At 45.5% G+C, this 72,089-nt stretch overlaps 1 protein-coding gene across 3 annotated transcripts; it reads right to left on the reverse strand.

Moving 5' to 3' along the window:
• Nucleotides 1-1,244: 1,244 nt before the first annotated feature.
• LOC134341099 (ligand-dependent nuclear receptor-interacting factor 1-like) lies at nucleotides 1,245-52,522 on the reverse strand. Of its 3 annotated transcripts, XM_063038850.1 has the most exons (6): nucleotides 51,890-52,522; nucleotides 27,104-27,171; nucleotides 23,331-24,927; nucleotides 15,369-15,665; nucleotides 9,469-9,960; nucleotides 1,245-1,973 (listed from the first exon to the last, which is right to left on the reverse strand). In XM_063038850.1, exons 3-6 carry the CDS (start codon nucleotides 24,774-24,776, stop codon nucleotides 1,542-1,544), a joined length of 2,667 nt encoding a protein of 888 aa, XP_062894920.1. In that variant the 5' UTR covers nucleotides 24,777-24,927; nucleotides 27,104-27,171; nucleotides 51,890-52,522; the 3' UTR covers nucleotides 1,245-1,541. The 3 variants fall into 3 exon arrangements, with proteins under 3 accessions (XP_062894920.1, XP_062894921.1, XP_062894919.1); XM_063038851.1 differs by lacking the exon at nucleotides 27,104-27,171 and having other exon boundaries at nucleotides 23,331-24,580; XM_063038849.1 differs by lacking the exon at nucleotides 27,104-27,171.
• Nucleotides 52,523-72,089: the final 19,567 nt, after the last annotated feature.

The raw sequence follows: 72,089 nt of genomic DNA on the forward strand, positions 1-72,089 counted from the left end.
AGTTACAGATCACACTTCTTCCCCATTCTGACGTTTGATCTAAACACCAACTGGACCTCTTGACTATCTCTTTGATTTTATGCGTGAGTTGCTGCCACATGATTGGCTGATTAGATGATTGTATTAAAGAGCAGGTGCACAGCTGAACCTAATAAAGTGGCCGCTGTGGCAATCGTGAACAAACCGTGATTATAGGAGAGTAATGCAAAAAAAAAATCTACACTCCATGCTCCGCCCAAAATACGCTGTCTCAATGTGGACTTTTTTCAAAAGCGATTCATTGAATCCAGCATCCAGATGCAGTCGATTCGCGACAGCAAGGAATTACGGCCTGTCGTGACCACCGATTTCCTTCCACAGTTTATTACTTCAGAAGCTGGTTACAACAGCTTGCAATGGTCTCCAAAGAAATTCCATCTTACCTGGCATGGGAGAGACAGGACAACATTAGTCTTGGTGGGGTGTGGGGGTATGTTTTTCCTAAACACTAGTACTTTGGTAACGAAAATACATCAGCGTCTCCACTTCCTGAAGAGGTCGAGGCGTGCGAGGCTCCCCACCCATTCTGTCCAATTTTTACAGGAGCACCATTGAGAGTGTCCTGACCAGCTGCATCGCTGTCTAGTACGGGAATTCCAAGGCATCTGACCACAGGTCCCCACAAAGGATTGTGCAGACTGCTGAGAGGATCATCGGGTCTCTTCCACTCATCCAAGATATTAATCAAGACCGCTGCGTACGCAGGGCCCCAAGCATTGTCAATGGCCGCTCCCATCCGTCCAACAATCTTTTTTACCCACTACCATCAGGCAGGAGGTATTGCAGCATCAGTACAAGAACTGTTAGGATGGGAAACCGCTTCTTCCCCCAGAACACCCTGCCGTCACCCAGATCCCATTCGGTAGGATGCACCAATAGTATTACACTATTACTTTTTAACTTGAGTTGCAATTGCACCACATCTATTTTTTTTGTAGTAATATTACTTTATGCGTGTTGTGTGTGAGTTATATGCACTGTGTTGTGCATCTGGGTCCGGGGGAACATTGTTTCATTTGGCGGTAAACATGCGTAGAGATGAATAAAAATAATCTTTAACTTGAACTTGTAAAAACATCTGTGGGTTGGCTTCTGAACCGAAGATGTACAACAGTGCACCTCTTTAACAGTGATGGAACGGAATGATCGCAAAACATTGAAAATAAACTAATTAATTGGATTTAATGTTTAAAAATGTACGCAAATCCTAATCTGTCAGATTTTCCGTGAAAATATACAGCCTTCAAATACAATGTACATAAACACAACTACGAAGAAAACGTGGATTAAAATCCCCTTTTACACTGCATACGATGTAATAAAATTGTTAGTTTTATTGTTAGCTCCTCTACAATCTGACCCCGATTTCGAAATATTTTAAAACTGCTCAACTGTATAGTATAAATAATCTCTGAAAGACAAACATTTCAAATTCATGTAGTTTGAACATTCAAGAGATCAGACGATACTGCTTCTAAGCTTCGAAATAACGACCCCTGATTTTAACTGGCCGAAAGCTTCTTCTTTCTAATGGTCTCCAGTGCGGCTTCCTTCTCCTTCAGAATCTCTTTTAGCCGCCGGATTTTCTCGTCTCGGCTGGTCTTATTTACTCTGGAAGGTGTCGGGATGGTCGGGGAGTGGTTCTTCGTTACGGTCGAGAGGCCGGGCACTTCATCCGCCGCTGCGCAACGCGTCGGCTCATTGGAAGGTTCGGTTACATGTGGCCCTGATCTGGTGCTCGGTGAGCCGGTCAAAATGTTTTCACTGCTGCGAGGACTATTGCAGGCCGCTCCCTCGGTATCTCTCCCCGGGAGGCAACTGTACGCGAGCTCCGATTTTCGGTTTAGATCCGCTTTCTCGTCACGCAGCTTCTCAATTAAACGCTGGTTTTTCTCGCATTTTCTTTTGTTCTTCGCGGACGATTTAGCCTTGATCTACAATGAACGAATCAGATATTAGCATAGTTTCCAATACTGCATCTGTAATATCGAAAAAAATGTGTCCTAACCTTATAGAAACATCTTGGTTACACTGCGCCTTCACCTTCTTTAAGATGAACCCAGTCAATGCATTTTACTCCGTGTGGCCGGTTCCCAAGTGAATTTTTGGCCCCCTACCATCAGGCAGGAGGTACCTTAGCATCAGGACAAGAATTGTTAGGATAGGAAATAGCTTTTACCTCCAGGCCGAAAGACTACCCAGATCTCACCACGTATGAAGCGCCAATTGCGCTATACTGTTTACTTTCGTAAATGCACCTTATTATTTGTAAATTCATTGGTGGTAATATTACTTTATCGCTTGTGTGAATCATAGGTACTATTGTTGTGCACCTTGGTCCGGAAGAACGTTGTTTCGTTTGGTTGTAAACGTTAAATAACTACTTCAGTTCACAAGTATAGAATCCTCGGTAATCTAATTTCGGATGACTTACAATACAGGTGAACAACAATGGACATCAAGCCCCCTAACTATCGCCAGAAAAAGTATTGGCTGCGAGGAAGATCAACAGCCCCAGAAAAGGAAAATTCTTTCGCGCAGATACGCAAATTCTTTTTCTCCTTACTCGGTAGGTGCCCAATATTTGCAACACTCCCTTCTCCTTTATTCACAAAAACCTAATGCTGCAAAGTCTGTATCGTCCGCTATCCATTCTCCATCCAAGAGCTACTCCGACGCCCAAGAAGGCTAGTGCACCCTTCGGCGAAGAATTCACTTTGTTGTATCGACGGGCGTAGCGTAATGTTAAGTGCGAGCGAATCAGCTTAAAGGACCATCCGCACAACCGCATGGTTAACAGGAACGCCAACTACAAGAAGATGCGAACTAATCCAACGCTCGCTGAGGTCTTCGTGAAAAATTCAACGGTTGGGATTTAACAGGAGCTGTGAGAGAGGAAAAAAGCAACTGGGAAAGTATCCCATACAAGGTATGGTTGTTTGCAATGAGGAAAGATGCAATACGAGAGTGAGATTGTCAACTTATTTCGAGGCACGAAGCAGCGTGAACAGCACTTAGTAGCCTACATGCTCTTTTCTACACCAGAAAAAAAAAATAAAGTGGGTTATAACGGAATTCGCGTTAACAGCCGCAATAACCATAGGACATTGAAGCAGAATTAGGCCGTTCAGCTCATCGAGTTTGCTCCACCATTCAATCATGGTTGATTTTTATCGCTCTCAACCCCACTCCCCTGCGTTCTTCCCGTAACCTTTGACGGCTTTACTAATCAAGAACCTATCAAGCTCCTCTTTAGATATGCCCAGTGTTTTGGCCTCCACAGTCGTCGGTGGCAATCCTCTGGTGAAAGAAATTTCTCATCATCTCTGTTCTAATTTCCTCCTCAGCCTTCTATTTTTTTTTTGGCTGTGCCCTCTGGTCTAGGTCTCCCCATCCTCTCCACGTCCACTCTGCCAAGTCCTTTCAATACTCAGTAAGTTTTAGCGGGATCCCCCACCCCCAATTCTTTTAAACTCCAACACAGACCCAGAGCCATCAAATGCTCTTCATACGTTAACCCTGTCATTACCGGAATCATTCTCGAGAATGTCCTCTGGACACTCTCTAGACGCCAGAGCGGCGATCATTACACAAGCAGACTGCTGAACATCTTACCCAACAGTACTGAGCACGGAGGCTCAAGATTAGTTACAAGGAAAATTAAGGAAGTTGGCTGTTAGCAACATAAAAAAGGATCGGTGTAAGGGTTATTTCAGAGGCGCGTGAGACGAGCACTGTACTGCTGTCACGAAATTACAGGCTTTACCACGTATAATATTACATTCGGTGATCGAATTAACTATTTCACAGCATCTCCGGCGGCAGGGCCATTTTACTCAGGACCCTCTTTGCAAAAAGGATCACAAGGACTATATCTTTGGTACAGAAAAAGGAACTACAGTACACGAATTATATAGAGAGCATCGAAACCTAACAAGTCATCGTTGCCTTAAAGTAGGAAGGTTAAAATAGCTCGAAACGTCAGTTTATTTCTGTCCACAGATGCTACCTGGCATGCTGAGTTCCTCCAGCATCTTTGGATTTCCTGCATCGCCAGAACCTTGTGTTCAGGTTTAAACTGTTTCATCCTCGCCATTTCATCAGTGCAGTAGAGATCGGGAGGGAGGCGAAAGCCCGATTTTGCAACGTTAGGACTCTAGCCAAAGTTTGGGGTGACTGGCTTGCACTTTATCGTTACAGGAGGCTTGCAATTCTAACCTAACCTAACCATGCTAATACAGTGTGAAGGCCAGTCTTTCTGCAGATGCGGGCAGCCAACGAACAAAGTTGTGTTAGGAAGCCTGCACACTATAAGACATAACAGAAGAATTACGCCATTTGGCCCATGGAGTCTGCTCCGTCATTCCATCAAGGCTGACTTATTATCCCTCTCGATCCCGTTCTGTTGCCTTCATTCCGTACCTCGATGCTCTGACTAATCAAGAGCTTATCACCCTCCCATTCTAAATATACTCAATGACTTGGCCTAAAGCTGGAGTGCAGCGTCCGATGTGGGCTCGAACCACAACCATGAGATTAAGAGTCTCATGCTCTACTGCCTGAACTAGCTGGGCTCACACAGGGAACTGTACGCCCAATTACAATCTGCAGCAGTTCCGATGTATGATGTTTATTCAGTGGCAAAATATTTTCCGCTTTTGCCTTCTAAATTCATAATCTATCCCGTTGACTTACAAGCCAGCGAAGTTTCCTCTAACTCGTACAGGAGACTAGAGAGAATAATAATTCGACACGGACTAGAGGCATAGAGCACGACAGCACAGAAACAGGCCCCTCGGCCATCTAGTCCATCCGTGCCGCATTGGGTTGTATGGGGTGTCAGGGATGGGTAGCTCCTCTGGCGAAGGAACATGTCGCGTCCTTTTCAAGGCAGTTAGCCCACCTTTGGTTCCTACCTGGCACTCAGCTCTCACCTGTAGCTCCCTGTAGCTGTTTGCATGCAACAGCGGCCACACCCCGGGCAACGACTTCGACAAGCCGGCTAAACCAGGTGAGGGTAGCCGACGGGTCTCAAACCCTTGGTGAGATAGGAGTTGTCTATCCCAGCACGTGAAGACAGACAGATTGAGCGGACGTGACCAATGGAAGGTCCAACGATCAAGAAGGCAGTCTCTGCAAGCGTCGTGGAACGTGTCGAGCAGGACAAGACACAGAAGACGTCCTGGTCACCCATTGCGCCTAGTCCCATCTCCAGCCGTCTCGACTCTTGTCTTGCTACTGGATTCAGATGGGAATTGGGAAGAGAAAGTGAGGCTGATGCTGCGCAACTCTCCCTCACTTAAATCCAAATCACGCGATAGTCTCGACACTATCATAATGGCGTCAAGGTCCTCATCGACGTGGACGAACACACCATCCGTGCCGTAAGTGGTAATCTCGTCCCAGCAACCTGCTCCGGGCCCGTACCCCTCCCATCCATGTACCGATCCAAATTTCTCTTAAGTGTTGCAATCGAACTCGCATCCATCACTTTCGGTGGCAGTTCATTCCACAGGTGGTGAATCTGTGCAATTCATTGCCACGCAAGGCTTTAAGTACATTTAAAGCGGAAGTCGATACCTGATAGGTGAAGCCAGGTGGGTGGGAAAGGTGAAGGCTGGAGAAGGAATCTGATAGAGGAGGAGAAGGGAAAGATGGTGCACCAGGGGAATGTGATAAGCAGGTGAGAAGAGGTAAGAGATCCAGACTGTGGAACAGAATAACAGGGAAATACCGGAGGGCGAAGTCGATGTTCATGCTATCAGGTTGGAGGCTACCCAGACGGAATATGAGAAGTCGCTCCTCCACCCCGAGAGTTGCCCCATAGTGGCTGTAGGGACGACCGTGAACCGACAAGTCGGAACAGGAACGAGGATAGGAAGTAAAACGGTTAGCCACTGGGAAATATTCCTTTGCATAGATGCTATGCTGCCTGACCTGCTAAGTTCCTGCAACATGCTATCTGTGTTACTCAAGTTTAAGTAGTCTCTCCTTAACACATATCTTCCTTCAATTATACATCACAGGCTGGCCGTCCAGTACTGACTTTGGTTTATCAATCATCGTTCTAATCTTTCCCCGTAACTTTGGTTTTATAAAGCACTGGTGAGCACTCATTTGGAATATTGTGAGCAGTTCTGGGCCCCTTATCTAAGAAAGGATGTACTGACATTGGAGAGTATGCAGAGGAGGTTCAGGAGAATTATTCCGGAAATGAAAGTGTTAACGTATGAGCATAGCTCTGGCCTGTACTCGCTGGAATTTAGAATGTCATTGTAACCTATTGAATATTCAAAGGCCTAGACAGAGTGGATGTGGAGAGGATGTTTCCTATAGTGGAGGAATCTAGCACTAAAGGGCACAGCTTCAGAACAGAACGTTTAAAATGGACATGAGGAGAAATGTCTTTAAGCGGAGGTTGGTGAAGCTGTGGACTAGGTTGCCACAGGCAGCTCTGGAGGCCAGGTCACTGGGTGTATTCTGCTCCTATGTCTTGTGGAAATTACATTTTCCAACTAATTCACTGGTTATTCGGATCTGCCATTTTATGCATTATGGGTGCTCCGTGAAACACATTATTTATTTTTAAAAGTTATAGCTGAATCAGTCAGGTTTAGTAGCATCAGTAAATGCTGTGAAACATGTTTTGTGGCAGATATATTTCAACCTGCAAATTAAACTTTAGGAAATCCTGCACAAGGACTCCCAAGTGCCTTTGTGCCTCAGATTTTTGAATTTTCTCACCATTTAGAAAATAGTGTGTACTTGTATTTCTTCAATCATAGTGCATGACTATACACTTCCTGACACTGTATTCCATCTGCCACTTCTTTGCCCACTTTTCTAATCTGTCCAAGTCCTTCTGCAGTCTCTCTGCTTCCTCAACACTACCTGCCCCTCCACCTGTGTATCATCTGCAAATAACATGTGGTTATTTGAGTTACTGGTGCATTCCTGTTAGCTTGACCAGTCCTGCCTTTATCGTCTGAAGTCTCTCATTAACAAGGTGTTTTCACCCACAGAACTGCAGCTCACTGGATTTTTGTTGTTGTTTCTTGCACCATTCTCTGTAAAGACTTTTGTGCATGAAAATCCCAGATCAACACCTTCAGAGATACTCAAACCATTCTGTCTGGCACCAACAACTATTCCATGGTCAAAGTCACTGAGATCACATTTGGACTGAACAACAACTGAACCTCTTGACCATGTCTGCAAGTTTTTATGCATCAAATTGCTGTCACATGATTGGCTGGCTAGATATTTGCATTGATGAGATGTACAGGTGTACCCAATAAAGTGCCATTGACACAATATGACAGTGGATGGGGAGGGGGAATATGAAGCCAGGGCAGGCCACCAATCAGTACTACGATACCTTGGCACACCCTTGCCACCGGAATAAAGTCTAAACAATTTGTACATCCGCACCTCAGGTTCTATGCTTAATTGACGCCACAAAGAATGATTATCTGTTTGGCTTCTGGAGTAATTTGACATGAAGCATTCTTTTCCAATGTCCTACCAAAGAACTCACCAAGACAGGCGGGCAATGTGAACAAGTCAATATCTTCCATATGGAAAGGAGACATCAGGTGCATCAAACTTGGGCTGCTAGGGTAACAGGACTGTCTCAGCAATGTTTAAGAAGGTTCTGAGATTTAAAGGATGGTGAACTGAATAAATAAAAGCTTAATGCTATTCTTCTGGATAAAAGAGTATAAGCTGGCGCATCAAAGACCTACCAAATCCGAAACAAGATTGCTGATTGGAGAGAGGACCACAAATTGGTGGTCAAAAGTGTTCTAAACAATTGGGAGTATATAACAGCAGAATCAGTTAGAGTGATCCATAAAATCTCTGCTTGACGGAGAAGTATTATTTAGAACCTGACTAAATGGACAATTGATAGAAACATTTAAAAAAAACTGAACAGAAAAAGACAAATATGTAAAACAGTGGGATACTGAGAGATTTCACTACAAGTGTAAGCACTGGCTGCACATGGAGTTAGAAAGACTGACACGCCTGGCCTTGCTAAAAGTGACTGAAAGACAGTCGTAGAATGTGCCACCGGAAGAGTAAAAGGAAGGTGTCAAAGTTTTAAAGAATTTTCCTTTGAATAAACTTTGAATGGACGATAGTTCATGCTAAACGTACCAAATTGAAAGTCCACGGTGTCCGCAAAAAGATGTCATAATGGTGAATGAAATAGACCGTAAAACAAAGAAACTACTGGACAGGACTTGGGTTCATTCACAACACAGAGAGTACAATGGGAACCCAGAAACACACACAAGAATAAAATGCATTTTTAGGTTCAAAGAACATGTAGCACGCAGTTAAACAGAGCACACCCAATATAACTAAAGGACTAAATATTGTACAACAAAGTGCAGCTATCAAGACGATTATAGTTTTTCTACAATTTTAAATTGCAAATATTAAATGTGACTGCTGAACTAATTGTTCAATTTCTAAGAAATTGTAAGTACAGAGGATTCCAGTTAATTGGGCCATTTCTTAATCAGGGCAGCAGCTTATTTGGGACAACCCTTACAGAAAAAAACCGATCCAGAGAATAGCTGGGATTCCCTTTGCTTATTTGGGACACTATGCCACTTAACTGGCGCAAGAGACTATTGCTGAACAGTTTCTAACAAGCATCAGTCACATGCACTTGTGTGGCTGTTAGACACTACACTGTGCTTAGAGCAATCAGTTTTTAAATAGCATCAATTGCATGAACTTATGTTCAAAAAACAGTGATTCTTGTCACTGAAAGCTGGCGGGAAATAAGCAGTAACATAATTCAGAACTGTTTTGCTCACCGTGATTTCAAGCATTCAGGCCTGGAGATGCCAGAAATGGCTAGGAGTGCAAATGGATCGATTTCACTACTTCAAGTCAGGGCTATGAAGAATTTGAAGGTATCAACAATCATCTTGAATGTTACAATGAAAATGAAGATGTGGAGGATGCAATCGTCGACAGCATAGTATGAAGGCAGTCCATTATCTGCACTAGGTGTCCGTGCAGATTTTGTTCATTTACATTAAAAATAAACAAGACGCAAGTGAATTCCTCTGTCGATAAGTATTAGGAACTATTTCAGTTTTATAGTACTGTAGTAATATTGGTAGTGTTCTCATTTGTCCTGCATTTCATTTAAATACTTGTTACTCGGTTTGTCTTTTTTTTAAACCTTTTTAACTATTTCCATGAAACTTCGACTAACTGGAGCTGCCGCTTAATTGGGCCAAAATGTACTGGTCCCAATGTGTCCCAATTAACCGGAATCCACTGTATTTGCCATTTTAAGCACTGAAGAGACAGATCACATTGAACAAATATTTATATCTTCAAGGACCAGCACCGTAAAACACAAACTAATAAATTTGAGAAAGAACTTTAGAAAGGAGCTGAAACCATTTTCTTCCGTATTGCTTCCAGCGCAGCCTCCTTCTCTCTCAGTATCTCTTTCAGTCGCTTGATTTTCTCATCGCGTGTGGTTTCGTCAACACTCAAGGGAAGAGGAGTGTAAGGGTGTGCCGTGCCGATCTCAGAGGCAGAGCAGTGTCCTCCTGACGGAGGTGAGCTGCTGGGTGCAGGATCAACGGGGGCAGCCATATGGCGGCCATCAATTGTAGTGGGAGAGGATTCCACTTCTGCGGGCTTCTCCGGTACCGAGTGGGGTTCAGCTGTGCTGGCAAGTTCCTCTTGTTCACAGTAAGAGTCAGTGTGGGAGGGTTCATCCTTAATGGAAGTAGGCCTTTCAGTACAGTTCACAGCAAGAGAGCTGTAGGCATGCTCACATTCCCAGTTTGAGCTTAATCTTTTCATACACTGTTTCTTAACTTCCGTTGAATTATCAACACTTTCCATTTTTCTTTTTACTGGTGACTGAGGCTCACGTTTAATCTAAAATAGAAAAATAAAACTTCAGAAGATTAGCATACACATATTAAAGATTTCCATAAATTCCACGACTTCTTGAGTAATGGCCATATAAAATAAGCTGTAGTTAAAACTACTGGAACACACTTTAAATCCCCTAGATTCTGAAAGGCTCTACATTCAGTGGTCACTTTATTAGTTACCTCCTGTCCCTAATAAAATGGTCACTGAGTGCATGCTCATAGTCTTCTGCCGAAAGGTTCAACAGCTTGTGTATTCAGAGATGCTCTTCTGCACACCACTGTTGCAATGTATGGTTATTTGAGTTCCTGCCAGCTTGAACCAGTGTGGCCATTCTCCTCTGACCTCATTAACACGGGCTTTTCACACATACAGCTGCCACTCACAAGATGTTTTCTGTTTTCCACACAATTCCATGTAAACTCTATAGACTGTTGTGAAGATCCCGGGGATCAGCAGATTCTGAGAAACTCAAGCCACCCTGTCTGGCACCAACAATCATTCCATGGTCAACATCACTTAGATCGCACTTCTTACCCATTCCGATGTTTGACCTGAACGACTGGAGCATGTCCGCGAGCTTTTATGCACTGAGTTGCTGCCACGTGATTGGCTGATTAGATATTTGCATTAATGTACAGATTTACACATGAAATAGCCACTGAGTGTATTTCTGAATTTACTTCTAACACGCGTAGGAAGGATTATGATTCGTTTTGCATTAACATTAGCTGAGTGTAAGTATAGAAACCTCAAGTGAAAAGTAGTGGGTTCAAATGCAGATATGTCGGTATATTATCTAGGCTGACCTTTCAGTGACAGCATTGCTTGGGATGGAATCTTCCATGTGACATTAAAATGATGCCCTGTTTGTTCCAAACAGGACACTATTTTGAAACAAGAGATTCTTCAGAGCAATGCACATGAAATGTAGAGGGACTCAGCAGGTCAGGCAGCATCTGTGGCAGGGAATAAAAAGTCAATGTTTTGGAACCTAACCCTAACCCTAACCATAACCCTAACCCTAACCCTAACCCTAACCCACAGTACATCTCAGTAGATGTACTGAGCACATCTACATGGACAGTTGCCACAAGAAGGCAGCACCCATCATCAAAAGTTCCCACTATCCAGGCCACACTCTCTTCTCACTGCTGCCATCCGGATGTTGCACGGTGGGTGTTGAAGGCGGACCCAAATGCAAGGCACAGATACTGAAATTCTTGGAAAAGGACTAGGTTTGTCAAGAAAGCAAGGGAAGAAACAACGCTGGACATTGACACAGGCCCTGGACGAGACTGGGATTCAGGGCCTGGGCTTGGACTTAGATGAGAGACACGGGACCCAGACGGGGACTAGGAACACGGAACTCCGGAACCAGAGTCCAGACAAGGACCCAGAACCTGGGTCTTGATTAGGACTCGGAACCGGAACCCGGGTCCAGACGAGGACTCGGGACTAGGATCTTGGCAAGGACAGGACGAGGTACTCCAGCACACTTCTACTAGAAGTAGAAGAGCCTCAGGATCTGCAGCACCAGGTTCAAGAACAACTATCAGCCTCCTGAACTGACGTGGATAACGTCATTCAACTCAGCACTGAACTGATTCCACAACCCAAGGACTCACTTTCAAGGACTCTTACTCTAAATATAATTATTTAATTATTATTACATTTTGTATTTTGCACATTGATTGTTCTTCAATCTTTGTGTGCAGATTTTCATTGACTCTATTGTATTTCTTTGTATCTATTGTGAATGCCCGCAAGAAAATGAATCTCAGGGTGGCATATGGTGACGTACATGTACTTTGAACTTTGCTTAGTGACACTGCTTTACCGTAGAAACCTCACTTATTGAACTCAACGTGATTTTGGACAATCTGAGATTGTAAAGGATAAAAGTGCGAATAATCTTTATGCTCAATTGTACACTGTTGCCTGGGTGATGCTGCCGAGTACCACTACATTTTAGTGTTACCTTTAGCAGACACTAAATTACCCAGTTTGAGAACAGGGAGGACACTATAACTGAATCCATTATTCCCCAGAAGACCATGAGACATAGCTGCAGAATTAGCCCATTCAACCCACCAAGTCTGCTCCGCCATTCCGCCATGGCTGATTTATTTTCCCTCTTAACCCCATTCTCCTGCCTTCTCCCGGTAACCTTTTCTCAATTCCGACATCATCTTTAAGCAGTCTGTACATCCTCCCTATGGAATGCATGGGATTTCTCTGGGTACTCTGATCTCCTCCCACTATCCAAAGGTGTACCAGTTATGAGATTAATTTGTCACTGTAAGTTGTCCTGTGACTGGGCTGGGGTTGAATCGGGGGTTGCTGGGCAGCGTGGCACACCTCAAAGGGTCAGAAGGGCCTACTCTGTACTGTATCTCTAAATAAATAAAGAGAAACAAATCTCTGTTCTAAAGGGACATCCTTTTATTCTGAGGCTGTGCTCTCAGGTCCTAGACTGCCCCAATATATTTCCATGTTCACTCAATCTAGGCTTTTCAATATTCGATAAGTTTCAACGAAATGCCCCCTCATTCTTCTGAACTCTGGCAAGTACAGTCCCAGAGCCATCAAACAATTTTAATGATGATGGAGAAGCACCTGACGTCGGACTTATGTTTCAGATAGATATTCAGTCATATATATTGTAAATTCCAGATGGGCGATGGGGGGGGGGGGGGGTGAATAGTATTTAGCCCTGCTCTGATGTTGTTATTGTTGAACATATACAATGACCTAACACTCATTATATGTTTCATCCATGTGAAACAGATATCTTACAAAAGATTATTTCACAGCTGACTAAATACCAGCTCATTCTTAAAGAAATCTTAGACTAAGTTCAATAATTTGCAAGAAAAATCTGGACAGGCAAGAAGGTGGAAAAGTATATTATCCAATCCCCAGCTTCTCAGGCATTATACTTGGTATCTACAATAATGATCTTAATGATGGATGCTGCCTTCTCGAGGCATCACCTTTTAAAAGTATCCTCGATGTTGGGGAGGCTAGTGTCCATGATAGAGCTGGTTGAGTCTACAACCCTCTACAACTTTTCCGATCTTGTGCATTGGTGCATCCACACCAGACTGTGATGCAACCAGTCAGAATGCTATCACCGGTACTTTGCTGGAGTCTTTGGTGACAAGTCAAATCTCCTCAAACTCCTAATGAAATATAGCTACCGCCATGCCTTCTTCATGATGGCATCAATATGCTGGGTGAAGAATGAGTCTTCAGAGATTTTGACACCCAAGAACTTGAAACTTTTCATTATTAAGCACCCCCCACATGCAGGATACGTCCTCCTCTCATTGCTACCAACAGGGAAAAGGTACAGGAGCCTGAAGACACACACACACACGTTAGGAACAGCTTCTTCAGGCCCACCATCAGATCTCTGAATGGTCCATCAACCCATAAGCACTACCTCAGTACCTTGCTCTTTTTATTCAGATATAAATATTTCATTGCAACTTAGAATATAGATCAGTACAGCGCAGAAGCACAGTGTCTGTGTGAGCCACCATGCCAATCCAATCCCATCTGCCTGGACATAATCCATGTATCTCTAATGCCAGCCTGTTCATCCGTCTGTGTAAACACAACTTCAACGTCACTAACATATCTGTTTTTAATCACCTTAAGTAGCATGTTCCATGCACTAACCATTCTGTGCAAAAATAAAGTTTGCCCTACAAATCTTCTTTGATTTTTCCCCTTTCACCTTAAAGTTATGTCCTCTTGTATTTGTCATTTACCCCCGAGGAGAGTAACTGTGACTATCTCCAGTCTCTGTAATCCTAGCAGCACACGTCTTTACTTCCCCCCACACTCTGCTTTCCACAGGGATTGCTCTCTCCACCATTCCCTCGTCCATTTATCCCTCCTCACTAATCTCTATCCTGGCACTTATAACTGCAAGCAATAGAAATGTTACACCTGTCCTCAAATAGTCCTTTCAGGTGAGACAACACGTCGCCTGTGAATCTGTTGGGGTCACCTATTGTATCCTGTGTTCCTGATGTGGCCTCCTGTACATTAGTGAGACCTGCCTAATATAAATTTGGGAGTGCTTTGTCGAACATTTCCATTCTATCCACCAAAAGTGGAGTATCTGGTGGGTAACTATTTTAATTCTTCTCCCCATTCCCGTTCCAACATGGCGGTCCCTTGCCTCCTCTTCTGCCCAGATGAGGCCACTCTCAGGGTGGAGGAGCAACATCTCACAATCCATCTGGGTAGCCTCCAACATCATGCCATGAATATCAATTTCTCCTTCCAATTAAAACAAATTCCCTCCCCCTTCCCTCCTTTTCTATTTTCCTCCTGGCCTCTTACCTCTTCTCCTCGCCCGCCTATCACCTTCCCCTGGTGCCCCTCCCCTTTCTTGCCATGCCAAAATTCCTTCTTCTCCTGCCCTTTACCTTTCCCACCCACCTGGCTTCACCTATCACCTTCTAGTTTGTCCTACTTCCTCCCCCCCTCTTTATTCTGGCATCTTCCCCATTTCCTTTCCAGTCCTCATGAAGGGACTCAACCCAAAACACCAACTGTTTATTTCGTTCCAAAGAGCTCCTCCAGCATCTTGTGCTTGTTGCTCTGGATTTCCAGCATCTGTAGAAGTGTGTGTGTGTGTGTCTATATCTGTTTAAGTCTCTCGTAAATTTATGAACTATTATCTCAGCCTCCAGAGGAAGCAATCCAACTTCATCCAACCTTCCTTTCTAATGAATGCTCCAATCCAGGAAACTCTTCAGCACACTATTCTCTTTTAGGACATGGAAGCTTTAAGAGTACTTATATGACTTACAGTAATTTTTAAGCACTGCACTGTCCTGCTGTTGCAAAACAACAGATTTCACAACATACAGTACGTTAGTGAATACAAACCTGATTCCAATTCACTTTCCTCTTTGCTATATTTATTTTCATCAGACAGACAGCGTGGGACTGGTCTTTCCAGCCCAAAGACCTGGTAACACACCTGTTTAACTCCAGCCTAATCACAGGACAATTTACAATGACCTGACCAGCAAGACTTTAGACGGTGGATGGAAAGCAGAGCACCCAAAGGAAACCCACGCATTCACAGGGTAGACGTACAAACTACTCACAGAAGACATTGAAACTGAACTCCAAACTCCGACGCCCTGTGCTTTCATGGTATCGCACTAACTACTCTGCTTCTATGATGCTCACAATATTGTGCTAATCTTAAATGGTGATCTATATCATAGCATACAGTAATTTTTGTGTCTTGCACTGTACTGCTGCCACTGAAACAAGTAAGAATAAACCTGATTCTGAACTCAGGCGCCAGTGAACATAGCAAGTGTTACAATTATTCGACAGCCTTTAAATAATTAACTGTTGCCAGAGTAGTTATGTACCTCAATCTCCCTTGTATGGTGTGCACAATATTCTGGCTCTATAGGCTCCTCCTTCTTAATCGGAAGCATCAAATTCACTTGAGGTTTACTGCTGGTGGTATCGTCGGCTTTCTTGCTCTGCTTGCTGGATGACGGTAGGGATTCAGGTATTGCAGGGGAATTGGTCCTCACCCATCGTTCGATCTCCTTAGGGGAGATCCTGGTGAGGCAGACTCGGAGATCCGAGCAAATTCCTGCCTTCTTCTGTAACTGCTTATCCATTTCCTCTTCAACCATCGTACTAGCTGGTTCCGTGCACTGTTGGGAGAAAGGGACGAGATGTTTAGCTATTCGGCAAGTACAGAAATTTTGTTTAAAATGCTCACAAGCAGAATCACAGTGTGATACAAGCAACACATAATTAAAAATATCACATTTTCACTTGCTAATATGACGAGGTTCTGTGATTTTGACTACCATTGTCCCAGTCTAAATTACACAAAATATATTGATTACAAATGTCAAGAAATGACAACAGATAAAAGTTTTTTATCATTATACACTTGGTGGCCACTTTATTACATACCTCCTGTGCCTAATAAAGAGGCCACTGAGTGTATGTCCATGGTCTTCTTCTGCTGTGGCCCGTCGACTTCAAGGTTCAACATGATGTACATTCAGATATAGCCTTCTGCACACCTCTGTTTTAGCGCATGGTTACTTGAGTTACAGTCACCTCCCCTGTCAGCTTGATTAAGCCTCGCCATTCTCCTCCGACCTCTCTCATTAACAAGGAACCTTTTGTCCACAGAACTGTCACTCACTGCTTTTTTTTGTTTTTTTGCACCATTCTCTGTAAACTCTGTAAACTGTACTGGGTGAGAATCCCAGATAAGATTCTCAAACCATCACATTTGGCACCAACAATCATTCAATGGTCAAAGTCACTTAGCTCAGCTTTCTTCCCGGTTCTGATGTTTGGGCTGAACAACAACAGAACCTCTTGATCATGTCTGCATGCTTTTATATACAGTGGCATGCAAAAGTTTGGGCACCCTGGCCAAAATTTCTGTCACTGTGAATAGCTAAGCGAGTAAAAGATGACCTGATTTCCAAAGGGCATCAAGTTAAAGATGACACATTTCTTTAATATTTTAAGCGAGATTACTTTTTTTCATTTCCATCTTTTACAGTTTCAAAATAACAAAAAAAGGAAAAGGGCCTGAAGCAAAAGTTTGGGCACCCTGCTTGGCGGTACTTGGTAACACCCCCTTTGGCAAGTATCACAGCTTGTAAACACTTTCTGCAGCCAGCTAAGAGTCTTTCAATTCTTGTTTGGGGGATTTTCACCCATTCTTCCCTGCAAAAGCCTTCTAGTTCTTTGAGATTCTTGGGCCATTTTGCTTGCACTGCTCTTTTGAGGTCTATCCACAGATTCTCGATGACGTTTAGGTTGGGGGACTGTGAGGGCCATGGCAAAACCTTCAGCCTGCGCCTCTTGAGGTAGTCCATTATGGATTTTGAGGTGTGTTTAGGATCATTATCCTGTTGTAGAAGCCATCCTCTTCATCTTCAGCTTTTTTACAGACGGTGTGATGCTTGCTTCTAGAATTTGCTGGTATTTAAGTGAATTCATTCTTCCCTCTACCAGTGAAATGTTCCCCTTGCCACTGGCTGCAACACAAGCCCGTAGCATGATCGATCCACCCCCATGCTTAACAGTTGGAGAGGTGTACTTTTCATGAAATTCTGCACCCTGTTTTCTCCAAACATACTTTTGCTCATTGTGGCCAGAAAGTTCTATTTTAACTTCATCAGTCCACAGGACTTGTTTCCAAAATGTATCAGGCTTGTTTAGATGTTCCTTTGCAAACCTCTGACACTAAATTTTGTGGTGAGGACGCAGGAAAGGTTTTCTTCTGATGACTCTTCCATGAAGGTCATATTTGTGCAGGTGTCGCTGCACAGTAGAACAGTGCACCATCACTCCAGAGTCTGCTAAATCTTCCTGAAGGTCTTTGGCAGTCAAACAGGGGTTTTGATTTGCCTTTCTAGCAATCCTACGAACAGTTCTCTCAGAAAGTTTTCTTGGTCTTCCAGACCTCAACTTGACCTCCACCATTCCTGTTAACTGCCATTTCTCAGTTACGTTATGAACTGAGAAATGGCTATCTGAAAATGCTTTGCTATCTTTTTATAGCCTTCTCCTGCTTTGTGGACATCACTTATTTTAATTTTCAGAGTGCTAGGCAGCTGCTTAGAGGAGCCCATGGCTGCTGATTGTTGGGACAAGGTTTGAGGAGTCAGGGTATTTATAAAGCTTTGAATTTTATGTCACCTGGCCTTTCCTAACAATGACTGTAAACAAGCCACAGCCCTAACAAGCTAATTAAGGTCTGAGACCTCAAATCTCTTGGGGTGCCCAAACTTTTGCATGGTGCTCCTTTCCTTTTTTTCACTCTAAAATTCAACAAAACAAAAACGATACACTAATCTTGCTCAAAATGTTGAAAAGAATGTTTCATCTTTAACTTTATGCCTTTTGGAGATCAGTTCATCTTTTACTCACTTAACTATTCACAGTAACAGAAATTTTGACTAGGGTGCCCAAACTTCTGCATGCCAGATGATTGGCTGATTAGAAATTTGCATTAACAAGCAAATGTGGAGGTGTACCTAATAAAGTAGCCACTGAGCGTATATCTTCCAATCATGGCCTGGTCTTTAAAATTATTACTTGGAGTATTATGTAAAAATAAACACATCCTAGCAGTGAAAACTCTTGAATTACTTGATTAGCTAGGTTGGCAAGTTGCTGGATGATTAAAAATACCTTCCAACCCTTGCCTGATATTTATGCCTCAAGTACAGATGGTGGGGGGGAGGGGTGGGCTCATCTCTAGATTTCTGCACAAGGAATCCTTGATACCAGGAAGAAATGCTAAGCACAGGTTGTGGCCAAGCACAGAGTTCAAATGAACCGCACAGGCCCTTCAGCCCACAACCTTCTCCAAGATCAATCTAACCCTTTGCTCGTAATTGCCATCCATTTTTCTATCATTCACGTGCCTAGCTAAGAATTTCTTAAATCTCCCTTATGTATCTACCTCTACCACCACCCCCGGCAGGACATCCCACACACCTACCACTCTGTGTAAAAAAAAAGCCTACCTCTGACATAAAGGAAACTTGCAGGGCAAGTTTGTTTTCATACCCCAAAGTGGTGTGTAAGAGGTTGCTCTTACAAACATGAATACACTAGGAATGGATCATATGCAGGCAGAAGAGTTTTAGTTTAATTTATGTTTGGACAGACATTGTGGAGAAAGGGCCTATTTCTATTGCTGTTCAATGTTCTACGCAAGCCAATCACTATTCAAGGTTAAATTTTGAACACAGAATGCTATAACACAGTATGGGCCCTTTGGCCTCCGATTCTGTGCCGACCTTCTAACCTACCCTAGATTAATCTTATCCTTCCATCGCACAAAGCCCTTCGTTTTTCTATCATCCATGTGCCTGCGATTCTTTGAAAAGTTTCTAATGTATCTGCATGAGTGGCAATATGGAGATATGTCTGTACCAAAGGAGGAACTGACAGTATAAGGTGCTCATTCCCTCCACTAGCCTGCAGGCCCATTTTGAGCAAGGTGTATTGCCTGCTTAGCACCCACCCCCCTGAACAGGGTCATTTGAAGCCATGGGAGCACGTGGTGGATGGTCGGATAAGCAATTGGTGCAACCACTGAGGCCAGGCAGACAAACTCTGAAGAGTTTTGATCATGGCTGGGGTCACCCGTCTTGAACGGCAAACCAAGAACAAAGGAAAAACACGAATGCCCATGTCATAGGCATGGTACGTGATGAAAAAAAACCTACGTATCTGCCTCTCCCACCACCCCTTGCTGCACATTCCACTATGACATGCAAAGGTTTAAACAAAATGTGAGGCACTTTAAAAGAAACATGCAAATCACACAGTAAAACTCATGTTTTTTTTACCTTTTCCCTTCTCCTCACCCGATTATCACCCTGATGCCCCTCCTCCTTTCTCCCATTCTCCCTTCCTACCAGATTTTTCCTTCTCCAGCCCTTTGCCCATTTCACCCTTCACCTTCCAGCTTCTCACTTCATTATCCCCCTCACCCACCCATCTTCCTCCTCACCTGATCATACCTATTAACAGCACACTTAGCCCGCTACCCCCATCCCTTTCTTATTCTGGCTTCAACTCCCTTCCTTTCCAGTCCTGCTAAAGGGTCTCAGTTCAAGATGTTGACTGTTTATTCATTTCCATACCTGACCTGCTGAGTTCCTCCAGCATTTTTTGTGCGTTACACTTTTTCTTAAATCCCGACATGTCAAGTGTACAAACAAGCTTAGCTGACAGATGGTGCACAGAAAAGGGTCCAGCCTTATGACACTATTTCAGAAAAGCATTCCCAGATTATCCATCAGATTAAAGACGTGTTTATTTATCACAAGTACATCAAAACTGTGAAATGCGTCATTTGTGTCAAATCAAATTCGCAATGATTGTGCTGGGGGCAGCCTGCAAATGTCACCACACATCCAGCACCAACATAGCATGCCCATAAGTGGAGACATATGTATTTAATTTCTCTGTGATGCTAGTATAAAGAAGAGAGAAGAAGCAGGATTCTTGGTAGGGTCCACATTCACAGATCCCTCAAAATTGCGATGCAAATTGGCAGGCTGATTAAGAAAGCATATGGTGTGTTGGCCTTCATTAGTCAGGGGCTTTAGTTCAAGACCAAAAGGTAATGTTGCAGCATCTCTAAAACTATGATTAGACCATTCTTGAAGAACTGTGTTCAGTTCTGGTCACCTAATTATAGGAAGGACATCGAAGCTTTAGAGAGGGAGCAGATGTACCTGATAAAGTGACGACTGAGTATACATAGGTGATAATAGGAACTCGTACGTGGCAAGTGGAACAGAAAGGATGGCAGGACAGAAAGGACAGTGGACAAAATGCATTACAGAACCGGGAGGAGCAGCTGTAAAGAAAGATGAAAGAGTGCAGCAGGTAGCCATGGAGGGAATGAAGGTGGATAGGATGCGGAGGACAAGGGGGAGGGATGAGTCAACCGGATAGTCATGGAGAGAGTGAAGTTGGAAAGGTTGGTGAGGTCAAGGGGAGTGATGAGTGGACCGGATAGTCATGGAGAGGAGGAAGATGGAATGGAAAGGGGAGGGATGAGTGGACCAGATAGTCATGGAGAGGAGGAAGATGGAATAGAAAGGGGAGGGATGAGTGGACCAGATAGTCATGGAGAGGAGGAAGATGGAATGGAAAGGGGAGGGATGAGTGGACCAGGTAGTCATGGAGAGGAGGAAGATGGAACGGAATGGGGGGGGATGAGAGGACCAGGTAGTCATGGAGAGGAGGAAGATGGAACAGAATGGGGAGGGATGAGTGGACCAGGTAGTCATGGAGAGGAGGAAGATGGAATGGAAAGGGGAAGGATGAGTGGACCAGGTAGTCATGGAGAGGAGGAAGATGGAATGGAAAGGGGAGGGATGAATGGACCAGGTAGTCATGGAGAGGAGGAAGATGGAACGGAATGGGGAGGGATGAGTGGACCAGGTAGTCATGGAGGGAATTAAGGTGAAAGGTGGTGTGGAGTACAAGGTGTGGCTGGTGGTGGGATCTCATTGGAGCTGGCTGCAGGTTGCTGAGGAATGCAGGTTTAATAATATGGGCTAGAGGAGGCCAGTCTCCATTCAGTCTGAAAGGAGTGCAGCAAAGAGTTGCTAGACTGGTGACAGTAATGGATACTTTGCATTTTGAGGATAGTGCATGGATGAGAACTCCATTCTCCAGAGTCAAGAACGAGGAGACCTCATCAAATCCCTCAGTATTCTCACAGGGCTTGACAATCTGGATGAAATGAGGATGCTTCTCCTGACAGTAGAGTCTGGAGCCAGGTCACAGCAGCACTTCATGAAAATATTTGGACTCACTGATGAACACCTGAGCAGTCCTACGAATGTTTTGACATATGTGATTGAAAAAGAATCTGAATAAGTCAAGATGACATGTGGTCTGGAGGGCAACTCCCAGACCTTGGTGGTCAGGTGCATTTCCTACCCTTGTAGAGGTGGTGGGTTTCGAAGGTCGACAAGGTCTTGTTGATTGCTGCATTGATCGTACTGCTGCGGCCACTGGTCAGTGGTGTGGTGAGTGAGCGGGTGCCTACTGGGCTGCAACACCCTGTGTGCAGTTCATCCTCTTGAGGGTGCACTCATCCAGGCAAGAGGAGACTGTTGTATTGTGTTCCTGACTTGAGCCTTGTAAATGGTGAGCAAGCATTGTGGAACTGTGAGGTGAATTCATAGCCTCTGACTGATTCTTTTATATATCTACTCCAGGTCAGTTTCTGCTCAAAACAAACCAGAGATGCTGACATCAAAGGTAAGATAATCAACATCAGAAATTCCGCAGATGCTGGAAATGTAGAGCAACACACACAAAAAACTGGAGGAACTCAACCGAGTCAAGCAGTATCTATGAAGAGGGATAAACAGTTGACAATTCTCAACCCAAGTCATCAACCGTTTATTCCTCTCCAATACCATTCCCCACCATCTCCCCTCTTACTCCTTCTCTTTTCCTTACCGGCCCATCATCTCCCTCTGATGCCCCTCCTTCTCCCATTTCTCCAATAGTCTACTCTCCTTTCTTATCAGATCCCTTCTCTAGCCCTTGACCATTCCTACCTATCCCCTTCCAGCTTCTTACTTCATTACCCTCCCCTCACCTGGTTTCATCTACCATCCGCCACCTTGTGCTCTCCACCCCCAACACCCCTGCTTCTTATTCTGGCACCTTCTCCCTTTCTTTTCAATCTCGATGAAGGGTCTCAGACCGAAATGTTGGCAGCTTATTGCCCTATAGATACTGCCTGACCAGCTATATCTCTCCAGCATTTTGTGTGTAATGTTCTATGAAGATAATGTTAGGAGTGAGAGGTGAGAGCTGGATTTACTCATTGGATAGCATTCACGTTTCTAAACGAATAACACATCGAACCTTGAAGTAGACAGGCTCCAGCAGCAGAAGACCAAGGTGAATTCCACTCCTATGGACACATGATTAGTTTCTATGCATTTCACAGTACTACTGCTGCAAAACAACAAAGTTCGCAACATATGACATTGATATTAAATCTGATTCTGATTTAGTGAGGGTCACTCCAGTCTTCTCAGCATTTATATTAAGTAGGTAAACAAGGTACCATACATCATGTAAAAAGTTATGAACACAATTAGAATATGAAAAGGTTACAATTGGAAGGGAAGCTCTTAACAGCATGAGACACTTGTTAGAACCATAATATGACACTTCATATTCTGTCTACGTGAGGCCATTCTCAGGGTGGAGGAGCATCACCTCGTATTCCATCTAGGTCACCTCCAACCTGATAGCATGAACATCAATATTTCCTTCCAGGAATTTTTCCCTTCCTTCTTCTATCTTTCTATTCCTCACTCCGGTTTCTTACACCTCTGCTCTTCACCTGCCCATCAACTCTCTCTGATGCCCCTCCTTGGTCCCTTTCTCCCATGGTTCACTCTCCTCTCCTATCAGATTCTTTCTTCTCAATCCTTTTACCTTTTCCACCGATCACCTCCCAGCTTCTTACTTTATCTCTCACTCCCCACCCACCCGACCTCACCTATCACTTTCTAATGTCCTCCTTCCCACATCCCCTTCCTTTCCAGTACTAATGAAGGGTCTTAGCCCAAAATATCAACTGTTTACTATGTCCACAGAAGCAGCCGGACCTGCTGACTTCCTCCAGCATTTTGTATGTGTTGTTGTAACTATCAATTGCTTCAGCATTTCATATAGCCAAACCTCTTTTGTACTTTAGCTTGCATTGGAAAATAAGACTGTTAGACAAAGTAAATACCAGTTGATTAAATTGGTAGCAAAAAGATTATGGAAAGACTCACCATACACTTGACAGGCACACACTGAGTCTTGTGCATGTTGCTGGGATTTTGGACACTGCAAACTTTCATGGATGAGCCTTCAGGCTGGTTCTCTTCCAGCTGGACCGGATTGAAGTCAGGGTCCTTTGGTTCTTCCTTGATTTTAACCTGTGAATTGGTCTGCGGCAAGTTAGGAGACAAGGTGCTCTCCTTTTCTCCAAGACTTTCTGAAGCCTCCTTTTCTCCAAGACTTTCTGAAGCTGAAAGAGTCTCAGGCTCTGGACTGGAAGAGTCGTTGCCCTTCTGAATGACAAGGTAGACTTTGCTGTTGTACATAACCAGCGCATTTTCCTTCGCCGGAGAAAACAAGTCTTCCTGAGTGTCTTTGTGTGAAACTCTCACCGGTGTTATCAAGTCTAACAACTTTTCTTCCACATATTTGTGATCAGCCAGGTTCTTCAGGATCTTTGAGGCTAAATTATTGGAGGATTTAACGGGAATAAGGCAGCGTGGTAGGAACTGTTGCTTGCTCTGCATAGCCAATTTCAGAGACGCCACCTGCCCAGCGTTAAAGGTTGCTGCACTACTACTGGGCAATGCTATGCTGGGCCCAGGACCCGCCCTGTTAATGACAACCGTGGGGACCTCAACTATGTTCTTGGGATGATTGCTTGGGGGGTGCTTCTGTACCGTCTTCACAGTACGGACAGGGCAAACATAAATGACAACAGGAGATGCATTTGAGGACTGTTGCCCACCAACAAGGTTGGAGGCTGCAGTAGGCAAAATCTTCTGCTGGATAGCAAGAGGCAGTAGAGATGCTGGTATAGACTTGACTTCTGCATGTGCGGGGATCAGAAGGTGATGGCCAGAAGGCAGTATCGGAGATTTTAAAAACATGTATGTCTTGTGGTCCGCTGTTAAAGGAGATGCTTGAGGCTTCCGCACCAAAGGACAAGGTTGCTTATCACTCTGTATATCCTTAGGTAATGTTAGTGATGCTTGGGTTGGAGCTGCAGCCTGCACACCAACTGTTGCAAGTTTACAACTCATTTTATCTTGAGCCAAAGTGACAGAAGGCTGGGCATTTTTCACTGCTGGACTTGGCAAAGCATCTTTGTAAAGCAGTTGCTCCAACGACAAAGCAGGAGGAGGCTGGGTTCTCTGCATGGCCAGACTTTTCACTGTAGCTGTTTTTATACTGTGTGACTCTTTGTCTGGACATGGGGTAGCAGTTGGCAGGGTCTGCATAGGCTTCCCAGAGAAAGTAACTGTTGTCAGAGGACATTGCAAAGGTGCAACATTTGCTGCTGTAGGTATCTTTGCTGGTGAACATTTGACTGGAGGGACGTTACTGATGCCTACAGGCGCGTCAACTGACGTGATCAATAATCCCCCCCCACTGGTAGGCGGCAGTATTGAAAGACACGTCTGGACGTTGCAATTTGTTGTTGCCACAGAGATCATGTTCAGTTTAGTAGAGGCGCTGCCGGTGGGAATTGGGAGAGGAACTGTAGGGATATAACGTATAGTATTGTTGGAGACTGGAATTAGCTTCAGGATGTTCTTGCCATCCAGAGCTGTGCTCTGCACAATCTTATAGATGCATCCTGAAGTGCTAGGAGAGACATTAAAAAAAGTCTTAGGCAATATGAACATATCCATTTGTGTTATAAAAAAGACAACACGATCTTAACTAAGCTACGCAACACATCCCCAATTTATAATATCATAAAAATAGAAAATCCACACAAGTTGATGATTCTCAAGTTGAAGCCCTCCTCACCATTGAGCAAATCTATATGGAACGCTGTCACAGGAAAACAGCACCCATCATTAGGAAACCCCACCACCCATATCATGCATTCTTCTCGCTGCTGCCATCGGAAAGGTGGTACAGGAGCCTCAGGAGCCACACCACCAGGTTCTATAATCAGGCTCTTAAACCAGGGGGATAACTTCACTCGCTCCATCACTGAACTGTTCCCACACCTACGGACCCACTTTCAAGGATTCATCATCACATATTCTCAATATTTGCTTATTTATTATTACTATTATTACTTCTGTTTTCTTTCTTTTCATATTTACACATTTGTTGTCCTCTGCACATTGATAATTTGTCCATTCTGTTGCGTGCTGGCTTTCACTGATTCTAATGTGTTGCTTGTATTTACTGTAAGAAAATGAATCCCAGGGTTGTATATGGTAACATATGTGCACTTTGAGCTTTATTATTTTGTGATTGAATGTACTATTGTAACTATAAGCACTGTATGTGACTGTATGTACTCTGTACTGCAGGAACCCTGTTTTGTTTAGCTGTATACATGTGTTTGATTCAATGAAAATTAAACTTGAACTTATTAATATAATCAACACATTATTGCATCATTTCCCAGACATGGTTTAAAGCAGGTAAAACACTGAACAGAGGGGGAAAAAAAGAATTAGGAAGAACCAAATTTAAGCTCTCCCAGTCTGAAAGGAAGAAAACATTGCTTAGATAAGGTGGTCCACAGTTGATATTTCATGTCTGCAGAAGGACTGATATTAAGAATGGGCAAAGATGTGGCAGATGGAATACAATGTAGCGGAGTGTATGTTCATGCACTTTGGTAGAAGGAATAAAGGCATAGACTATTTTCTAAATAGAGAGCAAATTCAGAAATCGGAGGTGCAAAGGGACTTGGGAGTCCTAATGAAGGATTTCTTGAAGGTAAGCTTGCAGGTTGAGACAGTGGTAAGGAAAGCAAATGCAATGTTATCATTCATTTTGAGGACTAGAATACAAAAGCAGGAACATATATGCTGAGGCTTTAAAAGGCACCAGTCAGACTGTACTTGCAGTATTGTGAGCAGTTTTGGGCAACATATGTAAGAAAAGACGTGCTGGCATTGTAGAGGGTCCAGAGGAGTTCACAAGAATTATACCAGAAATGAAAGTGTTGGCGTATGTGGAGCCTTTAATGGCTCCTGGCCTGTATTCACTGGAGCTTAGGGGGTGGAGGAGGGTGTATTCTCACTGAAACCTATTGAATATTGAGAGGCTGAGACAGAGTGAAGATGGAGAGGATGTCTCCTGTAGCCCAGGCAGACTAGGACCATAAGGGTCAAACTCAGAATACAACGATACTTTATTCTGCTGTTACGTCTTATTGAGAAACCCACATAACTAGATTTCATTTCCATCTTTGAATTCACAACCACAAGGGAAGTACATGAATTTTGAATTAGAATTAGGGCAAATTGCACTGGTGAACCACAGTAGCATGTCAATATTACAGCCTGGGGCATTCCGGAGTGTAATTCTATCACTATTCTGTAAGGAGTAGGTCTCCACTCTCCTCCCCGGCAGTATGTGTGGGTTTTCCCCCGGTGTTCGAGTTTCCTTCCACAGACCAAAGGCATACCAGGTGGGTCAAACTGCTCACTGTATATGTCCTGTGATTAGGTTCGGGTTAATAGGTTTGTTGAGGGTTGCTGGGGCGGTGTAGTTCAAAGGGCTGGAAGGGCCTACTCCGCGCTCTATCACTGAATAAGTAAACTGAGGAATAAACCGCAAAATGCCTTTTCATTCTTACATTCGTGGTATTACAGGCAGCTTACAAAAACTTCTAAATCCTGCAAGAAAACAAATCTCAGGGTTGTATATGGTGACACACAGTATACGTACTTTGAATTTTAAGGACTTAAAAAAAGCTCTGAAAATCTTAGAACAAAACAAAATACCTTGTAAGTAAGAGCAACAGCCCAGAATAAGTTAACTGCACACACATTACCGAGACTGTTACCTGTTTAGATAACTCAACGTGCTTTAGCATCACCTTTTCTCGAGCCTAACCCAAGTCGATCCCGATAACTAAAAACGATAAGATCAAGAGATTCACACACAAAATGCTGGAGGAACTCAGCAGGTCAAGCAGCATCTATGGAGAGGAATAGACAGTCGACATTTCGGGCCAAGGCCCTTCATCAGGACTAGAAAGGAAGGGGGAAGATGCCAGAATAACATGGTGGGGGAAGGAGAAGAAGGGAGTGGGTGGGAAAGATAAAAGGGCTGAAGAAGGAGTTTGATAGGAGAGGAGAATGCATGACGGAATAAAGGAGGGTGACTGGGGAAGTGATAGGCAGGCGAGGAGAAGAGGGAAGAGGCCAGAGTGGGGAATGGAAGAAGAGGGAAGGGGATGTTAATGCCATCTAGACGCAGTATGAGGTACTGCTCTTTCTCACTGACAGAGGCCTCATCATGGCAGAAGAGGAGGCCATGGACCAACATGTCAGAACAGGAACAGAGAGAGGAATTAAAATAGTTGGGTCACTGGAAAATTACGCTTTTGGCAGATGGAGCAGAAGGGCTCAAAAAAATGATGCTGCTCTCTATTTTATCAGTAGCTTTACCCCCCTACCACTGGCCTTTGTCTGGAACTAGTGTGTTGACACCATCCAGGAAAACGTCAAATGCAACCCATTTAGGCCCTGAAGCAAATTCTGCTATTCAATAAGAATTCAATATGGCCCAAACACATTCATGCAATTCCAAAGACACAACAGCAGCTATATTTCATTAAGAGTTTGAGGAGAGCTGGTATGTCACCAAAGACACTCGAAACTTTCTGCCGATGGACCGTGGACAGCTTTCCATCTGACTGCATTATCATCTAGTGTGGAGGGGCCACTGCACAAGATCAGAAAAAGGTGCAGAGGTTGTAAACTTAGCCAGCTCCATCATGGGCACTAGTCTCCCCAGCATCGAGGGCACTTTCAAAAGGCGATGCCTCAAAATGGTGACATCCATCAGTAAGGATTCCCATCACCCAGGACATCCCTCTTCTCATTACTACCATCAGGGAGCCTGGAGACACACGCTCAACTTATATATACATACCCACATACTTATTGTAATTCATGGTTTTTACTATTTGTATTGCAATGTACTGCTGTCAAAAAACAAGAAGTTTGATTACACTTAATGGTGATATTAAACCTGATTCTGATTCTGTGATATAGAAACATAGAAACAGAGAAATATAGAAAATAGGTGCAGGAGTAGGCCATTTGGCCCTTCGAGCCTGCACCGCCATTCAGTATGATCATAGCTGATCATCCAACTCAGAACCCTGTACCTGCCTTCTCTCTATACCCCCTGATCCCTTTAGCCACAAGGGCCATATCTAACTCCCTCTTAAATATAGCCAATGAACTAGCCACTCTATTAAAGAGTCAACACAATCCTCAAAATAATAACAATCAGAATCAACATGGGCTTATTTCAAGGAAATGGAAATTCACCAATCGGTTCAGAGTTTTAAGACTAAAATGGATAGGGCAGATGTTATATACTTTGAACTTCAAAAGGCATTGGATAAGATTTTAGTGAGAAAAGCATAGCACAGGGGAAAGTGAACTGACACAGACTGAAGATCAGTTAAGTTAGAAACTTAAGTACATTGAGAAGCTGTGGGTAATACTATGCTATAGGGTTTGAAACTCTTGATCAATGATTTTGATCAAGTGTATTTACTTTTGATGTTAACAAGCAGAGGATGATGCAGAAACTTTTAAGGTGGCATGGAAAGTTAAGTGAATGGATAAAGATGGAATACAATAGAGTAAACACCGGGAAATCTGCAGATGCTGGAATTTCAAGCAACACACATAAAAATTGCCGGTGAACGCAGCAGGCAGGGCAGCATCCACAGGAAAGGACACAGTCGACACCTCAGGATCTCCCCCTCCCCCTTTCAAATCATATAGAGGGGGTGCAGTAGTGTAGCCACCAGAGAACACTCGTGACCCAGGTTCAATTCCTGCCCCGTTTCCCTGTGACTGTGTGGGCTTCCTCCCATATTCCAAAGACATACAGGTTAGTAGTTATATGGGTGGAAGTGGATGGTGTGGATTTGTTGGGCCAGAAGGGTCTGCTAGCATGCTGCACCTCGAAATAATCCTCAGATCACAGTTCATGCTGATCTATACGAATTGTGGATAGCACAGAGGGTTGCTGTTGGCTACAATGGGACATTGACTGGATGCAGAGCTAGGCTGAGAAGTGACAGATGGAGTTCAACCTGGAAGAGCGTGAAGGGATTCACTTTGGAAGGTCAAATTTCAAGGTAGAATACAGGGTTAATAGCAGGATTCTTAGCAATGGGGTGGAACAAAGAGATCTATGTTCCCTCTAATTAATTTTTATAGTGCGCAGACCAACCATTGCTATGAGCAGAATTATTAATTTTTTTCTAAAAAAACACAGCCTCAATACTGCATAGCACTTTTTTTTGTAATTATGCTTACCATGAATATTTAGAATGAAAATTGGAAACTCACGTTCTTTTGATTTTATCTATTAATTGAAGTATATAATGAAATCCAGTACCAAGAAAATCCTTCATGTTTCATAAACTCTTTTTTATCAGTCCTTATTATAAATCCACTATCATATCACAAAAACACAAATCACAACTCACAACACAAGTAAATAATGTCAGGTTGTCACAACAAGAGAGGCAAAATGGCAAAAGTAAAATATTTTTGACTAAATAGCATTGGTGTTCAGAATACCGGTGGTTTATTAACAATGAGCAACTGACTTCCATTCTGTGTTTATTGTTACAATTTGTAAATGTATTGTAACTTGAAACATTGACAATGTAAATACATTGAAGCTCTAAAATGTTTCAAAGTAGAGGCTGTGGTACATTTATTATTTAGAAAATGTATGGATTATATTCATTAACACAATTACAGGGTATTTGACTATTATGCTAGTCAATTATGCTAATCAAAATTATATTGACATTATATAAAATAAAATTCCAGCTATTGCCAACAAAGCCTATATGCACAAGAGCATTTTGGTTACTGTGCAGACATGCACCAGCACAGCTTAGAGGGAGCCATGAGAGAGATCTTGGGATCCATATTGATAGATTCCTCATAGTTGTTGAGCGGGTTGACAAGGTTATTAAGAAGGCACATAGTGCGCTGGCCTTTAATAGTTGGAGGACTGAGTTTTAATAAGACATAGGAGCAGAATTAGGCCATTTGGCCCATCAGGTCTGCTCTGCCATTCCATCATAGCTGATTTATTATCCCTCTCACCCCATTTTCTCACCTTCTGCACATAACCTTTGACACCCCCACTAACCAAGAACCTATCAACCTCCACTTTAAGTATACCCAATAATTTGGTGTCCACAGCCGTCTGTAGCAATGAATTCCACAGATTCACCACCTTCTAACTAAAGAAATTCCACATCTCTCGGCACTTGTATCCAAACATGGCTTAACTGATCACAATGGAATTGAGTTACACAAAACCATTGGTATTGTCATTTCAGAGGATCTGTCCTGGGTTCAGCACTCAAGTGCCATCATGAAGAAGGCATGACAGAGACTTTACTCCTTGGAAATTTGCATAGAGGTGGCTTGTCATCTGAAGCTTTGCCAAACTTTTATAGAGGCACAAGGGAGAGTATCCTGACTGGTTGCATCAAATTCTTATGAATTCCAGTGGGTAGACACCCACACCCATCAAACGTTCCTCATATGACAAGCCTTTCGATCCCAGAATCAGTTTCGTGAACTTCTTCTTAAGTCTCTCCAATGTCAGCACATCCTTTCTTAGATAAAGGACCCATCACAATACTACAAGTGAGGCCTCACCAGTGCTTTATAAAGCCTCAACATTACATCCTTGCTATTATATCCTGATCCTTTCGAAACGAATGCTCACCACCGACTCAACCTACAAATTAACCTTTCAGGAATCCTGCACGAGGACTCTCGAGCCTCTTTGTTGCTGAGATTTTTGAATTTTCCCTCCTTATTTATTTGCTATTTTTTTTAAACACTTGGTCCTTTTTAGCATATTGGTTGTTCGTCAGTATATGTGTGTAGTTTTTCATTGATACCATTGTATTTCTTGTTCTAATGTGAATACCCACAAGAACATGAATCTCAGGGTATTACAAGTACCTTGTACCTTAAAGTTGTCATATCTCCAGGGTGGAGTGGGGAGGGGGTTGGAAAAGTGGTGTAAAGCTCCCAATGCCTATTTAATGCTCTGAATGGCAAGCATCTCAAAGAGCCTTTGACAACCAAGTCTATTGCCTGGCCTTTACGTGTGGTTTAGCTAAGCGAAGCAAAACAGTTTCTACTGACAGGAGAACAGGCAAGGTCCTCCAGGGAGCTGGGGCTCATCAGCCATGGTTGGCAGCTCGCTGAGAACAAGGAAAAAGCTGAGCTCAAGCACCTGCTGCCTTACAGCTATATCCACTCATGGGGAAGGTTTCGGGAGTAAACTCCCAAGGAAAAATCCGGAGCTGGAGTCCCAAAGGCAGTCCTACATTGAGCTCAATGCTGACTGGCAATTTCTGTGGCACTGCTGGTGTTAAAACTGTACCAGTCTCTGCTGTTCCTTTGGGTTTATCAGCTACATGGAATGGGGGAGCCTGCTGCATGGGCAGCAACTTGCTCTCCATATCGTATTGCCCCAACCAAGAGCAAATGCATTTTGATAATAAATTTACTTTGAATTTTGTGCTTTTCAACAATGGAAAGGGCTGCAGATTTGATGAAAAGCACATAGCAGCTTTATCTCTGAAGAAGGGTTTCAGCCCAAAATGTCAACTATTTATCCCCCTCCCTGACCTGCTGAGATCCCCCAGCATTTTATGTGCGTTGCTTTGGATTTCCTCCTTGTATTTGTCTCTATTAGAATCACTTTGGTGACCAGTTCGCAGTGCAAAAAAGGTTGGGGACCCCTGGCTTAGCTCACACTTGTGCTCAGTAGCGGGTGCGCTTTTTTTTTGCCGGGGTGGAGGGGGGTATCATTTCCTTGCTGCCCCTTACATGCGGGAGGGGGGAGCTGGGGGGGGGGACTTTGGGGTTCTCACGTTTAACTGTCGTTCATTCTTTGGGACACTCTATTTTTGTAGATGTTTTGCGAGGAAAAAGCATTTCAGAATGCACATGGTATACATTTCTCTGACTTTAAATTGAGCCTTTGACAGGCCATTAAAAGGATGCACTTTATAAACACTAGCTACCAGGGGTTAATCTGGGTGGTGAAAGCAGGATGGCAGGATCCAGAACAAAGCTGACTTAAACAATTTATGCTAAAACATCAACTCTGTGGTTGCTGAACCATGAGAGTCTGGCTAGTATCAAAGTCCAAAGTAAATTTCTTACCAGAGTACATGCATGTCACTATATACAAGATTCATTTTCTTGTGGGCATACACAGTAAGTACCAGAAACACAATAGAAGCAGAGAAAGACCACACTCAACAAGATAGACAAACAACTGATGTGGAAAAGGCGAAAACTATGCACATACAAAGAAAAAAAATAACAATAATAAATTAATATTGAGAACTTGAGAGAAAGAGTCCTTGAAAGTGAGGTCATAGATTGTAGAATCTGTTCAGTGATGGGGTGAGTGAAGGTGAGTGAAGTTATCCCCTCTGGTTCCAGAGCCAGATGATTGAGAGGTAATAACTGTTCCTGAATGTAGTGGTGTGAGACCTAAGGCTCCGGTACGTTCTTTCCTGACAGAAGGAGTGAGAAGAGAGTATAGCCCGGCTAATATCAGTTCATTTTGTACAAGGTCATGCAAAGACAATGCACCCAGTACCTCTCTAGTGCAGCTAGCAATTGGCTGATGATGAGTAGACAGCAATTACCACTTCAATGAGAAATACTCCAATTCTGGCAAAGCATTGACAATGAACTGCAAAATTCATTAATGCCCAGGGACCCTCCTACATACAGCATCTGAAACTCCCACAGTACCTACTCTCAGCCAGTCTGCCCTGAGAAAACATCACCAACTCACCTTCATTGAGTCTGCCTCACACCATCAATAACCTCTGGTTCGCTTCCTCCTTCCCTTTCTTCCACGATCCACCGTACCCTCCAATCAGATTGCTCCTTCTTCAGCCCTTTACCTCAGCCACCAATCAGCTCCCAGCTTCTCACTTCATCACTCTCCCCCAGCCACCCACCTTCCCCCTCACCTGGTCTCACCTATTACCTGCCAGCCTGTACTCCTCCACCTCTCCCACCTACTTATTCTGGCTTCTTCCCCCTATCTTTCCAGTCCTGACGAAAAATCTTGGCCCGAAATGTCAACTGTTTATTCCTCCCCATAGATGTTGTCTGACTTGCTGAGTTCCTCCAGCATTTTCTGTGTGTAGGTCACAATACAGGGCATTCAACCCCAACGTCACTTCCTTCCGTCACCCCTCCAGATGCTACTCGGCCCACTGAGTTGCAGCAGCAGGCTGTCTGTGATGCAACTGGCACCCACCAACCTATCTCTTACCATCTCACACATCTTGTGCCCTCGTCAGCCCAACCCCATTACCAAACCTCATCAACCGCCCCCCCTTCCGCCTACACAGAGCTGCATCACTGTCAGAATCAGATTTAACATCACTGGCAGATGTCACGAAATCTTTTGTTCTGTGGCTGCAGTAGATTGCAATGCACAATTTTAAAAATCTGTAAATTATAATTAGGATATAATTTAAAAATTAAATTAGTACAAAAAGAGAAGACAAAGTATGAGGTAATGTGCATGGGCTCATTGTCCATTCAGAAATCTGATGTCAGAGGGGAAGAAGCTGTTCCTGAATCATGAGTGTGTGTCTTCAGACCCCTGTAGCCTCCTCCCTGATGATAACAATGAGAAGAAGGCATGTACTAGGTGATGGGGGCCCTTAACGATGGACGCTGCCTTTCTGAGGTATCGCTTATTGAAGATGTCCTGGATACTGGGGAGGCTAGTGTCGATAATAGAGCTGGCTGAGTTTACAACTTTCTGCAGCTTTTCCTGATCCTGTGCAGTGACTACACCCCCTCCCCATACCAGACAATGATGCAAACAGTTGAAATCCTCTCCAAAGCACACCTGTCAAAATTTGCGAATGTCTTGGTGACATAGTCTCCTCAAGCTCCTAATGAAATATAGCCACTGTCGTGCCTTCTTGATGGAGCACAGAAGTGGGCGTGTCCCCAAGAAGGCCAGGGCCAGGGAAACACAGGAGCACTTACAGGACTGCTTTGAGTCACTGGACTGGACTGCATTCAGGGAGTCATCTTCAAGTCTGGATGAGTATGCTTCAGTTGTTACCGACTTCATTAAAACCTGTGTGGATGAGTGTGTGTCTATGAAAACTTGTTGTACATTCCCAAACCTAAGGCCATGGATGAACTAGGAGGTTCGTCAACTGTTGAGGGCTAGATCTGTGGCATTTAAGTCTGGCAACCCAGGTATGACTTGCAGAGGGCTATTTCAAGAACCAAGGAATAATTCCAAGAGTGGTTAGAGGTGACATTGGATGCACTTCAACTCTGGTAGGATTTGCAGGCCATTACTTCCTGCAAAGTGAAACCCAACATGATGAATGACGCAATGCTTCACTACCAGACAAGCTCAAAGCCTTTTATTATGCTCGCTTTGAAAGGGAGAATAAAACTACAGCTATGAGTATTCTTGCAGCATCCGGTGACCCTGTAATCTCTGTCTCGGATACCAATATCAGGCTGTCCTTCAAGAAGGTGAACCCTCGTGAGGTAGCAGGGTCCGATGGAGTATCTGGTAAGGCTCTGAAAACCTGTGCTAACCAACTGGTGGGAGTGCTCAAGGACATTTTCAGTCTGTCACTGCTACATTTGGAAGTTCCCACCTGCTTCAAAAGGGCAACAATTATACCAATTCCTAAGAAGAGCTGCACGAGTTGCCTTACTATTGTCCTGTAGCACTCACATCTACTGTGATGAAATGCTTTGAGAGGTTGGTCATGGCTAGAATCAACTCCTGCCTCAGAAAGGACCTGGACCTACTGCAATTTGCCTGTCACCACAATAGGTCAACAGCAGACGCAATCTCAATGGCTCTCTACATGGCCTTGGAACACCTGGGCAATGCAAATACCTATGTCAGGATGCTGTTCATTGACTATAGCTCTGCATTTAACACCATCATTCCAGCAGTCCTGATTGAAAAGCTGGGCCTCTGTACCTCCCTCTGCAACTGGATCCTTGACTTCCCAACCGGAAGACCACAACTAGTGCAGATTGCAATGAACATCTCCACTTCGCTGACGATCAACATGGGCACACCACGGGATGCGCGCTTAGTCCACTGCTCTACACTCTCTATACCCATGACTGTGTGGCTAGGCATAGCTCTATAAAATTGCTGATGATGCAACTTTTGCTGTAAGAATTTCAGATGGTGACGAAAGCATGTACAGGAGTGAGATATACTAGTTAGTTGAGTGGTGTTGTAGCAACAACCTTGCATTCAATGTCAGCAATACCACAGAGCTGATTGTGGACTTCAGAAAGGGTAAGACAAGGGAACACAAATCCTCATAGAGGGATCAGGAGTGGACAGAGTAAGGAATTTCAAGTTCCTGGGTGTCAGTATCTCTGAGGACCTAACCTGGACACAATATATTGATGGAACCACAAGGAAGGCAAGACTGCTGCTATATTTCATTAGGAGCTTGAGAAGATCTGGGTTGTCAACTGAAAAACTTCTACAAATATACAGTGGAGAGCATTCTGCTATGGGGGGGCGGGTGGGGTTGGGGCTACTGCACAAGGTCAAAGTGAAGTTGCAGAAACGTGTATAATTAAGGCAGCTCCATCATGGGTGCTAGCCTCTGTGGCCTCTTCAAGGAGCGGTGCCTTAGGAAGGCAGTGCCCATCATTAAGGACACCCACCACCCAGAACATGCCCCTCTTCTCATTGTTACCATTGGGAAGGAGGTACAGAAGACTGAAGGCTCACTCTCAGCGATTCAGGAACAGCTTCTTCCCCTCTGACATCCAATTTCTAAGTGGACATTGAACCCTTGAACACTACCTCCTACTTTCTATGCCTTTGCACTACTTAATTAACTTAACTAATACATATATATATATAGATAGATAGAAACTGTAATACAGCTTTTTCTCTATATTTATACATTGTATTGTACTGCTGCCGAAAAGTTAATAAAATTCACTAATATGCCGGTGATTTTGATTCTTTGTAATTGTATTGAAATATTGGGGCTGAATGGGCCGTGCCTAGTGCACACGCCACACGGCTGTCCCGCAATGCCTCCAACGTCTCCCGCTCCGCTGTGGCAGTCCACCTCGCGTCCCAGAGGTAAGATGCCCGACCGGCTGGCTGAGGACAGACTCGAACCCTCGACTCTCCGTTCCGCCTGCCCCTCGCCAGCCCAGGGGATTTGAAATCGAGCGTCAGGGGCTACGTCATCCCCTCCTCTCCACTCAACCGCAGCCACGACCCTCTACGTCATCCCCACCCTCTTTCCCGGTCCTCCAACCACGGCAGCTTCCAGCCACGTCAAAGGCTTAAACGCCTCGGCTCCGACCTTGGCCCCGCCCTTTGCATTGACGTCACCCAGGGGCGGGGACCTGCCCGCCGCCCGCGGGCGAAGGCAGGCGCTCCCATTTTGTCTGGGAAAACATCTCCCCCCCCCCCCCACAGCCTCACCCAACTTTAAGCCGGCGGCTGCTTACAAATGGATATTGCTATGAATCATCCGGAATCCAGGCCGTGCACGAAGAAAATAATGACTGTATGAAGTGTGATATTGACGTCAATCGGAACCAAGCTGAAAATCAAATGTTCAACAAGAGAGTCCATCACTTCTGCAGTCAATACGACGAGTATTCCAGTTCACGTAAAAAAATACGTTACGCAAGCTGTTCTATTCCATTATCAGGGATCTCCACCACCCAGGCCATGCTCTCTTCTTGTTGCTGCCATCAGGAATTTGCTACAAGAGCCTCCGGGACCACGCCGCCGGGTTCAGGAACAGTTCTTACCCCTCAACCACTGGCTCTTGAACCAAACGGGGTAACTTCACCCGCCCCATCACTCAAATGTTCCCACAACTACTCTTCATGTTCTCCATATTTATTGCTTATTTATTTATTATTATTTATTTTTTATAGTTTTTGTATTTGCAGTTTTTGTCTTTTGCACATAGCTTGTTTGACGGGTGTGGTCTTTCACTGATTCTATTCTGGGTCATGTATTTACCGTGAATGCCCACAAGAAAATGAATCTCATTTTGTATACAGTGATAAGTTAACTTTGAAGTGCATCACGAGCTCTCACAATATCAAACAAAATGTTGGGTTTTATCAGGGGCACTGTCAACACATGGTAATGTTGCCCTGGATCCCAGTCATGCTGAATCTACTGTGGGTGATGTTACAAGTTCACAGGTTCCTGCAGGCCAAGGCCACCAGACTCAAAAGCAATGACTTCTCCTAAGCCGTTAGACTAATTAGCATCTCCACCCTCTGTACTTAGCGCCACTTTATGTACACATTTACGTCTATGTATTAAAGACAAACTTGTGTATTAATATTTATTGTGTTTTATTATGCTTATTGTATTCTCAATGTTGCGTTGGATCCGAAGTAACAATCACTTCTTTCTTGATTACATTCATGTTCTACAGACTGGCAATAAACAATCTTCATAGGGGAACCTTCTATTTCTACAGATGTACCCTGGACATCGCTGTCTGGTATGGAGGGACCACCACACAGGATCAGAAAAAGCTGCAGAGTTGCAAATTCAACCAGCTCCACCATGGACACTAGCCTTCCCAGCATTGAGAACAACTTCAAAAGGCCATACCTCAAAAAGGTGGCATTCATCATTAAGGACCCCCAGCACCCATGACATTGCTACCATGCTGCCTGAAAGCACACACTCAACATTTCAGGAACATTTTCATCCCCTCTGCCATCAGATTTCTGAATCAATGTACACCATCTCAGTATTTTTCCCCATTCTTTTTGCATTGCTTATTTAATTTAATTTTCTTTGTTTATACTTCTGTAATTTACAGTTTTTATTGTCATTTATTGCAAAGTACTACTGCCAAAAACAACAAATTTCATGACATATGCCAATGATATTAAGCCTGATTATGAAAAAAAAATAGGCCGGTATACTAAAGTCAGCAGAGGTGAGTTAAAAGGAAATCACACTGTTTTTCAAAATTAACCAAATACCTTGATACTTAAATAAAGCCTGAGACAGTTCAAAGTTAAGGCACATTAGATTTGATTATCTTTGTCACAAGTACACCACAACATAGTGAAATGCATCACTTGCACCAACGACCACAGTCCAAGGATGTCCCTGCAAGTGTCACTGTGCCTCTGGCGCCAACATAGAATTCCCACAATTTGGAATGTTGGGGGAGAACAGCAGCAGCAGAGGAAACCCCCATGTCATGGAAAGAATGTACAAACTCTTTGCAGAAAGCGGGAGGAATTCAATCCAGGTCATTGGGGTCTGTAGTGTTGCGCTATCTGCTATGCTACAGTACCTCCCTTGTGAACTCCCTTTGGAGGCATCTTGAAGCACTGGAGAAACATCACATGGGATTAAAAGGGGAAAAATAGTTAAAGGATAAAGAAATGGAAAGCAGAAGTGAACAGTTTATTAGACTGGAGGGAAATTAGTGGTGGTAATCCCCAGAGGTTGGTGTCAGGATAATTTCTGACACACATCACTAATTTGGAGGAAGGAGGCAAATGACAGAATTTCAAGATGTTCACGTGACATATTACAGTAGGTCATTTGTAAGCAGATGAAATGGGAAATCACACAACTAAAATTTAAAACAAAAAAGTTACATACTCTTAAGAGACTCTTAGATTGGTACATGGAGCTTAGAAAAATAGAGGTAGGGAAATCCTAGGCAGCTTCTAGAGTAGGTTACCTGGTTGGCAGAACATTGTGGGCTGAAGGGCCTGTAATGTGCTGTAGATTTTCTATGTTCTACTCAGTGTCCACTTAGGTACACCTGCTCATTAATGCAAATATCTAATCAGCCAATCATGTGGCAGCAAATCAACACATAAAAGCATGCAGACTTGGTCATGAGGTTCAGTCATTGTTCAGACCTAACATCAGAGTGGGGAAGAAATGCAATCTAAGTGACTTAGACTGTGGAATGTTTGTTGGTGCCAGATGGGGTGGTGTGAGTATCTCAGAAACTCCTGGGAAGTTCATGCAGAATAGTCTCTCGAGTTTATGGAGAATGATAAAAACAAAAAACATCAAGTGAGTGGCAGTTCTGTCGGCGAAAATGCCTTGATATGAGAGAGGTCAGAGGAGAATAGCCAAAGTAGTTTAATCTGACAGTAACTCAAATAACCACGCATTGCAACAGTGACATACACAGAAGCATCTCATTCACTGAACCTTAAAGTGAATGCGCTACAGCAGCAGAAGCCCATGACCATACCTCAGTGGCTACTTTATTAGATACAGGAGGTACCTAATAAAGTGGCCACTGAGTCTATCTCTAGACCACAACACATGGGAGAATTAGGCCATTTAGCCCATCAAGTCTGCTCTGCCATCCTATCATGGCTTTACAGTTTTGAAATTTCTGTCAGTTTAGTTTACACCTTTATTCCTTCTATCAAAGTGCATGACCATACAAGTCCCTATACTATATTGCTATTTGCCATTTCTTTGCCTATTCTCCCAATCTGTCTGTCCTTCTGCACACAGTTTTCTCAGCAATATTTGTTCTTCATCCACCGTCCATGAAGCCATCATTTCCATCAACCAAATCATTTACATATAACATGAAAAGAAGCAGTCCCAACACCAACCCCTGTGGAACACCAATAGGCACCTGCAGCCAACCAGAAGAGGCTTCCTTCATTTCCAACTCTTAGTCTTCCATCAGTCATCCAATCTTCTATCCATTCTAGTTTCTTTCCTGTAATACCATGGGCTCTTAGCTTGTTAAGCAGCCTAATGTGTTGCACCTTGTTAAAGGTCTTCTGAAAATCCAAGCAAGTAGCATCCTTTGTCTACCTTGCCTGGTATTTCCTCAAAGAATTCAAATAGATTTGTCAGGCAAGATTTCTCCTTAGGGAAACCATGCTGATTTTGGCCCATTTTATCATGTGCCTCTAAGTACCCCGAACCCTCATCCTTAACAATAGACTTCAACATCTTCCCATCTACTAAAGTCAGGCTATTTGACTTAGAATTTCCTTTCTTCCGCCTCCCTCCCTTTTTAGAGTGGAGTAACATTTGAAATTTCCCAGTCCTCTAGAACCATTCCAGGATCCAGCGATTCTTAAAAGATCATTACTAATGCCTCCACAATCTCTTCAGCTGCTTCATTCAGAACCCTGGGGTATTGTTTATCTGGTCCAGCTAAGGTATCGACAATACTTTCAGATTTTTCAGCTTTCCAAGCATCTTCTCCTTAGTAATAGCAACTATACTCACTTCTGTTCCCTGACACACTTGTAGTGTCTTCCACAGTGCAGACAAATGCAAAATATTTATTAAATTCTTCCACCATTTCTGTCTCCCATTAGTACCTCTCCAGTGTCATTTTCCAGTAGTCAGATATCCACTCTCACCTCTCTTTGACTCTTTATATGTTTGCAAAAAACTTTTGGTATCCTCTTTTATATTATTGGCTAGCTTCCCTCCATTGTTCATCTTTAAATTAGGAATAATTTAAATAACACTAATAATAAACAGACGGACTTCTGCTGTGCTCTGAGGGTTTTGGATTCCCCATCTACCAACCAGGCAGTGCACTATTAACACAGGAGATTATGCAGATGCTGGAAATCCAGAATAACACATGTGCAAAGTGCCAGAGGAGCTCAGCAGGTCAGGCAGTAACTATGGAAGGGCATTTCAGGCCGAGACCCTTCAGTAAGCAGCATCTATCTCACAAAAAAAAGGATTGTAGTAAGGTACAAAGCTTGCATAGTCCTTTTTGAAACTGGGCATGCTCTGATTAATTAACTTCAAAAAGAAAAATCAAACAAAAATACTACAGATGTCTGAAAGCTGAAATATAGAAAATGGCAAAAAAACACTCAGCAGGCTGGGAAGTGAGAAACGAAGTTAACCCATCAGGTGAAACCAGACTTAGCGTTTTCTGATAGTCACAGTTCAAAGTAAATTTATTATCAAAGTACATATATGTCACATATACTACCCTGAGATTCATTTCCTTGCAGGTCTTCACAGTAGAACAAAGAAATACAACAGAAGCAATGAAAATTGCACACAAAGACAACTAACATACAATGGAGAAACTCTGCCAATAAATAAATGCTGAGAACACGAGTTGTAGAATACTTGAAAGTGAGTGCATAACTTTGGAATCAGTTCAGTGTTGAAGTTAATGAATCATAAACACAAGAGTTTCTGCAGATGCGGGAAATCCAGAGCAACACACACAAAATCCTGGAGGAACTCAGCAGGTCAGTCAGCATCTACGGAAAGGAACAAAGGTCTTGATGAAGGGTCTCAAGCCTGAAACATCGACTGTTTATTCCTCTCCTCAGATGCTGCCCAACCTAAGTTCCTCCAGCATTTTGAAAGTACTGCCCAGAATTTCACACAAGACCATAAGATATAGGAGCAGAACTATGATATTTGTCCTAATGAGTCTGCTTCTGCCATTTCATCACGGCTGATCCATTTTTTCTCTCAGTCCCAATCTCCTGCCTTCCCCCCAAACCTTCTCATTCCCTGACCAATCAAGAATTTACCAAATTCTGTTTTAAATATACATAAAGACGTGGCCACCAGAGCCGCTTGTGGCGATGAATTCCACAGATTCATCACTCTCTGGCTGAAGAAATTCCTCCTCATCTCTGTTCTTGAAGGATGCCCTCTATTCTGAGGCTATGTCATCTGGACTTAAGACTCCCCCACCATAGGAAACATCCCTTCCACATCCACTCTATCAAAGCCTTTCGATATTCGACAGGTTTCAAATAGGTCACCCTTCATTCTTCTGAATTCTAGTGAATACAGGCCCAGAGCCATCAAACACTCTTCATACTACAAGCCATTTAATCCTGGAATCATTTTCATGAACCTCCTTTAAATTTTACCCAGTGTCAGCACATTCTTTTCAAGATAAAGGGCTCAGAACTGCTTACAATACTCCAAGTAAGGTCTCACCAGTGCTTTATAAAGTTTCAACATTACATCCTTGCTTTTATGTTCTAGTCCTCTTGAAATGAATGCTAACATCACATTTACCTTCCTCACCACGGACTCAACTTGCAATTGAACTTTTAGGGAATCCTACACAAGGACTCCTAAGACCCTTTGCATATCAAATTTTTGAATTTTCTCTCCATTTGGAAAATAGTCTACCCTTTCATTTCTTCTACCAAAGTGCATGTCCTTCTGTAGCCTCTCTACTTCATCAAAACTACCTGCCCCTCACCTATCTTCGTATCAGCTGAAAACTTTGCAACAAAACCATCAATTCTGTCATCCAAATCATTGATGTATAATGCAAAAAGAAACGGTCACAACACAGAACACCGTGGAAGACCACTAGTCACTGGCAGTCAACCTTCATTCCCACACATTGCCTCCTGCCGATAGTCACTGGTTAATCCATGCTAGTATACTTCCTGTAATACCATGGGCTCTTAACTTGTTAAGCAGCCTCATCTGTGGCACTTTGTCCAAGGCCTTATGAAAATCCAAGTATACAACATCAACTGATTCACCTTTGTCTATCCTGCTTGTTATTACTTCAAAGAATTCTATTAGATTTGTCAGACAGGATTTTCCCAGGAAAACCATGCTGATTTTGGCCCATTTTATCATGTACTGTACCTCAAAGTAGCCCAAAACCACATCCTTAACGATCGAGTCCAACATCTTCCCAACCACTGAGGTCAGACTAACTGGCCTATAGTTTCCTATCTTCTGCCTCTCACTCTTCTTGAAAAGTGAGTGAGATTTGCAATTTTCCAATCTTCCAGAACCATTCTTGAACAATCATTACTAATGCCTCCACAACCTCTTCGGCCACCTCTTTCAGAACCCTGGAGTGTACACCATCTGGTCCAGGTGACTTATCTACCTTCAGACCTTCCAGTTTATTTTGTTAATGACTTTTAATTGCTTTCTGTTGATTTTTTGAAAGCTTCCCACTTCTCCAACTTCCCACTAATTTTTGCTCTATTATATACCCTTTCCTTGGCTTTTATGTTGGCTTTGACTTCCTTTGTTAGCCATGGTTGTGTCATCTTGCCTTTAGGATGTATATACTTCTTCTTCTTTGGGATGTATATATCCCATGTTTTCCAAACTCCTTCCAGAAATTCCAGCCATCGCTGCTCTGCTGTCATCCCTGTCAGTGTTCTTTTCCAATCATTTTGGCCAACTCCTCTCTCATGCCTCTGTAATTCTCGTTACTCCACTGTAATACTGATACACTTGACTTTAGCTTCTTTCTCAAATTTCAGGGTGAATTCGATCATATTATGATCACTTGCCCCGAAGGGTTCTATTACCTCAAGGTCTCCAATCAATTTCGGTTCATTGCACAACACCCAATCTAGAATAGCTGATCCCCTATAGGGGCTCAATGATGAACTGCTCTATAAATACCCCTTTTTGGGATCCAGCACCAATCTGATTTTCCCAATCTACCAGCATGTTGAAATCCCCCAAGACTATTGTAACATTGCCTCTTTGGCATGCATTTTCCAACTTCCGCTGTAATTTATAGACCGCATCTTTACTACGTTTTTCGGGGGGTGGGGGTCTGTATATAATTCCCATCATGGTCATTTTAACCTCACAGTTCCTTAGCTCTACTCACAATGATTCAACACAGTCCGATCCCATGTCACCTCTTTCTAACTATTTGGTTTCATTTTTTTGAAACCAACAGAGCCATGCCACACTCTCTGCCGACTTACCTGTTCTTTCAATGTAATATTTTTCCTTGGACTTTCAGCTCCCAGCTATAATCTCCTTTCAGCTATGATTCAGTGATGCTCACAGCATCATACATCCCATCTGTGACAGTGTTGCAAGTTCATCTACCTTTTTCCGTATACTGCGCACATTCAAATATAACACCTTCAAGTCCTGTATTCATCCTTTTCAATTTTGTCTGCTTTTACATTGCAACTCATCTCACTAACTACAATTTTGCCCTATCATCAGCTTCTCCTTGCTGGGTGTCTCACTCCGTATCGCCTCTGTTTGCAAACCAACCATCTCATCCTCAGCACTTTCACTCTGGTTCCCATCCCCTGGCCAAATTAGCTTAAACAGTCCCGAACAACTCTAGCAAAGCTGCCTTTGAGGATATTGAACCCCCTTGGGTTCAGGTGCTACTCCTCCGTTTTGTACAGTTCATACCTTGCCCAGAAGAGATCCCAATGATCCACAAATCTGAACCCGATTTCCCTGCACCAGTTCCTCAGCCACGCAGTCACCTGCCAAATCATCCTATTCTTATACTTACTGGTATGTGATATGGACAGCAATCTAGAGATTACTACCCTGGAGGACCACATTTTGCTTTTAAAATTATGGAATTTTGTCTTAGCATTGACATTCAAAGCGTCAGTAAATGCCTGTATGTTCAAGACTAACTACCTGGCCTTTGAGCTGGCTGTCCTTCATTTACATACGGCAGGTAGCGTGCTCCAAGGATTGGATGCCACAGCCTGATGGATATAATCAGCTTCTAGGTCTTGCTGACATTGAGTGAGATGTCATAGTTGTGGCAGGTTTGAGGAGCATTTGTATATTACCAAAGAACTTGCAAATTTCTACAGATTATTGTGGGGATCATTCTAATTGGCTGCATGACCGTCTGGTACGGAGGGACCACTGCACAAGGTTGGTAAAAGCTGCAGAAAGTTGTAAACTCAGCCAGCTCCATCATGGTCACGAGCCTCCCCAGTATGGAGGAGATGCCACCTGTCATTAAGGACTCATTACCCAGGACATGCCCTCTTCTAATTGCCACCATCAGGGAGGAGGTACAGAAGCCTGAAGACACACACTCATTTCAAGATCATCATCTTCCCCTCTGCCATCGGATCGCTGAAGGGAATGAGGCCAGTATTTATTCCTCTTTTTGATATACACAAGTAATTTATAGTTTTAATTAAGCATTGCACACTACAGCTGCCAAGTCTCACGACATACAGCGGCATGCAAAAGTTTGGGCACCCCAGTCAAAATTTCTGTTACTGTGAATAGTTCAGTGAGTAGAAGATGAACTGATCTCCAAAAGTTAAAGATGAAACATTCTTTTCAACATTTTAAGATTAGTGTATCATTTCTGTTTTGTACAATTTTAGAGTGAAAAAAAGGAAAGGCGCACCATTCAAAAGTTTGGGCACCCCAAGAGATTTGACCTCTCAGATAAATTTTACCAAGATCTCAGACCTTAATTAGCTTGTTAGGGCTATGGCTTGTTCACAGTCATCATTAGGAAAGGCCAGGTCATCAAATTTCAAAGCTTTATAAATACCCTGACTCCTCAAACCTTATCCCAACAATCAGCAGCCATGTGCTCCTCTAAGCAGCTGCCTAGCACTCTGAAAATTAAAATAAATGATGCCCACAAAGCAGGAGAAGCCTATAAGAAGATAGCAAAGGGTTTTCAGGTAGCTGTTTCCTCAGTTTGTAATGTAAATAAGAAATGGTAGTTAACAGGAATGGTGGAGGTCAAGTTGAGGTCTGGAAGACCAAGAAAACTTTCTGAGAGAACTGCTGGTAGGATTGCTAGAAAGGCAAATCAAGACCTCCGTTTGACTGCAAAAGACCTTCAGGAAAATTTAGCGGACTCTGGAGTGGTGGTGCACTGTTCTACTGTGCAGCGACACCTGCACAAATATGACCTTCATGGAAGAGTCATCAGAAGAAAACCTTTCCTGCGTCCTCACCACAAAATTCAGTGTCAGAAGTTTGCAAAGAAATATCTAAACAAGTCCTGTGGACTGATGAAGTTAAAATAGAACTTTTTGGCCTCAATGAGCAAAGGTATGTTTGGAGAAAACAGGGTGCAGAATTTCATGAAAAGTACACCTCTCCAACTGTTAAGCTATGGGGGCAGATCGATCATGCTTTGGGCTTGTGTTGCAGCCAGTGGCACGGGGAATATTTCACTGGTAGAGGGAAGAATGAATTCTGTTAAATACCAGCAAATTCTGGAAGCAAACATCACACCGTCTGTAAAAAAGCTGAAGATGAAAAGGGGATGGCTTCTACAACAGGATAATGATCCTAAACACACCTCAAAATCCACAATGGACTACCTCAAGAGGCGCAAGCTGAAGGTTTTGCCATGGCCCTCACAGTCCCCATACCTAAACATCATTGAGAATCTGTGGATAGACCTCAAAAGAGCAGTGCATGCAAGATGGCCCAAGAATCTCACAGAACTAGAAGCCCTTTGCAAGGAAGAATGGGTGAAAATCCCCCAAACAAGAATTGAAAGACTCTTAGCTGGCTACAAAAAGTGTTTACAAGCTGCAATATTTGCCAAAGGGGGTGTTACTAAGTACTGCCATGCAGGGTACCCGAACTTTTGCTTCAGGCCCTTTTCCTTTTTTGTTATTTTGAAACTGTAAAAGATGGAAATAAAAAAAGTAATCTTGCTTAAAATATTAAAGAAATGTGTCATCTTTAACTTTATACCTTTTGGAAATCAGGTCATCTTTTACTTGCTTAGCTATTCACAGTAACAGAAATTTTGACCGGGGTGCCCAAACTTTTGCATGCCACTGTATACACCCTTCAGATTCATTAGCTTTTGGGCGTTCACAGTAAGTGTAAGAAACACAATAAAATCAACAAAAAACCACACCCAAACAGGATGGACTAACAACAAATGCAGAAAACACAATAAACTGGGAAAATATGAAAAAGAAGAAAGGAAATAATAATAATAATAATAAATAAACAAAAATATAAAGAACATGAGATGAAGAGTACTTGAAAGTGATTCCAGAGGGTGTGGGAACAGTTCAGTGATGGGGTGAGTGAAGTTATCCCCCTCTGGTTCATGAGCCCGATGGTTGAGGGTCAATAACTACTCTGAACCTGGTGATGTGGGTCCTGATGCCCCTGTACCTTCTTTCTAATAGCAGGAGCGAGAAGAGAGCAAGGCCTGGATAGTGGGGTCCTTGACTATGGATGCTGCTCATCTCTGGCAGCGCTTCGAGTAGACGTACACAGTGGTAGGGAGTGTGTTTGGAGAGACGGGGACAACGCTTTAGGCTTAACTCGAGATGGACTGGGCCGTATCCACTACTTTTTGTAGGCTTTTCCATTCAAAGGCATTGCTGTTTCCATACCAGGTCGTGATGCAACGGGTGAATATACTCTCCATCACACATCTGTTGAAGTTTGGCAAAGTTTTAGATGAGATGCTGAATCTTTGCAAACTGCGTTTGTAAATTGTACCGTTAATACCGAGGTGTCCCAGCTGAGAAATTATTAGGCCACGTTTTTAGTCGGTGTGCTGACCGAAGAAACATACAAGGGGGAAGAATGGAGGCCTTGGTCCCGGATGACCAATAAATTAAAGACTCTTCTGTGCCTTCTTCGTGATAGCACCTACGTGCTGGGCCCAGGATCTGAAATGATAACACCGTGGAATTTACAGTTGCTGACCCTCTCCACCTGTTTCCCCGATGAGGTCTGGCTCACTGTATGCTAGTGATATTAGACCCGATTCTGTGTCTGACGTTGGCAGATTTGGGTGCCCGGGTATTGATTGCAATTATAAAGACAAAGGCTGCAGATGCTGAAATCCGGAGCAAGACAAGGTGTGGGAGGAACTTAACGGGTCCGGCATCCGTGAGGCAGGTGGGCGTTTGCCGTCTCGTGTGATAAGGTAGAGCGGTGTTGGATAAGGTCGCAGGAAGGAGTCTCGGCTGGAAACGATGGCTGTTATCTGCAGAACCTCCTGTGTGTAAGGAATTGCAGCTCCTCGGGGTAAAGTCCGACATGAAAAGATCGAGGGTTGGAGGAAAAGTTATCATTGCCTAGGCCTGGAAACTCCCTCGAGACACTTCCTCCGCCTTCCGTCTTCACGAAGTGCCCGGCCAGGCGGTACATTGCGTGTTTTATTTTGGAACAGTTGTGTTATTGTATTGGCCTATAAATCATATCTAGGTGTGAGATTACATGAGATACTGAGAATGCCGATTAGAATTGCTTATTTAAGTGTGTTTAGGTGAGTATTCTTGGTTGCCTTTTGGTACGAGACCCAGACACCACCTTTAAATTTCAGACTGCCCGCTGGTCTGTAAAAGTGACGGAGCCGCTGCCCCATATGACTATCTTTGGGTGACAAGCGGGTGTTTAATGTTCTCAAGGCCCACGAAAAAAGGTCTCACCAGCAGGCATAGCTCAGTTCAACACGAATGTCCAACCCGGGCCCCGTCTGGTGCCGCTCTCCAAACGCGGCAGAAGGCAGGGCAGTGGGCTACGCAGCGCTTGTTAACTCGGCCGAAATCGGAAGTAAACTTCCTCAGACAAAACAAGAACAAAAATCTCCTAGTCCCGCTTAAAGTTGAAGGTCATGTATGCTGATTTACTATATTGTTGACACTTCGGGTAATTGGTTTAATTATGTGCCTACCTTTAGCTGATCGACATTCTAGGCGGAGCGGCCTATGAACAGTAACGAGAGATCAGCTCTCCAAACTACCCACCGCAGTCCTGAAATCATCCTGCAATTTCAGCATTTAAGAAACTTGGATGGGAGCATATGGAAGGATATGATCCGGCTGCGGGTAGATTAACAGTTCGGCACGGAGTAGATAGGCCGAAGGGCCCGTTTCTGCGGCTGTCGTGCTCTGAATATCAGCGTCAGGGAAAGGAATAAGCGGCAACGCACTGACTGTAGACCTTTCGACATATGCCGAATGGCTTCTGCTCCTGTCTTACGGTCCTATAGGAGCAGAATTAGGCCATTCAGCCCTTCGCTCTATCCCAACTGTACTTTCCCCTCTCAGCCACGGCCGCTCGCTTCCGCTTTGCGCCCGCTGGCTCCCGGCCACCTATACAGAGTAAATGGATGGCCAGATGACATTGCCTGCCATTAGCACAACTATCAACCCATTTCCCCTATAGCCTCGAGTTACTCAAAATTTAAATCTCCCCACTCCTCTGCACGCAATCCGCTCATCCCCGAGGCCCCTCTGTCAGACCGTAGAAACAGTCTTAAGGAGTTATTTTCAAACACATTATAAACCATCAGATGCACTTCTCGCTCGTTTTTCTACAGCAATACTTCAAAGAAATCGTTAATTGTTATATTTTCAAAGTTGAAAGCAAATTTATTGTCATAGTACGTATATGTTACAATATATAATCGAGATTAATTTCCTTTACAGCAATTACAAAACACAACAGATTCAACGAACAACCGCACTAAACAGAGGCAGACAAGTCAGACAGAATTACAACTAGTCCCGGGTGTTGTTTCAAGTTAGCAGAAAATTCTGATGCCCGCCCGATGGTTCTTTAATTCAGTCTCACTGAGGAGGTAATTGGAGTGAAGGATCGATCACAGCCACCAGCAAAAGGTATTGCGTCCAGTGAGTGGATACCTGGATGCCATCATGCACGGTTACCAAATATAATCTGATTTTGATCAATCGAAACTTCTCCCTGCCTCAGTAAAACCAGTTATCATCTCAGAACCGCGCCCCCCCCACCTCCCAAGGGGTAGACGATACAAAAGCCCGAAATCGCGCAGCATCACGCTCGAAGGCACCTTCCACCCCGCTGTTACAAGGCAGCTGAAAAGTCCCCTGCTGTGTAAAATGGATTCTGGATTTCAGAATCAACCGCGGGATGGCCTTCCACCTTACATTCTCCGTGCATTACACCTTCTTCTGCACTGTTGTCGTTTACCCTTGTCCCACCTCAATACACGGTCATAGTGATATGTATTGAAGGTATGCAAGACAAGCTTTTTATTGTACCTCGGAACACGCGACCAGTTTCAAAAATCAAAGTAATTTTATTGTCAAAGTACATATATGTCAACAAATACAACCCCTGAGATTCATTTTCTTGCGGGCATTCACGATAATCACAAGAAACACAACAAAATCAATGAAAGTCCGCACCCAATAAGATCGACACACAACAATGCGCAAAAGTCAACAAACTGCAAATACAACATAATAAATAAACAAGCAATAAGTATCGAGAACATGGCATGAAAAGTACTTGAAAGTGAGTACTTGAAAGTGGAATTCTCTGCCACAGGAAACAGTTGAGGCCAGTTCATTGGCTATATTTAAGAGGGACTTAGATATGGCCCTTGTGGCTACGGGGGTCAGGGGGATGGAGGGAAGGCTGGGGCGGGGTTCTGAGTTGGATGATCAGCCATGATCATAATAAATGGCGGTGCAGGCTCGACGGGCCGAATGGCCTACTCCTGCACCTATTTTCTATGTTTCTATAGCTTATGGGAACAGTTTAGTGATGGGGTGAGTGAAGTTATCCCTTCTCGTTCAAAGGGGGTAATAGCTCGTGTTGTGGTCTCATTTTCTATCTGCAGTTTCCTACAGCACAAGTTATTACGGGGAACTCTGATGGTTATGTTGTGTCAGCATATCTGTGGAAGGCTTACACCTCCTACTTCACTCGCTGAGAGGAAAGATCCTGCCAACCGGGTCACCAATCGGCCCTCCCATCTACGCTTGTTCGGTATTGTGCAATTGGACGAGCCTGCTGAGCGGAACGCAGGGCACATAAAAGGAGCCAATGATTGCGTGGCAACGTGATGAAGTCACCGTGTTACTATCGAATAACCCGCTACAGCGCCATCGCCGGCCAATGACTCGGACTGGCAGGGTTTCAGTTAAGTTCCCTGACAAGACCGCCAGAAACCCGTATCACATTCACGCTTCAATTGCAGCTCCGTGCCACGTTCAGCGGGCAGCACGGGCCATGGAATCGAACTGATTCTCGCTCAGCCCACACCGAGCTGCTCCGTTCACCGACCTCCTCGCAGCCCGTGGCGGGAGGAGTGGAAAATAGGCGACAGGAGGGCACTGCGCCATCAGTGCCGTTACAGGATTGTGCCTCGCCGGCAAATGACGCTGTTGAAAACTGGTCCGGAGGGTGGGGGACTGACCCCTCAACTGTATTGCTCACAATAGCAAGACCCTCACGTCATGTTGCCTAGTACAGTAATCCCTACACATCTTTAACTTGATCAGGCGCAAAAGCTCACAGCGCCGATTTAAAGAGCTCCACGAGCATACTTCACTCCCAGTAACCTTTCCTAATCACTCCAGGGATAACTGGATCAGAAAACATTCGACATTTTCACCCGAGAACCCTTCATTATTCCCCCCCCCCAAACCCCAACAATTTTTAATTTTCATCACATTCAAAAGAAACCACAAATTTTAACTCATTTACGCGACTCGCAACTTTTTAAACAGGCTGGGAAAGACACATGATTATCTACGCCCAACATACTCCTGATTCACGATTTCGACATCACTCTAGGAAGGATTTGGCTTCCAGTGTACACCTTTGGAACAAAGGTTTTCTGGTGTATATCAGAGTCGACCATTTGCCATCTGGAAATACGTTATTTTAGACTCAGGTTGCTTTTCAAGTCGCAATTGAAACTATCAGAGGAAAAAAAGAGCCTCGAAACAGACCAGTTTGGCAGTTTTTAAAGAGACTGAAATTATGCTAACGTACTTACCACTGACTATTGCCCGAAGTGTCTGTACTCTGTAATAAAATGGGTTGGACGTTGTTCATGTTGAAAACTGAATGAGGTGCCTCTCCCGAGCCCTCGGATAGATAATCTTGTTTCCCCGGAGGGACAGAGGCGTTTGTGGTTCTTTCTGTGTCCCCCTACACAACCCAGCCGGATGAAGCCGGAGTCTTTGACTCGTTGCCCAATTCTTCCCGTCGCCAGAAATCGGCCCGGAAGCGCCACCCGCCGGCGGCGGCCGGAATGACGCCTCGCTCCCACAATCCTCGGTAGCCGGCACAAAATGGTGGCAGGTTGAGACAGCTCCCTCCCTTTGACAACACCAAGACCTCAACTCCCTAACAGACTCGCGGCTCTTCGCCCTAGAGGAGAAAGGCAGCGGGTTAACAGGCCGGCGAGCCAACGAAATGCACGCCCTTCAACTCTTAGCTGCCTGTGCTCCTTAAAAGAAAACAAACTTAATTGATTTAACCTCTAAAAGCAGCAGGAGGTGACGTTTAAGTCAATAAAGGTCTGGTAGGTGGAATAAAGCGCCCCTCTGAAGGAAGTCGCGCCGCCTTGTAGTTTCCCAGTGTCCACCCCAACGGCCAGCGGCTTCACGCAACAGCCACACGGGCAGCACGCACGGACGCTCGCGCCATCCGCCGGCTGTGATTGGCCCGCGGATGAACCCTCACCCGCCGGCCACCACCAATCGGCAGCAGCCCCACTCCCTCCGCGCCACCGCTCGGCAAGAGCGTCAACTGCCTCGGTCTCCTTTTCCCCCTCTATCTGTCACCGCCTGTCAATCAAACACAAGCACCCGCCCTGCTCAACGGCAACCCGCCACGGTAACTGCTTTCAACTGAAATACGTTAATCGAAGCTCTTAATTTTAAATAGGTTGCAAGCATCGCAGATTTCAATGCCCTTTGTATTTTACGTGCATATCGAAGTTTTACTTACTGATTTTCCGTGCGTTTTACTTTAAAACTGTTTTAAAGAATACGTAACGGCTTTCAGTGACGTAGCAGAAAAGTTTAATTTAACAGAAGCACCGCCCATGAAAGTAGTCGTAATTCGTTTCCTAACCCCCCAGATATACAAAATCTGATTTTTCTTTATTTGAAAACACACTTTGTTATATTTCGGATGGGAAAAAAACGCTGCGTTGGTCTGTAATAATCTGTAAGATATTAAGCTCAGTTTTCGTTTGAAGTACGCAGTGTCCTGCATTTGAAAATTGTATTTCACAGCCACAGTGTGACGTTTTCTGGTGGCCTGTTGTTCTGCTGACGTTAACCAGAAGATTAACCAGATTGGCGGAAAATAAGCAATTACGAACATTTACCGAACACGCTAATTGCTACAACCGATTTCTGTACTTTTCTAGGTTCTAGTTATTTAAAAAGCTTCATGGTGCCTTAATTCTCGGAGCTCTGCTCCCTCGCCCCATGTGTGGGTGTTGCGGTCGTCTTTATCATGTCTATAGTTGAAAAGCCCACATCCTGTACTATTTATGAAATGCAAGATTTTACACTGAGCTCTGGGCTTACTTTAGCTCTGTAGGTTTATACATTTCCGGATGTTTAGCTGAACTCCCACCATCTGTCGGCAAGCCACAAATGGCCTTGCTATATCTATGGTCTTCATTTGAAAGGTCAGAGGATTAAATGTCTATCCGATTCCCTCACGGAGGCCGGTATGATTTTCAATAAAATGTACTGGCCGCACCGGGAGCACCGGATACAATAGGCAACCCCAACAGATGCGCTGAAGTGTTGCCTGGCCTGGAAGAACTGTTTGGGGCCTGGAGCGGAGGTGAGGGAGGAGGTGAATGCGTACCTGAGCAGTTCTCTAGCTTGCTGGGATAAATGCCAGGTGAGCGATTAGTGGGTATTAAAGGAGAAAGAAACCTCGGAGGGCGAGATCCCTGCGCAAAGCCGGTGGGGGCTGGGGGGGGGGTGGATAAGGTGTGTTTGATGGTAGGAGCCCGTTGATGATGACTGTTTTACACCTATGCATTAATTTAGTATGTATCTGTCTTAACCCCTGTGTGTGCTTTTTTTTCAAAATATCAAAGTGCATAACGTCACCCTGAGATTCAACTCCCCGCGAGCATTCGCAGAAATACGAAGAGCCACAATAGCAATAACACCACCAACTACTAAATCCACCAATACTTTATTACTTCCCGTCAGTCACCTTATATACTGCTTGGCGTCTCTTTATTATCAATCTATGTATATAAATTATCTTATGTATTTATATTTATTGTGTTTTTGTGTAATTTTATTGTGTTTTTAATGCTGCATCGGGTCCGGAGTAACATTTGTTCTCCTTTACACTTGAGTGCTGGAAATGACATTAAACAATCCTGAATTTGAATTTGTTTGAGTGAGTGTGTGTGTGTTAGAGATTGTGTGACTTGTTTGAGTGTGTGTGTGTGTGTGTGTGCACGCGGATGTGTGTGTCCTTTTCAATGAGTAGCTGAGACTGCTCCCTGATCAAAATGGGCCTAGAACCCATTTTACTTTGTTCCTGTGCATCCTCAAGCGACCAACACAATGGTTATGAATGAGGTGGGTTGAGTAATTAATAAATAAATCAGTCCAGATGAAAGTTCTCAACCAGAAGTATCGACTATTCACTTCCTTCCACATATACCGCCCCAACTGCTGAGTTCTTCCGGCATTTTGGCGTGTTCTGCTTGCTCCAGATTCCAGCATCTCTTGTCAACAAATACAACCAGTGGCCACGTTATTAGGTACACCTGTACCTAATGCAAATATCTAATCAGCCAATCATGTGGAGGCAACTCAATACACACAATAATGCAGACATGGTCAAAAGGTTCACTTGTTGTTCAGACCAAATATCAGAATAGGGAAAGAAAAGTGACTTTGACCGTGGAATGACTGTTGGTGCCAGACAGGGTGGTTTGAGTATCTCAGAGACAGCTGATCTAAGATTTTCACACACTACAGTCTCTAGAGTTTACAGAGAATGGAGTGAAAAACAAAAGAAAGACCCAGTGAGCCGTAGCTCTGTGGGTGAAAATACCTTGTTAATGAGATGGTTCAGAGGAGAATGGCCAGATTGGTTCAAGCTCACAGGAAGGTGACAGTAACTCAAGTAAGCACGTATTACAACAGTGGTGTGCTGAAGAGCATCTTGACCTTGAAGAGAATAGGCTACAGCTGAGGAAGACCACGAACATAGACTCATTGACCACTTTATTAGGTACAGAAGTTACGGGATGATAATAAATTATGTTACTTCACCGTACACCGTCATACGCTCTGCGATGAGCTATAGAGCGGTGGACGTCTAGGTTTCTCGAGCACCCGGTATTTTTTTTCAAGGCTGTCTGGGCCGACGAGGTTAGTTAGGTATCCCCACTGTATTGAATGTTCCCGAGGCTTCCAACCCTGTTTCGAGAGCATTAGGCTTGTTTCGAATTTCTGCAGTCCTGTCCCGAGAACATCAGGTCTGTCTTGGGTTTACTAGTCCTGTTTGCAGTTCCCCATGGCTTCCTGCACCGTTAAGTGCCGGCCCCTGGGGGGGGGGGGGTGGGGGGAGGTACTGTCATCGGGCCTGCAGGCCTTTGTGACGCTGTAAAGCATTGGCCTTCTTGATTTCTCGAGCACCCGTATGTACTAATTGTACGAGAGGCCCTTTTTTGTTTAATCTTGTCAAGTTAATTGTGAGTGGCATGTTTTTTTTCCGCATTCGGTGATTATTTAAAGCAGACTTGCAATTAGCGCTGAACGCAGGGCCCTTATGTTGGGAATGATCTGTCTCGTAGAGTCGCTCGGTCGTGCCACACATGTGTTTAAACTCCCATGTATAACCTTTTGTTTCCGTCTTTACATGGTAGTCTGCCGTTCCTCCACACCTGGGTTCAGTCATCGCCAGTACAACCCTGTCAGTCTATTTTTTTTTCTCTCTGCTCAAAGCAGCAGCTCTTTGCCAATTTACACAATTGTCACCAACCAAATCTGTTGTATATAGCCGCTTGGAATGTAATTCCGGTCAGGTCCATGGCAAAAACGCGAGTCATACATTTGAGGTAACACAGAAAAGCTAGAGGAATTCAGCAGATCAGCGGCGTCCAGGGAAGAGAATACACGGCCGACGTTACAGGCCGAGCCTCTACATCGGGACTGGAAAAGAAGAGGGCGGAAGCCAAAATAAGAAGGTGGGGGGGGGGGGGGAAGAGACAGTACACTTTGGAAGATGATAGGTGAAGCCATGTAAGAGGGAAAGTGGGTGGGGCGGGGTTAAAGACTTCTCTTCAATAAACACCCGTGTTGTCTGTAGAAAGCGGAAACCCAGTTTTAGAATGAGAACCGAAGACTTCTTCCTTTTGAAGCTGCTACATCATATTGTGAGCCAAAAATAACATCGATTGAAGCTTATTATTGCAAGCCTTCGCGGCAGCCAATGTAAACGAAAATTGCAGGTGCTAGAAATCGGAAATAACAGAAAATGTTCGAGTATTTTCCAGTTCTTTCAGTTTTTATTCGGCTTCAATGCGGAAGTGAGCAAGATTCGGGGCGCGCTGTTGGCAAGAACTAAACGATTGAGATAACCCAAAGATGAGAAAATGTGCAGTTGCTGGAAATTCAAGCAACACGCACAAAATGCTGGAGAAACTCAGCTCCCCCTCCCCCACCTTCTTGCTCTAACATCTTTTCCCGTTCATGATGAAGGGTCTCAGCCCGAAACGTCGACTGTTGACTCGTTTCCAGAGATGCCGCCTGGCCTGCTGAGTTCCTCCAGCATTTTGAGATAACCCGAATGTTTTGTTACTACCTCCGGCTTCTCATCCTGAAGGCTTCTCCGAGGATCGTCGCCTTGTCGTGGTGGAGAGTCTCGTGAGTTCCGTGGATCCCGAGAGCGGTGCCGTCTGGAGCTTACTCTTGGTAGGGTCACCCATGGCGGTAAGGTCAAGAGACAGGGTCCAGACGAAGAGCGATCCAACCGACCTCAACGGTGGAGCTGGCGGAAGGAGATGCCACATCACACCGCCGGTGAAGGCGGATGAAGGCTGCGGGAGTGAAGGGTCCCCAGACATCTTGCACTCCACGCCACCCGAGCCTGACCCCGATCTGTCAGGAACTGTGTGGTAGCAGCCCGTACGTCACCCTCCCCACGTTAAACAAACTCACGCACAGGCGTTCTGCATTAAAGGAGTCACAGTCGACGAGAGTGACCGCGGTGCTACACCCTTACGGACGCTCTGACTGACTAAAACAAAGATATAAACATTCTGAACATTCATTGCTATTAGAGTCAAAGAGTCGCGTCAGCACGGAAACGGGTCCTTTGGCCCATCTAGTCCGGGATGTACCACTAATCTGCCTAGCCTATCGATATACACCCGCACCATAGACGATGTCTTATGATCGTAGTTGACCCTATCCCGGGGAGCTCATCAGAGTCATTGAGCCCTACATCAGAGGAACACGCTCCTCGGCCTAGCTCGTCCGCGCCGCACTGTTATCCTGCCTGGTGCCATGGACCCGCAGCCGCCCCATGGCCCTCTCAGCCATGCTCTGATCCACACTTCTCTTAAATGTTGCAATCGAACCCGCTTCCACCACTTCCTCCGGAAGTTCATTCCACACTCACACCAGCCTCTGAATGAGGAAGTTCTCCTTAAACATTTCACTTTTCAATCTTAACCTATGACATCTGGTTCTAGCGTCACCCATTCTCAGCCTGCTTGTATTTTCCCTCTGTATACTGCTCATAATCTTGTATACCTCTAACAAATCTCGGCAGAATCATCTACATTCTAGGGAATAAGGTCATCTTAAAGTGATTTTAGAAGATGACGACTAGACTGATTCATGCCATGGCGTGTTCAGAGAAACTAAGCGAACCTTTCTCCTACCCTCACATTAGTTCGTGGTGGGATGTAAAGTTTGCGGGTAAACACTGGCCCATTTCCGTAGCATTCACTGAGCGCTGGCTCCAACTGGTCGACCACCTGGTGAATACTGACTCAGACAAGGCACCTGGTTAAGCTGATTTTCATTGATAAAACAGCCGAGATGAGCATGACGAACGCAGATTGTCGCTGGGTGAAGATTGATTCACAACGATTAGACCAGGCAGAGTTCTCTAGGGAACCGAACGTTTCACCACAGTGAAGTGAGTCGTTGACTCCAAACGTTAAGACCAAAAGACATAGGAGCAGAAATATGCCATTCGGCCCGTCGAGCTTCCTCCTCCATTCGATCACTCTTGATTTAATTTCTCTCTCAACCCCGTTCTGCTGCCTTACATATCAACCGTACAAATCAAGCACCTATGAAATTCTGCTTCAAACATTCGAGCAACGCACACAAAATGCTGGCAGAACTCGGTATGCCAGGCAGCATCTATGGAGAAAAGACATAGGAGCAGAATTAGGCCCATCGAGTCTGCTCCGCCATTCAAACCTGGCTGATCCATTTTTAAAATCTTCTCTTCAACCCCATTTCCCGGCCTTCTCCCCAGTACCCTTGATGCCTTGTCCAATCAAGAACCTATCCGTCGCTGCTTTAAATAACCCAACGACCTGGCCACCACAGCTGCACGTGGCAATAAATTCACCACCCTTTGGCTAAAGAAATTTCTCCACATCTCTGTTTTGAAAGGGCGCCCCTCCCTCCTGAGTCTCTGCCGTCTTGTCCTAAACTGTCCCACCATGGGAAACATCCTTTCCATATCCAGTCTGTCTAGGCCTTTCAAAAATCGAAAGGTTTCAATGAGATCCCCCTTTATCGTTCTGAATTCCAGCGAATACAGACCCAGAGCCAACAAACGTTTCCCGTATGATAACCCTTTCATTCCTGGAATCATCCTTGTGAACCTCCTCCGGACCCTCTCCAATCCTAGCACATCTTTTCTAAGATGAGGCCCAAAACTGTTCACAATACTCAAGGTGAGGCCTCGCCAGTTCCTTATGAAGCCTCAGCGTCACATCCCTGCTCTTGTATTCTAGACCTCTAGAAATGAATGTTAACGTAGCATTTGCCTTCCTCACCACTGACTCAACCTGCAACTTAACCTTCGAGATGTTCTACACAAGGACTCCCAATTCCTGCTGCATTCCAGATTCCTGGATTTTTACCCCTTTCAGAAAATAGTCCGCACATTTATTTCTACTACCCAAGTGCATGACCATGTATTTTCCAACATTGTATTTCATTTGCCACTTTCCTGCCCATTCTCCTAATCTGTCTAAGTCCTTCTGCGTCCTACCTGTTTCCTCAACACTACCGACAAATTTGGTAACAAAGTCTTCTATTCCATCATCTAAAACATTGATATACAGCATAAAAAGAAGCAGTCTCAACACCGACCCATGCAGAACACCACTGGTCACTGGCAGCCAACCAGAAAAGGATCCTTTATTCCCACTCGTTGCCTCCTACCAACCAGCCAATGCTTTAATCATGTTAGTAACTTTCTTGTAACACCATAGGCTCTTAACTTGGTAAGCAGCCTCATGTGTGGTGCCTATTCAAAGGCCTTCTGAAAGTCCAAATATACAACATCCACTTCATCCCCTTTATCTATCTTACTTGCAGTCTCCTCGAAGAATTCCAATAGGTTCGTCAGGCAGTAATTTCCCTGAAGGAAACCATGCTGACTTTGTACTATCTTATTCTGTGTCACCAAGTACTCCATCGCCTTAACAATTCACTCTAACATCTTCCCAACTACTCAGGTCTATAATTTTCTTTCTGCTGTCATGCTCCTTTCTTAAAGAGTGGAGTAACATTTGCAATTATTCCGTCCTCTGGCTGCCTCTTTCAGAACCCTAGGATGCAGTTCATCTGGTCTGGGTGACTTATGTACCTTTAATTCTTTCATCTTTTTGAGCACCTTTTCTGTTGCAACAGTAACTGCACCCACTTCCTTCACATACTACAACATCAGGCATACTGCTAATGTCATCCACGGTGAAGACTCATGCAAAATATTCATTTAGTTCATCAGCCATCTCCCTGTCTCTCGTTATTGTTTCTCCTGCCTCATTTTCTAGAGGTCCTGTATCCACTCTCATTTCTCTTATATTTTTAACATACTTGAAAAAAACTTTTACTATCCGCTTTGATATTGTTTGCTAGCTTGCTTTCATATTTAATCTTTTCCCTTCTAATTATTTTTAGTTGCTCTATGTAGGTTTTTAAAAACTTCCCAATCCTCTATCTTCCCACTAATCTTTGTTTTTCTGTAAACCCTTTCTTTTGCTTTTACAATAGCTTTGACTTCCCTGTCAGCTACAGTTGTACTATTTTACCATTTGAGTATTTCTTTATTTTGGGAATATACATGTCCTGCACCTTCCTTATTTTTCCCAGAAACGTACACCATGCTACTCTGCTGACATCCCTGCCAGCAGCTCCTTCCATTTTACTCTGGCCAACTCGTCTCTCATAATTTCCCTTATTCCACTGAAATACTGCTGCATCAGATTTTACTTTCTCCCTATCAAATTTCAAGTTAAACGCATTCATATTGTGATCGCTAGTTCCTAAAGGTTCTTTTTCCTTAAGCTTCCTAATCACCTCCAGTTCATTACATAACAGCGAATCCAGTATAGCAAACCCCCGAGCAGGCTTAATGACAAACTGCTCTAAAAAGCCATCTCTTAGGCATTCAACAAGCTCACTCTCTTGAGATCCATTACAAACCTAATTTTCCCAATCGACCTACATGTTAAAATCTCCCATGACTACCAGAACATTGCCCTTTTGACTCGCCTTTTCTATTTCCTATTGTAACCTGTGGTCCACCTCCCAGCCACTGTTGGGAGGCCTGTGTACAATTGCCATCAACGTCCTTTTACCCTTGCAGTTTCTTAACTCAACCCACAAGGGTTCAACATCTTCTGATCCTATGTCACATCTTTCTACTGATTTGATTCCATTCTCTACCAGTAGAGCCACACCACCCCCTCTGCCTACCGTCCTATCCCTCCGATATAACGTGCAACCTTGGACACTCAGCTCCCAACTACAACCATCCTTCAGCCACGATTCAATGATGGCCATCACATCATACCTGGCAATCTGTAGTAGTGCAACAAGATCATCCACCCTATTTCTTATACTATGCACATTCAGATACAACACCTTGATTACCGTATTTCATATCCTTTCTGATTCTACACCCCTTTTGGCTGCAACTGAGCTCCATCGCCTGAGAATTTGACTGCATACTATCTTTACTTTTTTAGCAACCGTCCTACCCTGAGTCTTTTCCGGTTCCCACCCCCTGCCAAATTAGTTTACACCTTCCCCACAGTTCTAACAAAGCTGCCTGCGAGAATATTGGTCCCCCTGGGTTCAGGTGCAACCTGTCACCTTTGAACAGGTCATACCTCCCGCAGAAGAGATCCCAATGATCCAAAAACCTGATGCCATGTCCCCCGCACCAGCTTCTCAGATACGCATTTTTCTGCCAAATCATCCTGTTTCTACTCTCACTGGCGCATGGTACGGGTAGCAGATCAGAATTTACTACCCGGAAGGTCTTGTTTCTCAGTTTTCTGCCTAGCTCTGTAAATTCTCCTTTCAGGACCTCTTTGCTTTTCCTTCCTATGTTATTGGTACCAATATGTACCTTCTCCATCTCCAAAATGTTGTGGATCTGACCTGGACGTCCCTGACCCTGGCACCTGGGAGGCAACATACCATCTAGGTGTCCCGTTCACGTCCACAGAATCTCCTGTCTGTTCCCCTCACTATTGAGTCCCCTATCACTACTGCTCTCTTCTTCTCTCTCTTTCCCTTCTGCACCACGGCCCATGCTCAGTGCCTGTAACCCAGTTGCCGTGACCTTCTCCCGGGAGGTCATCCCCCACAAAAGTATCCAGATCAGTATACTTGTTTTTGAGGGGAATGGCCACAGGGTGCTCTGCTCTAACTGCCTATATCCATTTCTCCTGACGGTCACCCAGCTCCTTGCCTCCTGCAGCTTCGGGGTGACTACTTCCCAGTAACTCTGATTGATTATCTCCTCACTCTCCCGTACAAGCCGAAGGCCATCCAATTGCTGCTCCAGATCCCTAACACGGTCTTCAAGGAGCTGCTGCCAGATGCACTTCACGCAGATGTAGTTTCCTGGGAGACTCTGGGTCTCCAGTTCTCTAACATCCGGCACGAAGAACACACCACAGCCATTTAAACGGTATAGTAAGGGGGCGGGGGGGGGGGGGGAGCGAAAAGGAAACCTGAGCAGACGTTTTACACAGTGCCGATGCCTTTTCCTAGCCGAAGCCTCCTTTGGGCAAAGCCTGTCGCTTCTACTCTCGCCACTGGCCTACTGCCGTCAATGGCCGCCCCGCTTATCCCTTCTGTACTTTTGTTTAGCTCGTAGAGCTCTGTTGATACCGCTGATAGGCCACGTACAATGGGCAAACGTCCTCGAAGCTCCCTTTTTAAATATCCGCCGCCGACATGCGAGAAATGGGCTGGTAGTCGAGGACAAGAGGAACCCTATCCCTAGTAGGATGGCGAGAGGATGGGGTGAGAGCGGAAGTGCGTGAAATGGAAGAGATGTGGTTGAGGGCAGTATTGATGGTGGAGGAAGGGAACCCCCTTTTTTTGAAAAAAAGAGGATAACTCTTTCGTTCTCGAATGAAAAGCCTCATCCTGAGAGCAAATACGGTGAAGATGGAGGAATTGAGAGAAGGGGATGGCGTTTTTACAAGTAACAGAGTGGGAAGCGGTATAGTCCAGGTCGCTGTGAGAGTCCGTGGGGTTCAGTAGATAAGCTGTCTCCAGAGATAAAGACAGAGAGATCAAGAAGGAGACTGGGGTATCGCAAAAGGACCAGATAAACTTGAAGGCAGGGTGGAAGTTGGAGGCAAAGTGGATGAGGTCGACGAGTTGTGCACGGGTGCAGGAAGCAGCGCCAAAGCAGTTATCGATGTAGAGTAGGAAAAATGGGACACGGTCACCAATGTAGGCTTGGAGCATAGACTGTTCCACATATCGACAAAAAGACAACCATAGCTGGGACCCATACGAGTGCCCTTAGCTGCACCTTTTGTTTGAAGGAAATGGGACGAGCCAAAGGAGAAATTATTTAGAGTGAGGACAAGTTCCGCTGGGCGGAGGAGAGTGGTGGTGGAGGGAAGTTGGTTACGTCTGGTGTCCAGAAAAAAAATGGAGAGCTTTGAGGCCCTGCCGGTGGGGGATGAAGGTGTACAGGGGATGGACATCCACAATAAAAATAAGATGATGGGGGCCAGGGAAATTGAAATCATTGAAAAGATCCAGAGCATGTGAAGTGTCATGGATGTAGGTAGAAAGAGAGTGAACTAGAGGGGATAAAAGAGAGTCGAGGTGTCCTGATATGATTTCAGAGAGGCTGAAACAATGGGTCTACCTGGACAAGCGGGTTTGTGGATCTTGGGTAGGAGGTAGAAACGGGAGGTGGGGGGTGGTGCAAGACTTACGTGGTTGTTGGCAGTGGATGGGAGATTCCCAGAGCTAATGAGATAGGTGATGGTGGAGACAACGGCCTAGTGCTCCTTTGTAGGGTCCTCTTCGAGGAGTAAGTAAGAGTAAGAATCTGAGAGTTGTCGCTGTGCCTCAGCAAGGTAGGGATCAGTACGCCAGAGTACTACAGCACCCCTCCCCCCCCCCAACTTATCCTTGGGTTTGACGGTGAGGTTAGGATTAGTGCGAAGGGAGTGGAGAGCAGAGCGTTCGGAAGGAGTGAGATTGAAATTGGAGAGAGTAGTGTTGCAGTCGAGATGGTTTATGTCCCGTGACAAATGGCAATGGAAAGGCCCAGAGCAGACAGAACACCAGGGCGGAGTGTCCAGGAAGAGGAGTATTGAAGACGGGTGAAGGGGGTCATCGGTGCGGTGTGAAGAGTCCTTGCCAAAGAAGTAGGCTCGGAGACGGATGCGGCGGAAGGTAAGTTCAGCGTCAGGGCGGATGAGTAACTCACTAAGGTATGGACGCAGGAGGCAAAGGTCAGGCCCGTACTGAGCACAGAACGCTCTCCCTCCGAGAGGGGAAGGTCAGAGGGAATAGTGAAGAACCGGCACGGATGAGAGTTGGGATGGTGGGAGGAGGGGCTTGGTAGGTTTTGAAGGGAAAGGAGAGTTGGGATATCGCGGACGATGGGGTGAAAGATGGATGGTGTCTCCGAAGAGCTGCCTGTGGGACCTGAGAGAGACGGGATTGCTGTATGGCGGTGGGAGAAGGGGAGATGGGGGTTCCCGCGGCAGCGCGTCAAGGTCGGCCTGGAGGTCAAGACTGGAGTCAGAGTTGGAGGCTGCGCAATTGGCACTTTGGAGGTGTCCGTTGGAACCCGCGTTGATTGCGATGGAGTCCGGGTTTTGAATCTGCTCTCGATCGTTACAGCCGTTGAGGTCAGTAGCAGAGATCACGGTCTGGAGACCGCCGGGCCTGCCGGCGTTGGAGACAGCGGGTTCTGTGGTCTCTAATCGGGCGATCTTTTTTGCAGGACGCGAGAATGTCAAAGAACCGGCGCTGAAAGCGTGGACCAGGCGCAGGATAAAGTAGCGGACAGGTCCATTACAGGAGGCCAGAATCCTCTCTGTGGAACACACAAGCAGTGTGTCAGGTGTTGAAGGGTGTGAGGGAAGATAGGTGAGTGCAGTTACGATTACAAGGGAGAAGGTGCTCAAAAAGCTGAAAGACCTAAAGGTACATAAGTCACCCAGACCAGATGAACCGCCACCCTAGAGTTCTGAAAGAGTTCTAAAAGAGTCAGAGATTGTGGCGGCATTAGTAATGATCTTTCAAAAATCATTGGACTCTGGCATGATGCCAGATGACTAGAAAATTGCAAATACCACTGCACTCTTTAAGCTGATCTTAGTGGTTGTGAGTCAGTCAGTCCTGACGAAGGGTCTCGGCCTGAAACATCGACTGCGCCTCTTCCTATAGATGCTGCTTGGCCTGCTGCGTTCACCAGCAACTTTGATGTATGTTGCTTGAATTTCCAGCATCTGCAGAATTCCTGTTGTTTCAGTGGTTGTGAAGATGTTGGAGAGAATTGTTAAGGCAATTGTTAATTGCATGGTTTTCTGAAAGGAATATCCTGCCTGACAAACCTACTGCAATTTTTTTGAGGAAATTACAAGCAGGTTGGACAAATGAGATGCAGTAGATGTGGTGTTCTTGGATTTTCAGAAGACCTGTGACAAGGTGCCGCACATGAGGCTGCTTAGCAAGATAAGAACTACGGAATTCCAGGGAAATTACTAGCGTGGGTGGAGTATTGGCTGATCGGCAAAAACAGAGAGTAGGAATAAAGGGATCCTCTTCTGGCTGGCTGCCGGTTACCAGTGGAGCTCCTGGGGGTCGGTGTTGCGACCGCTGCTTTTTACTATGGGATTAATGGATTTATAGCCTAATTTGCCGATGATACAAAGATAGATGGAGTAGCGGGTAGTGTTGAGGAAACAGAAAGTTTGCAGAAAGACTTAGATAGTTTAGGGGAATGGGTAAAGAAGTGACAATTGAAATACAAGCAACAGATACAAAAAATGCTAGTGAACGCAGCAGGCCGGGCAGCATCTATAGGAAGAGGTACAGTCGACGTTTCAGGCCAAGACCCTTCGTCAGAACTAACTGAAAGAAGAGATAGTAAGAGATTTGAAAGTGGGAGGGGGAGGGGGAGATCTGAAAGGGGGAGGGATAGAGCCAAGAGCTGAACAGTTGATTGGCAAAAGGGATACAAGGCTGGCGAAGAGAGAGGATCATGGGACGGGAAGCCTAGGGAGAAAGAAAAGTGGAGGGGATACCAGAGGATGGAGAGCAGGCAAGGAGTGATAGTGAGAGGAACAGAGGGAGAAAAAAAGAGAGAGAAAAAGGGGGGGAGAGAAAGGAATAAATAAATAAATAAATAAATAAATAAATAAGGGATGGGGTACGAGGGGGAGGTGGGGCATTAACGGAAGTTAGAGAAGTCGATGTTCATGCCATCAGGTTGGAGGCTACCCAGACGGAATATAAGTGTCATAAGGTGGTGGCTGGGAACGGACCCAAGTGCAAGACACAGACACCGAAGTACTAGGGACAGGACTGGGATACAGGGCGATGGCAAGGACGTGGACAGGAAAACCAGGAACCTAGAACCGGACTGAACAAGAGAGCTAGGAGCCCGGGCTTGGACTCCGAGCCAGAGATTGGACAAGGACCCAGTACCTGGGCCTTGCCTCTGGCTCGGACCCCAGAACTAGGCAAGGACGTGGCTGGCGTCTTCAGGCTAGAAGCTAGAGGCTAGAGACTTAGCTTGGCTTGGCAAGAGGCTAGAGGCTCGAGGCTAGGGACTTGGCTTGGCTTGGCAGGAGGCTAGAGGCTCGAGGCTAGAGACTTGGCTTGCCTTGGCAGGAGGCTAGAGGCTCGAGGCTAGAGACCTGGCTTGGCTTGGCAGGAGGCTAGAGGCTCGAGGCTAGAGACTTGGCTTGGCTTGGCAGGAGGCTAGAGGCTCGATGCTAGAGACTTGGCTTGGCTTGGCAGGAGGCTAGAGGCTCGAGGCTAGAGACCTGGCTTGGCTTGGCAGGAGGCTAGAGGCTCGAGGCTAGAGACTTGGCTCGGCTTGGCAGGAGGCTAGAGGCTCGAGGCTAGAGACTTGGCTCGGCTTGGCAGGAGGCTAGAGGCTCGAGGCTAGAGACTTGGCTTGGCTTGGCAAGAGGCTCGAGGCTACAGACGGCTTGGCTTAGCAAGAAGCTAGAGGCTAGAGGCTCGAGGCTAGAGGCTTGGCTTGGCAAGAAGCTAGAGGCTAGAGGCTCGAGGCTAGAGGCTAGAGACTTGGCTTGGCAAGAGGCTCGAGACTCGAGACTCGAGACTCGAGACTCGAGACGACTTGGCTTGGCAAGAGGCAAGAGGCTACAGACTTGGCTTGGCTAGAGGCTCGAGGCTTGGCTTGGCAAGAGCCTCGAGCCTTGGCTTGGCAAAAGGCTAGAGACTTGGTAAGAGGCTGGAGGTTAGAGACTTGGCTTGGCTTGGCAAGAGGCTCGAGGCTAGAGACTTGGCTTGGCTTGGCTTGGCAAGAGGCTCGACGCTAGAGACTTGGATTGGCTTGGCTAGAGGCTAGAGACTCGAGGCTAGAGACTTGGATTGGCTTAGCTAGAGGCTAGAGGCTCGAGACGACTTGGCTTGGTAAGAGGCTAGAGACTTGGCAAGAGGCTAGAGACTTGGCTTGGCTTGGCAAGAGGCTCGAGGCTAGAGACTTGGCTTGGCAAGAGGCTCGAGGCTCGAGGCTAGAGGCTAGAGGCTTGGCTAGATACTCGAGACGAGACGACTTGGCTTGGCAAGAGGCTAGAGGCTAGAGGCTAGAGGCTAGAGGCTTGGCTAGATACTCGAGACGAGACGACTTGGCTTGGCAAGAGGCTAGAGGCTAGAGGCTAGAGGCTCGAGGCTTGTCAAGAGGCTCGAGGCTCCAGGCTAGAGGCTTGGCTTGGCAAGAGGCTCGAGACTCGAGATTCGAGACGACTTGGGTCGGCAAGAGGCTAGAGACTTGGCTTGGCTTGGCAAGAGGCTAGAGGCTCGAGGCTCGAGGCTAGAGGCTCGAGGCTAGAGGCTCGAGGCTAGAGGCTCGAGGCTAGAGGCTAGAGGCTCGAGGCTAGAGGCTAGAGGCTAGAGGCTAGAGGCTAGAGGCTAGAGGCTAGAGGCTTGGCTAGAGACTCGAGACGAGACGACTTGGCTTGGCAAGAGGCTAGAGACTTGGCAAGAGGCTAGAGGCTAGAGGCTCGAGGCTTGGCAAGAGGCTCGAGGCTCGAGGCTAGAGACTTGGCTTGGCTAGAGGCTAGAAGCTAGAGGCTCAAGGATAGAGACTTGGCTTGGCTAGATGCTAGAGGCTCGAGGCTTGGCAAGAGGCTAGAGACTTGGCTTGGCAATAGGCTCGATGCTCGAGGCTCGAGGCTAGAGGCTAGAGTCTAGAGTCTAGAGAATAGAGGCTAGAGAATAGAGGCTAGAGAATAGAGGCTAGAGGCTCGAGACTCAAGACGACTTGGGTTGGCAAGAGGCTAGAGACTTGGCAAGAGGCTAGAGACTTGGCAAAGAGGCTAGAGACTGGAGGATAGAGACTTGGCTTGGCCTGGCAAGAGGCTAGAGGCTCGAGGCTAGAGACTTGGCTTGACAAGAAGCTAGAGGCTAGAGGCTCGAGGCTAGAGACTTGGCTTGGCAAGAAGCTAGAGGCTAGAGGCTCGAGGCTAGAGACTTGGCTTGGCTTGGCAAGAGGCTAGAGGCTAGAGGCTACAGTCTTGGCTTGGCAAGAGGCTCGAGGCTTGGCAAGAGGCTAGAGGCTCGAGGCTAGAGACGGCTGGGCTTGGCAAGAGGCTAGAGGTTCGAGGCTAGAGACTTGGCTTGGCTTGGCAAGAGGCTAGAGGCTCGAGGCTAGAGAATTGGATTGACTACAGGCTACTGGCTACTGGCTACTGGCTTGGCAAGAGACTCGAGACTCGAGACGACTTGGCTTGGCAAAAGGCTAGAGACTTGGCAAGAGGCTAGAGACTTGGCAAGAGGCTAGATGCTAGAGAATAGAGGCTAGAGGCTCGAGACTCAAGACGACTTGGGTTGGCAAGAGGCTAGAGACTTGGCAAGAGGCTAGAGACTGGAGGCTAGAGACTTGGCTTGGCTTGTCAAGAGGCTAGAGGCTAGAGGCTACAGACTTGGCTTGGCTAGGTGCTCGAGGCTCGAGGCTTGGCAAGAGGCTCGAGGCTTGGCAAGAGGCTCGAGGCTTGGCAAGAGGCAAGAGGCTCGAGGCTAGAGACTTGGCTTGGCTACAGGCTACTGGCTACTGGCTACTGGCTTGGCAAGAGACTCGAGACTCGAGACTCGAGACTCAAGACGACTTGGCTTGGCAAAAGGCTAGAGACTTCGCAAGAGGCTAGAGACTTGGCAAGAGGCTAGAGGCTAGAGGCTAGAGACTTGGCTTGATTTGGCTACAGGCTGGACATGGCTTGGCAAGAGGATCGAGGCTAGAGACTTGGCTTGGCAAGAGGTTAGAGACTCGAGGCTAGAGACTTGGATTGACTTGGCAAGAGGCTAGAGGCTCGAGGCTAGAGACTTGGCTTGGCTTGGCAAGAGGCTAGAGGCTCGAGGCTAGAGACTTGGCTTGGCTTGGCAAGAGGCTAGTGGCTCGAGGCTAGAGACTTGGATTGGCTAGTGGCTACTGGCTACTGGCTACTGGCTTGGCAAGAGACTCGAGACGACTTGGCTTGGCAAAAGGCTAGAGACTTGGCAAGAGGCTAGAGACTAGAGACGGCTTGACTAGGCTAGAGGCTAGACTTGGCTTGGCAAGAGGCTCGAGGCTAGAGACTTGGCTTGGCAAGAGGCTAGAGACTCGAGGCTAGAGACTTGGATTGGCTTGGCTATAGCTTAGAGGCTAGAGGCTAGTGGCTACAGACTTGGCTTGGCAAGGGGCTCGAGGCTTGGCAAGAGGGTAGAGACTGGAGGCTAGAGACTTGGCTTGGCTTGGCAAGAGGCTAGAGGCTTGGCTAGAGACTCGAGACGAGACGACTTGGCTTGGCAAGAGGCTAGAGACTAGAGGCTCGAGGCTTGGAAAGAGGCTCGAGGCTCGAGGCTTGGAAAGAGGCTCGAGGCTCGAGGCTAGAGACTTGGCTTGGCTTGGCAAGAGGCTAGAGGCTCGAGGCTAGAGACTTGGCTTGGCTACAGGCTACTGGCTACTGGCTACTGGCTTGGCAAGAGACTCGAGACTCGAGACTCGAGACTCAAGACGACTTGGCTTGGCAAAAGGCTAGAGACTTCGCAAGAGGCTAGAGACTTGGCAAGAGGCTAGAGGCTAGAGGCTAGAGGCTAGAGACTTGGCTTGATTTGGCTAGAGGCTAGACTTGGCTTGGCAATAGGATCGAGGCTAGAGACTTGTGTTGGCAAGAGGCTAGAGACTCGAGGCTAGAGACTTGGGGATTGGCTTGGCTAGAGGCTAGAGAATTGGCTTGGCTTGGCTAGGCTAGAGGCTCGAGGCTAGAGACTTGGATTGGCTTGGCAAGAGGCTCGAGGCTAGAGACTTGGCTTGGCAAGAGGTTAGAGACTCGAGGCTAGAGACTTGGATTGACTTGGCAAGAGGCTAGAGGCTCGAGGCTAGAGACGGCTTGGCTTGGCAAGAGGCTAGAGGCTCGAGGCTAGAGACTTGGCTTGGCTTGGCAAGAGGCTAGTGGCTCGAGGCTAGAGACTTGGATTGGCTAGTGGCTACTGGCTACTGGCTACTGGCTTGGCAAGAGACTCGAGACGACTTGGCTTGGCAAAAGGCTAGAGACTTGGCAAGAGGCTAGAGACTTGGCAAGAGGCTAGAGGCTAGAGACGGCTTACTAGGCTAGAGGCTAGACTTGGCTTGGCAAGAGGCTCGAGGCTAGAGACTTGGCTTGGCAAGAGGCTAGAGACTTGGATTGGCTTGGCTATAGCTTAGAGGCTAGAGAATTGGCTTGGCTTGGCTAGGCTAGAGGCTACAGACTTGGCTTGGCAAGAGGCTCGAGACTGGAGGCTAGAGACTTGGCTTGGCTTGGCAAGAGGCTAGAGGCTCGAGGCTAGAGACTTGGCTTGGCTAGGCAAGAGGCTAGAGGCTCGAGGCTAGAGACTTGGATTGCCTAGAGACTACTGGCTACTGGCTACCGGCTTGGCAAGAGACTCGAGACTCGAGACTCGAGACGACTTGGCTTGGCAAGAGTCTAGAGACTTGGCAAGAGGCTAGAGACTTGGCTTGACTAGGCTAGAGGCTAGACTTGGCTTGGCAAGAGGCTCGAGGCTAGAGACTTGGCTTGGCAAGAGGCTAGAGACTCGAGGCTAGAGACTTGGATTGGCTTGGCTATAGCTTAGAGGCTGGAGGCTAGAGAATTGGCTCGGCTTGGCTAGGCTAGAGGCTAGAGGCTAGAGGCTACAGACCTGGCTTGGCAAGAGGCTCGAGGCTTGGCAAGAGGCTCGAGGCTTGGCAAGAGGCTCGAGACTGGAGGCTAGAGTCTTGGCTTGGCAAGAGGCTAGAGGCTCGAGGCTAGAGACTTGGCTAGGCTTGGCAAGAGGCTAAAGGCTCGAGGCTAGAGACTTGGCTTGGCTTGGCAAGAGGCTAGTCGCTCGAGGCTAGAGACTTGGATTGGCTAGTGGCTACTGGCTACTGGCTACTGGCTACTGGCTTGGCAAGAGACTCGAGACGACTTGGCTTGGCAAAAGGCTAGAGACTTGGCAAGAGGCTAGAGACTTGGCAAGAGGCTAGAGGCTAGAGACGGCTTGACTAGGCTAGAGGCTAGACTTGGCTTGGCAAGAGGCTCGAGGCTAGAGACTTGGCTTGGCAAGAGGCTAGAGACTTGGATTGGCTTGGCTAGAGGCTAGAGGCTCGAGGCTAGAGACTTGGCTTGGCTTGGCAAGAGGCTAGTGGCTCGAGGCTAGAGACTTGGATTGGCTAGTGGCTACTGGCTACTGGTTACTGGCTTGGCAAGAGACTCGAGACGACTTGGCTTGGCAAAAGGCTAGAGACTTGGCAAGTGGCTAGAGACTTGGCAAGAGGCTAGAGGCTAGAGACGGCTTGACTAGGCTAGAGGCTAGACTTGGCTTGGCAAGAGGCTCGAGGCTAGAGACTTGACTTGGCAAGAGGCTAGAGACTCGAGGCTAGAGACTTGACTTGGCAAGAGGCTAGAGACTCGAGGCTAGAGACTTGGATTGGCTTGGCTATAGCTTAGAGGCTAGAGGCTAGAGAATTGGCTTGGCTTGGCTAGGCTAGAGGCTAGAGGCTAGAGGCTACAGAGCTGGCTTGGCAAGAGGCTCGAGGCTTGGCAAGAGGCTCGAGACTGGAGGCTAGAGTCTTGGCTTGGCTTGGCAAGAGGCTAGAGGCTCGAGGCTAGAGACTTGGCTTGGCTTGGCAAGAGGCTACAGGCTCGAGGCTAGAGACTTGGCTTGGCTTGGCAAGAGGCTAGAGGCTCGAGGCTAGAGACTTGGATTGCCTAGAGACTACTGGCTACTGGCTACTGGCTTGGCAAGAGACTCGAGACTTGAGACTCGAGACAACTTGGCTTGGCAAGTGGCTAGAGACTTGGCAAGAGGCTAGAGACTTGGCTTGACTAGGCTAGAGGCTAGACTTGGCTTGGCAAGAGGCTCGAGGCTAGAGACTTGGTTTGGCAAGAGGCTAGAGACTCGAGGCTAGAGACTTGGATTGGCTTGGCTATAGCTTAGAGGCTAGAGGCTAGAGGCTAGAGACTTGGCTTG

This window comes from Mobula hypostoma, assembly GCF_963921235.1.
Source record: "Mobula hypostoma chromosome 3 unlocalized genomic scaffold, sMobHyp1.1 SUPER_3_unloc_2, whole genome shotgun sequence".
Taxonomy (NCBI): Eukaryota; Metazoa; Chordata; class Chondrichthyes; order Myliobatiformes; family Myliobatidae; genus Mobula; species Mobula hypostoma.

Excerpts from the sequence above, each read along its gene's own strand:
- LOC134341099 (XM_063038849.1), bottom strand. The coding sequence starts at position 51,948 with ATGAACAACGTCCAACCCATTTTATTACAGAGTACAGACACTTCGGGC. Across the intron at positions 24,928-51,889 it reads ACTTCGGGCAATAGTCAGTG|CACTTCAGGATGCATCTATA; the intron begins GTAAGTACGTTA and ends TGTCTCTCCTAG. Across the intron at positions 9,961-15,368 it reads ACCATACAAGGGAGATTGAG|ATTAAACGTGAGCCTCAGTC; the intron begins GTACATAACTAC and ends TTTCTATTTTAG.